Source organism: Cornus florida, unplaced genomic scaffold (genome assembly GCF_030987335.1).
Source record: "Cornus florida cultivar Cherokee Brave unplaced genomic scaffold, ASM3098733v1 CherokeeBrave_3.0.0_Hap2_Chr04, whole genome shotgun sequence".
Lineage (NCBI taxonomy): Eukaryota > Viridiplantae > Streptophyta > Magnoliopsida > Cornales > Cornaceae > Cornus > Cornus florida.
In genome coordinates this window covers 20,059,283-20,131,371 of record NW_026775574.1, presented here as the reverse complement: position 1 = coordinate 20,131,371, position 72,089 = coordinate 20,059,283, and the positions used below count along the sequence as shown (strand labels likewise).

Genomic DNA, 72,089 nt, shown 5'->3' with positions numbered 1-72,089 from the left:
TTTGTCCCTGCCCCAAACCCGATTCGGATTTTTAATTATTTTACCATATCCGTCGCAAAACCATTTAGGAGCTACCAAATTTACCTCATTAGGGGTGAAACGAGATGAAAACTTGTCCAGTCGAAGAAAATAGTCATCCTTAGTGACAACTCTAAAGAAAAACATTTGTATTAATACTATGTATGAGAGCAAGTGCAATTTTAAAAAATTATGAATATATAAATTTTTTAGTATAAGAAAATAATTTCTAAAATTTGAGAGTCCTTATTACGTGTGAAAATTTTCAATATGTATATATATATATATATATATATATATATATATATATATAGAGAGAGAGAGAGAGAGAGAGAGAGGGGGGGGGGGGGGGAGAGTTAATTTCATTCACACCCCCTCAGGTTTGATCAAATATTTTCTTAAAATACCTTTCGAAAATTACTATCACTTAAGTCCACTTTTACTTTTTTGTCACTGACACCGTTAAAAATATGTGAAAAGACAATTTTACCCCAAAATTTTTAATACTCTTTATTCCAAAATATCATAATCTAAAAGGACGACATTGCCCTCATTATATGCTCTCTCTCTCTCCCTTTACTTCAGATCATCACCTTCCCAACATCCTTCCCAACAAATGTGTATATTTGTTCCCATATATAACTTCTTATTTCCTTGTATATATATAAACACACGCACGGTTTGGTTAATTTGAGGGTTTATTGGGTTATATGACTTGTTGTCTTTTCCAATAAACCCCCCATTGCCTATTTTTTTTTACCAAAAAACCGCTCAACTATTCGAGGTGGTATAAAAGTGGATACTTGGACCAATGCCATTTTATTTAAATCATAATTCGTCCGAACTTAAAAAATTCATATCTCACAAATTATACATTCAAAAATTATAAATAATATGTGCATAGAAATCTTATGAAATAAGGATTACAGAAATATAAGATTTGTACAACAAATCTCCATAACCAAAGAGAAATAAGCAATCTAATAATCTAATTGAACAATCTTATTTTATTTTAAAAAATAAAATACTTGGGATATTTGCAAAAAAAAATTCAGACTTATTCATTTAGATATAGAGCATAACATATAAAAATTTTTAGCCCAAACAGAGATCGATTACATGAGATATTATATTGTGTGTCAATATATATATATATATATATATATATAGACTCACCATTTAAAAAACAAATGATAATTCGTTCTCTTTTGGGGTTAATTTTATTTTATTTTATTATTATTATTTTTTATGCTCCATTTCTAAATGAATAAGTCTGAAAATTTTCTTGTAAATATCCTGAATATTTTATTTTTAAAAAATAGAATAAGATTGTTGGAATATATTTTTAGATTGTCTATTTCTCTCTGGTTATGAAGGTTTCTTACACAAATCTTATATTTCTAAAATTCTTATTTCATAAGCTTTCCATGCATATATTATTTATAATTTTTAAATGTACAGATTGTGAGAAATTTCGAAGTTCGGACAAATTATAATTTAAATAAAAGAGCATTTTGGTCTAAGTTTTGTCTCTTTTACCCTCTCAAATAGTTGAAGGGGTTCTTTGGTAAAAAAATAGATAAGGATTTTATTGGAAAAGCCTACAAGTTAAGGGAGTTTTCTATACTTTGCCCATATACATATATATGAAATGAGTGACTCACCACCATGGCACAAGCATCACCCACTCACTTATAAATCGATCTTGTATAAACCATTCTAGGTTCATACTATAGATACATATATATATACCCATTTTGATTGAACTATAGGTTTATTCTATATATACATACAAATATACATAATTAGTTTTAGATATGTACATATAAATAATTAGTTTTAAAATATCTATTTTGTATAAACCGATTCTGGGTTCATACTGTATATAGTCAAGCACTCAGATAATTAGTTTCTTATTCTAATTTGGATTTGGCCATATATATATATATATATATATATATATATATATATATAAATTTGGAACTTAATTTTATTAAACTTGTTTTAATTGTAAGTCATCTTTAATTTATTTTTAATTGTAATTAATTAAATTTGTGTGTTTAATTGTTTTTAATTGTGTTGTGGAATTGGGGTTGATATATGTGTGTGTGTGACTACTGGTGGTGGTGGCCATGGTGGGATGGTGATTATAGTGGTTAATGAGTGTATTTGTGTGTGACCAATGGTAATGAATATTTTGGTCACTTAACATGGTTTTGCGGGGATAGTTAAGTTATTTTATACATTAAATAATTTTTTAATAAGTCAATACAAAATCAAAAGGGTAATAATGTCTTTTTTACATGCAAAAAATGACTTTTGAGGTGTAAGTAAAAAATGGTCTAAACGTTTGTAATGCGAGTGATAGTAATTTCTGAAAAATGTTTCAATGTGATATTTGGCTAAATCTGAAGGAAGTGTTAGTGAAATTAATCCATATATATATATATAATATCAATTTTTAGATATATTTGATCATGTATTTTTTAAAAATATAATTTTCATTTTGTTAACAAAAATGGTAAAGCTAGATAATAGCTTTAATGAAAATTTAGGAGGAAAATATATATATATATATATATTAGAAGAAGCAAAAGTAAAAGAAAATTGGAGGAGAATTGTGCCAAACCGCCATCACCACTCATATTCTCTAACATAATTTTTAAGAGAGAAAGAGGAGAGAGGGAAGGGAGGAGTGGGTCCGTGGGAGTAATAAATGAGGGTAAAATAGTTATTTTAGTTAATTGATATTTTGGAATAAGTAGTATTAAAAAATTAAGAGCAAAATTATTTTTTCATACAATGTTAACGTTGTCAGCGGAATAGTAAAATTGGACCTAAGTAATAATAATTTTCGAAATATGTTTTAATGTGATATTTGGTCAAACCTAAAAGGGTGTCATTGTAATTAATCCTAAAAAAAAAAAAAGTCTTTGTACATGAATAACATTTGACATTATTTTATACTATGTAATTTTAAGACTCCCTTTGTTTGAACATAAAATATTTTCCAGAAAACATTTTCATGTAAAATGTTCTTTTTATTTTTTATTTTTCCGTGTTTGGCAACTGTCGGTAAAATATTTTTTAAATTGGCTTTTGTGCACAATTAACTATCTATTTCTTCGTTGTTCCTCACCAATAGAAAGCACAAAGATCCTGTCCAGAAAAGGAGAGATCTTGCACATCCACCAACCATTGGATTGGATTCTTCCACTAGTAATGATGCCATATCACTGGTTTGTGGGTTTGCAGGACCTCTCATTTCCTAGAGAGAATCCTTATCCCAACAGAAAATAGTACTCACAATTAACTGTCTTTCTCTCTGGTGTCCCTCACCAACAGGAATAATACTCCCTAAACCATCCCCTTCTGTGATGTTTCCGATTTTCAGCATTTTCGTTTTTTTTCCGAAATTTTATAGATGCAAGGGCATTTTCGTCTTTTCACGTTTTGCGCACCGGACACCGTGGGGTGTACCGGGTGTGTCGGGTGGTTGTTTGAGGTATTTCATTGAGTTCGGCACTCCTTGAAATGCAAGGTTAGGCATTTTTGCATTTTCTATTTTTTTCGGGCCGGACGACTCCGTGCGGGACCCGCTACTGGTATTATGGCGTACGGGATTTTAGTTGGGTCTGTTTGCATCATATTTATTTTTATTTATTGTGTTTTAAGTGATTGTAAGTTTAATTGTGTATCTATATACTTGTGTGGTGAGAAATTAAGCAAAAGAAAAAGGGAAAAGAAAATGTTGGTGGCGGGGCCCACCACTCACATACTAAGTGGTCTAGAGACCATACATAGTCTCTCATTCTTCCTCCTCTCCCACTGGATTCTCTTTCCCCTCTCTTTCTTGACCTTTTCCTTTTTCTTTTGGATTTCAAACTTCAATCCAAGATTCCTCCCTCAATACTTGGAGTTTTTGGAAGCCGTTTGTGGCAAATCGAAGCCCACGATGAGGCCTTCGTATCCATACCATCAATTTTAGTTTTGGTGCTCCCTTGTGCTTTCGAAATTGGAGACCCATTTTGAGGGTTTTCGCATTTTAAAAGGTAGGGATTCCTAATTCATGTTTTTTCTTGCTCCTTTGTGAATCATGTCTTATAAATTGTTACAAAGCATGTTTGTCCTTGAATTATTTATCTTAAAGATGATGTAAATGTTATATGTGAAGTTCATAATCAAATGTGCTATTTGAATTATATGAAAACATGCTTAATTGTTAATCTCCTTGTTCAATTGTTGGTTTACCATGCCTATTATGTTGTAAAATTTGTTAGAAATGGTATGTGATGGCTTGTGTAATTTCCCTAAAGAGCTTGTAGAGTATGCTCAATTGAATAGTGTAAAATCCCTCATTTCCATGGCATTAAGAAGATGATATGTACATCCATACCATGTGACATGAATGGAAAGATTGTTTTCAAATGAAAAAGGGGAATTTTGGGGAAAGAAATTTTGATGAAAGTATTTTATGAAAACCAGGTCGCCGCGGGGGTACCAAAGGGCCGGAGTGTTAATATAGCCTATAAGGGACTACGGAGATTGCCGTAGCGTTGTTGAGCTAGCTGGGTCCAAAATGACGCCACGGGGGTACCAAGGGTCAGGGACACTAGCCAATCCTTCTCTCGTGTCGCTACGGGGTCACCAAAGGGCGGGTTATATTAATAGTTTGAAAGTGATGAATCAGAACGATGAAAATGGGGAGCGACATTGGCATGCATTACATTTCATAGCATCATATTGTTTATGTTGAAATTTGGTTGTTCTGTTGTATTGTCCTGATATAGTATGACCCCTATTTCCTATTGTTCCATTCCTTGTTTGGACTCACGGGGACACAAGGGGTATGTCTTAGGTGCCACTTACTGAGCGCTTTACTCACTGTGATACCCCTCGGATCCGAGACACGGGTTAATCAAGCCCAGGCCCGAGCCCGAGGGAATATCAAACAATTAATATTTTAAAATGAACACAGAATACAAATTAAGTAAGAATTAAAATTTAAGAACTGAAAGAAACTAAAAGGAAATCCTTGAATCATAATTAATCAAATCTGATAATCCAAAACTCCATACGTTTACAACTCGGGAATCCATCCATTGGACCCCTTATTAAATTCTCCAAATGATACTGAAATAATAAAAAAAAAATCCAAACCTAACATAGAGAAAATTCCTACATAATCGGAGGAATGAATAGCTGTATCTGCTCTGCACGTCCAAACTCTAACCCTGGAACTGACGAGCACCTGAAAAATAAAGAAGTGGGTCAGGCCCACATGCAAGTCCTGATCTACTACATTCCAAACAGTAATCCGATACGCAGATACATCCTAGGAAGACTCAACAATATCTAGAGTAGTCAATATATGTATATAGTACACACTATAGGACGCTCGCTAGTCCAGTAGGTCTGTCTCAGCCTAAATAGAAGGCAACATGCGAATACGCACCCGAAGGTGGGCATGAGTACCTAGACCTACCAGGGAACAACATCTATGTCCAGTTATCCATCCTAGGCAATATACACGCCCTAACCATTGTCATGAGACTCAAGCTCATACCACGGCACCATATAATATATATATAAAGTCCGTACTCCTCCTAATACAAAATACCATCCATCTATGTAGTGGTCTGATATATGTATAACAAATTCATCCTGAAACCATAGTAGGTCATTCAATTCTCAATTGATATGACATAAGTAGGTGATGGACTTAACCTATATGATTAATCCATACCTTAATCCAAGTTAGGTAGAACTCAGTGTTTGAACAAGTCCATACATAGTATGTCACCGTCCTATACCGGTACATACAATCCTCCAGTTAACGAAGTTGATAAAACCAGGAATAAGTATTTATCAACCATACTCCAGAATTAGCATAAATATAGTTTAACATGTATATAACCAACTTATGCATTCAATATAAGATTTAGAATCCCAATTACAGTCCGTTAAATTGATAAAGTAGAGTTACACAGTCTACCTCTCCAAACCGTACCATAACTAATGCAATGTAAAATAGATTTTAACACCAGTTGATCCCAACTAAGCATACATATAACAATACCACAGTATGCTTATAACACAGCTGCAAAACATGATTTATAAATCCACGTCATGCAGAGAAATAAAGTTCCAAAAATAGTAAACAACAGAAATTAATTTTCAAATCATCCACCCACGGGTTCACTGTTTAATCTTTGATTAATCCCGTCCTCAATTCCTACTTGTAATCATGCTTCCCAACATTTTTACAAGTCTTAAACATTAAATTACAACATCCAGTAGCCTTTAAATAATTTTAGAAAAACCAATTTCAGCCAAAAGTCCCTAAAACTTCAATTCTGTGCGTTTTAAGATTGAGCAGGCTCTAAAATTTGGAGCCTGTTCTATTTTTCTTTTGGAGCCGGCTCTAAACCACTTAGAGCCGGCTCAAAGACACTTGGAGCCGCCTCCAAATAAGTTTGGAGCCGGCTCTAAGATATTTGAGAGCCTGCTCACTTTTCTCCTAGCCGCCGTTGCCCGTTCCAGCTTCGTCTTCTCCAATTCCGGTGATTACCAAAGCCTCTGTAACATGTTTTAATTCTCATTCTAGGTTTAATCTCAGTCCTAGGTACATATTAAACCACTGATATTCAATGATAGCATGCATAAAACATAGGTTTAGAAGCAACGACTACAAAACCTTAGTCTGAAACTTTAAGCAACCCACAACAGATTTATTTGGTGATCTTCATTACTGTTTTAAGAACTTATTCTAGGGTTCATTTAAATATCTCAAACTAATACTAAAACATAGATATCCAATCACAACAGGTATTTAACACAAGTGCTAAAATAATCGGCAACAAGATTTCTGTTAAAACTTTTAAGCAACATCAAACAGATTAACTCAATAGAAACAAAATCATGATTCAACATGCATACAAGATGAATTATAACATTCGTTGAATATGTTTTAATGTTTGATTAATTCCTGGAGTCTAACTAGGCATGCACAGAACACGAATTAACGGGAGAGAGAAGAACAGAGACTTGCCTGCAGTTTCAGATTTGAAACTATAATTCACCGTCTCTATAAATTCTGGCAATGTCAACTTGTTGTTATCAACCTCTGCCACTCCCAGTTAGGACCAGAACTCTTCCTTGAATCCCTCCCTTAATCTCCTAAAGTTTCTCTCAGTAAACCATACAAGCTCCCTCTCTGTTTCTCTGCCCTCACAACTCTCTGAATGACTCTATTACGTGACTCTGTTATTGAAGGTGGTGAGTAGGGTTTATCAAAAACCTTAGGCAGACGTATACCCATATATTTATAGAGTTATACCAAACCCTAAATTTATTCAAGCCCTAACTAAATCCTAACCGGCCCATAGAGTTTAATTAAAACCTGTGTCGGCTAAAAACTAAACCCTAAATTATGAAAAATAGTTAATTAAAATACTTCCTAAAGTACTTCCTAAATTAAAACCTTTAATCATCAATTCAATTAAAGAAAATGATAAAGTCCAATCTAACGTAATACAGAAAATAAAATACAATGTAATAATTACTTAATTCACAGAATCACCATTAAACAACAAGTCATCAATTATTGCAAATAAAACACCAATCCACAAGTTAAACAATTTAAAATTCAAACACCATTTAATTAATTCAAATAATACAAATAAGTCAAGTAAGGCAAATAATAAAAAAAAAAAAAATCAATTAAAACATAAATTAAACACCAGGACTATCCTTTTGAAATTTGAGGTATTACATTCTTCCCCCCTAACAAAAGGAATTCCGTCCTCGGAATTCGCTCTTACCTTCTTCCAATATTTCAGGAAATTACGAGCGAATGACATCCTCCCATTCCCAAGTGGACTCAGCCTCATTGTGATGACTCCACTGAACACGTACCAAAGGAATAACCTTATTGCGAAGGATTTGATCCCGACGGTCAACAATACGACATGGTGGCTCCAAATAAGTTGCATCCGGCTGCAACTCAATCTCCCCAACATCGATATGCTGATACCGATCCTCATCACGTAGAAATTTTCGCAACATGGAAACATGAAACACGTTATGAACGCGATCCAAGTTATCCAGAAGTGCCAACCGATAAGCCACAGCTCCCACTCGATCCGTAATCATGAATGGACCGACAAACCGCGGAGACAACTTCCCTTTCTTCCCAAAGCGCATAACACCCTTCATAGGAGACACTTTGAGTAGAACCTGATCCCCAACCCGAAACTCCAAAGCACGAGTGCGACGATCAGCATAGCTCTTCTGCCTACTTTGGGTAGTACGCATGCGATCTCGAATAAGAGAAATCTTTTCAGAGGTATCCTTGATGAACTTAGGACCTAAGAATCGATTCTCTCCAACCTCCATCCAACAAACAGGTGATCGACACGGTCGACCGTATAACGCCTCAAAAGGTGCCATCCCAATAGTCTTCTGGAAACTATTGTTATAAGCAAACTCCACAAGTGGCAAATATTCCTCCCAGTGGCCCTTGAAATCCAGAACACATGACCGAAGCATATCTTCCATAATCTGATTCACCCTCTCAGTCTGTCCGTCAGTCTGAGGATGATAAGCAGTACTAAGGTGTAACTCCGTACCTAAAGCCTGCTGAAAACTCTTCCAAAATCCAGATACAAAGCTCGAATCCCTGTCCGATATAATAGACAATGGAATGCTATGTAGCTTCACAATCTCTGAAATATAAAGCCTCGCCAACTGCTCCGAAGTGTAGTCAATGCAAATAGGCAAGAAATGAACTAACTTGGTCAACCTATCCACAATGACCCATATGGAATTATGCCCCTTGAAAGAATTTGGCAACCCTTCCACAAAATCCATAGATATGCTCTCCCATTTCCACTCCGGAATTGGTAGTGATTGTAGAGCTCCTGGTGGCCTCTGATGATCAATCTTAACCATTTGACAAGTACTACACTGAGAAACAAAAAGAGCAATGTCCCTCTTCATACCTGCCCACTAAAACTGCCACTTCATATCTTGATACATCTTATCGCCTCCTGGATGAACAGAGAACTCAGAGTGGTGAGTCTCAGTCATCACATCCTTCCTCAAACCATCAGCAGAAGGTACCACTAACCGTCCCTTGTACCTTAAACCTCCATCAGCCCCAACATAGTAGAATGGAACCTCCCCGGAAGCTATCTCTGCGACCTTATCGACACACTGCTGATCGGTGAGTTGTGCTTGTAAAACCTTGCGAATGATGGAAGGTGTAACCACCATGCAAGCCATAAAAGCATCCGATAACTCATCCACACTCTTCAAAGCATTCCACTCAGTAGTGAATAGAGCAGAAAGACTACCAACAGGTCGGCAACTGAGTGCATCCGCCACCCCATTCGCTTTCCCTGGATGGTACTGTATAGAAAAATGATAGTCTTTCACAAACTCCAACCACCTGCGCTGTCTCATATTCAGCTCCCGCTGAGTGAACAAGTACTGTAGACTCTTGGGATCGCTGAATAATCTGAAGGACTCACCCAACAGATAATGCCTCCATATACGTAAAGCAAATACCACAACTGCCAACTCCAAATCATGTGTTGGATAATTAAACTCATGAGACTTAAGCTTCCGAGATCCATAAGAAATCGGTCGCTCCTCCAACATCAAAACACATCCAAGACCCTGTAATGAAGCATCTGTGTAAACAAGATATTCGATCCCGCTCTGAGGAGTAGCCAGAACCGGTGCAGAAGTCAACTTCCTTTTCAGCTCATCAAAAGCTCGTTGACAGCGCTCATCCCACACGAACTGTACACCCTTCTTGGTCAGATAAATGAGTGGTCCTGCTATCTTGGAGAACCCCTGGATGAACCGACGATAATATCCTGCCAAACCGAGAAAACTCCGAATCTCAGTAGGTGAAATAGGCTGTCCCCACTCTACCACAGCTGAAACCTTGGCTAGATCAACCGTTATCCCCCTTTCTGACACCACGTGACCCAGAAACTTCACTTCCCACTGCCAAAATTCACACTTCTCGAACTTGGCATAAAACTGGTGATCACGAAGCGTCTGCAAGACTATGCGAAAATGTCTAGCATGATCGTCCTCCGACCGAGAATAGATCAAGATGTTATCAATAAAGACAATAACAAACTGATCCAAATAAGCCCGGAAGACTCTATTCATTAAGTCCATGAATACTGCAGGTGCATTAGTCATCCCAAACGGCATAACACGAAACTCATAAGAACCATATCTCGTGAGAAATGCTATCTTAGGAACATCCTGCTCCCTAACCCTCAGTTGATGATACCCAGAACGCAGATCAATCTTAGAGAAATATGTGGCTTCCCGTAACTGATAAAACAAATCATCAATCCTGGGTAAAGGGTACTTGTTATGAATAGTAACCTTGTTCAACTCCCTGTAATCTATACACAGGCGAAGCGAACCATCTTTCTTCTTCACAAACAGAACTGGTGCTCCTCAAGGTGATGTACTCCTACGAATAAAACCTTGGCTGAGTAACTGCTGAATCTGATTCCTCAACTCTCTCATCTCCACCGGTGCCATCCTATAAGGTGCCCTAGCAATAGGCGTAGTGTCTGGAGCTAAATCTATCACAAAATCGATCTCGTGACTAAGTGGCTACCCTGGAATTTCCTGAAATATATCCGGAAAATCTTATTCAATTGGTATGTTATCTAAAGATACAGTAATCCCCTCCTCCGTCTCTTACTCTACCCGAAACAAATAGGTGTTATTGTCCCCGCTAGAACGTGGTATAGTAACGACATACAATATCCTGACTAGGTATGGTGAACACAATAGACCTTTTCAATACAAATAGCTTGAGCATGGCAGTGATAACCAATCCATCTCAAGTATTATGTCATATGTGTGCATGTCCAGGACCAAAAGATTTGCTAGAAATCTGAGTCTACCAATATCTAGTGTCACAGGCCCTTCTCTCTCATGAGAAATGGTAGTATTGCCCAACGGGGTAAAAATATCCTGAGGTTTATTGCATATGTATGTCCACAACCAATCTATGAAAATTCCCCTGTTTCTAAATACTCCATAGAGCAAAACACAAAAGGTAAAACAAAATGCTCCACAATCGTCCTATTTTTTAAATTATTATTTTACTCTAGGAATTCCTCCTTCTAAACCAAACCTAACATAATAATTTACACAAGTTCTTTTATAACTCCTTGGTAATCATCCTATTTCAAGAAAATGAACCTATAAGCAAAACTTTGTTTGCTTGTCCAAAAACCAATCACCCTACTGTGACTGACTTCCTTTCCTTATCGCAATGTACACATTCCAATACAATTTAATAAAACCATTCATGTATACATCACAACACAACTTCCAATAAACAAAATTGAGATAGCCAAACCACAAGTTTACTTATTAAGAACTTTTCAAACCAAAACTGTCAAACAAATAACCGTAAGGTGTTCTTTAACATAATCCTAATGTACGTGATTAAATCCGTACTACATTCTTACTAATACCTCCTCCACTACTAGTAATTAAAAGTACTCTTAAAAGAGCAGTCATCCTTGAACTCCGGTGCCCTCCATCTCGGATGCTCCGGTATCTCCTCCATCCTGATCTTCTTCGGGGTCTTCCTCTCCACTTGGCTCAGGTTCGAGCACCACCGAAGTTGTGTTAGGTCCACAGTATGGTGGCCAATCCCGCACGCAAGAAACTTTCCTTGACTTGTACTCCGAAGCAACGCCTATTGGAATCAACTCCTTGGTCTCCAATCCCGTCTTCTTCGTTGGCCTTCGTAGGGGAATTACCGGAGTAACCTTCCTTGGCCTTGGGCCCTTCTTTGCTTTCATCGTGGCCCTCATCCTCTTCCTAGTGCCAAACATTCTACAATTACAGAATACACTTGACATCAGTACTTTCTAAACGAACCGTAAAGGAATTCAACGAATCCTAATCCTAAAGCTCTAAACAAGAGAAAACGCTACGCGGAAGTCTTATACGATAGAATCCTAGAGACACTTGAACCTGGAGTGCTCTGATACCAACTGTGATACCCCTCGGATCCGAGACACGGGTTGATCAGGCCCAGGCCCGGGCCCGAGGGAATATCAAACAATTAATATTTTAAAATGAACACAGAATAAAAATTGAGTAAGAATTAAAATTTAAGAACTGAAAGAAACTAAAAGGAAATCCTTGAATCATAATTAATCAAATCTGATAATCCAAAACTCCATACGTTTATAACTCGGGAATCCATCCATTGGACCTCTTATTAAATTCTCCAAACGATACTGAAATAATAAAAACAAAATCCAAAGCTAACATAGAGAAAATTCCTACATAATCGGAGGAGTGAATAGCTGTATTTGCTCTGCACGTCCAAACTCTAACCCTGGAACTGACGAGCACCTGAAAAATAAAGAAGTGGGTCAGGCCCACGTGCAAGTCCTGATCTACTACAATCCAAACAGTAATCCGATACGCAGATACATCCTAGGAAGACTCAACAATATCTAGAGTAGTCAATATATGTATAAAGTACACACTATAGGACGCTCGCTAGTCCAGTAGGTCTGTCTCAGCCTGAATAGAAGGCAACATGTGAATACGCACCCGAAGGTGGGCATGAGTACCTAGACCTACCAGGGAACAACACCTATGTCCAGTTATCCATCCTAGGCAATATACGCGCCCTAACCATGGTCATGAGACTCAAGCTCAAACCACGGCACCATATAATATATATATAAAGTCCGTACTCCTCCTAATACAAAATACCATCCATCTATGTAGTGGTCTGATATATGTATAACAAATTCATCCTGAAACCATAGTAGGTCATTCAATTCTCAATTGATATGACACAAGTAGGTGATGGACTTAACCTATATGATTAATCCATACCTTAATCCAAGTTAGGTAGAACTCAGTGTTTGAACAAGTCCATACCTAGTATGTCACCGTCCTATACCGGTACATATAATCCTCCAGTTAACGAAGTTGACAAAAACAGGAATAAGTATTTATCAACCATACTCCAGAATTAGCATAAATATAGTTTAACATGTATATAACCAACTTATGCATTCAATATAAGATTTAGAATCCCAATTACAGTCCGTTAAATTGATAAAGTAGAGTTACACAGTCTACCTCTCCAAACAGTACCATAACTGATGCAATGTAAAACAGATTTTAACACCAGTTGATCCCAACTAAGCATACATATAACAATACCATAGTATTCTTATAACACAGCTGAAAAACATGATTTATAAATCCACGTCATGCAGAGAAATAAAGTTCTAAAAATAGTAGACAACAGAAATTAATTTTCAAATCATCCACCCACGGGTTCACTGTTTAATCTTAGATTAATCCCGTCCTCAATTCCTACGTGTAATCATGCTTCCCAACATTTTTACAAGTCTTAAACATTAAATTACAACATCCAGTAGCCTTTAATAATTTTAGAAAAACCAATTTCAGCCAAAAGTCCCTAAAACTTCAATTCTGTGCGTTTTAAGATTGAGCAGGCTCTAAAATTTGGAGCCTGCTCTATTTTTCTTTTGGAGCCGGCTCTAAACCACTTAGAGCCGGCTCAAAGACACTTGGAGCCGCCTCCAAATAAGTTTGGAGCCGGCTCTAAGATATTTGAGAGCCTGCTCACTTTTCCCCTAGCCGCCGTTGCCCGTTCCAGCTTCGTCTTCTCCAATTCCGGTGATTACCAGAGCCTCTGTAACATGTTTTAATTATCATTCTAGGTTCAATCTTAGTCCTAGGTACATTTTAAACCACTGATATTCAATGATAACATGCATAAAACATAGGTTTAGAAGCAACGACTACAAAACCTTAGTCTGAAACTTTAAGCAACCCACAACAGATTTATTTGGTGATCTTCATTACTGTTTTAAGAACTTATTCTAGGGTTCATTTAAATATCTCAAACTAATACTAAAACATAGATATCCAATCACAACAGGAATTTAACACAAGTGCTAAAATAATCGGCAACGAGATTTCTGTTAAAACTTTTAAGCAACATCAAACAGATTAACTCAATAGAAACAAAATACTGATTCAACATACATACAAGATGAATTATAACATTCGTTGAATCTGTTTTAATGTTTGATTAATTCCTGGAGTCTAACTAGGCATGCACAGAACACGAATTAACGGGAGAGAGAAGAACAGAGACTTACTTGCAGTTTCAGATTTGAAACTATAATTCACCGTCTCTATAAATTCTGGTAATGTCAACTTGTTGTTATCAACCTCTGCCACTCCCAGTTAGGACCAGAACTCCTCCTTGAATCCCTCCCTTAATCTCCTAAAGTTTCTCTCAGTAAACCATACAAGCTCCCTCTCTGTTTCTCTGCCCTCACAACTCTCTGAATGACTCTATTACGTGACTCTGTTATTGAAGGTGATGAGTAAGGTTTATCAAAAACCCTAGGCAGACGTATACCCATATATTTATAGAGTTATACCAAACCCTAAATTTATTCAAGCCCTAACTAAATCCCAACCGGCCCATAGAGTTTAATTAAAACCTGTGTCGGCTAAAAACTAAACCCTAAATTATGAAAAATAGTTAATTAAAATACTTCCTAAATTACTTCCTATATTAAAACCTTTAATCATCAATTCAATTAAAGAAAATGATAAAGTCCAATCTAGCATAATACAGAAAATAAAATACAATGTAATAATTACTTAATTCACAGAATTACCATTAAACAACAAGTCATCAATTATTGCAAATAAAACACCGATCCACAAGTTAAACAATTTAAAATTCAAACACCATTTAATTAATTCAAATAATACAAATAAGTCAAGTAAGGAAAATAATAATAAAAAAAAATCAATTAAAACATAAATTAAATACCAGGACTATCCTTTTGAAATTTGGGGTATTACACTCACCCCACTATATCTAACATTTTTCAGGTCGATGACAATCCACCACAAGTTTGATGGAGTGCCAGAAGTTCATTATTTTGCTATTTTGTACTTAGGCCATTCTATGTATATTTATTGTTTTGGGATTGTAACTAAGTTGACATACATGGCCTCGTAACTCAAGCATGAGCTTTAACTTTTATTTGATGGAAATGGAATTAATGTAATCATTATATTTAATGTCATGTAATTGTATCAAACGATGCTGTAAGATGATTTTGTGTTAGTACTCATGTTTATGATCATAGAATATCACATTTTAATGGTTTAGTTCAGTATAAATCATTCTTTTTTTTTTATGATAAGTGGTATGAATCATTCTAAAGTTTCCGTTTTAGTTCTCCTTTATTTCTAAAGTGCAGCACTTCAGTTTCAGGATTCAAGGCTCGAAGGAGTCATTTTGGTCGACCGAAATGGCTCATCGGTCAACCGAACCAGTTGCTAACTCTCAGGATCTCCTATTTCGGTCGACCGAAATAGGGTTCGGTCGACCAAACCATCCTCTTACTCTCAGGATCTCCCCTTTCGGTTGACCGATAGAGGGTTTCGATTGACCAGTTCTTGAAGGTCTGCTTCGGCCAACCGAAGCTCCACTTCGGTTGACCGAAGTTGTAACATTACCGATTTTTCCTATTTTCTAATTTCTGAATTTATTTGATTTTTCTGGATTATTTAAATCCTTGCCTCGTTTTGTGTGCCACGCGGGCCCCGAGGGGTGTTATCGGCATTTCACATTTGTATGTGTATTTATATACATGTATGTATTTGTATTAATGGTATTATATGGAGGGTGGTATTTAATGGCAAGGTTGATGATAAAAAGAAGTTCAAAGGGCATTTTCGTCATTTTAGCTCCATGGAATAGCTTAGAGAATTCTAAAGACATGAGTGTGGCTTTAATTTTTGACCCATTCTTTTCTTCTTTCAATTTTTGGACCACACCCACCCTACAAGCTCTCTTCCTTCATTTTCTTCTTTCTCTCGCTTCATTCTCTCTAAAATTTGTTCATGCTAGAGAGGATTTGGTTTAAGCCATTGATTGGTTGCTATCTTGAGGTAAGGGAAGTCTAACTACAAATTTCCTATGGTTTTAGTGAGTTTCTATATGCCTCCTTGTATGATAATTTTAAGGTTGTGAAGCATGCTTAGTTTGTTAAAATTTTGGTGGTGATGTTGAGCATGAATTGTGATGGTTTAATTGTTGAAGAATGAGAAAATGATGATTTCTTGTATTTATGCCAAGCATGCTACTTTTCTATGAGAAAGTGTAAAAGTATGATCTATGTTATCAAATTCTATGTTTGGATGTTTAATATCATAACTTAAAGGTAAAATATAACTTGTATAATGATGATTGGTTGTATGACATGCATATTCATGGCATGAGGGTGAGTTGAGAAGATGAAGGTTAATGTGGAAAAGAGGGTTAGAGAATGAGATGGGGGTTTGTGTGGTAAACCAAGGTGATGGTTAGGAAGGTGGTAGTGAGGTTGGGTTAGAAAGAAAGAAGGAGACATTGCATTTTATATTTGATGGTACAATCTGTGAAATTGTGAATTTCATAAACGTTGAAATGATTTAATCCCATGATCCCTTTTCTTTTATCCCATTCTTTGGTTGTGGCTCACAGGATTTTTAGGAATGTGATTTAGGCTTTACTCTACTGAGCAGTTGAGCTCACCCCATAAATATTAATATTTTTCAGGGACTTAGAGATGAGCCGGTAGTTGATGTGCATCCATGGACATTGATGTAGTTAGGAAATTCACTTCCATCTTGTTTATATTAAAGTTTTATGAATGTTGGCTATAGAGGCCCCAACCTTGTATTTAATCCTTGGATATTGTATAAAATGAGACTTATGTAATTCGGTCTTTAAATGATGTATTGGAACTTGTTATGTATCCTACAAAATTTTTGTTATCAATACGTATTATTTTTGCAACATGTAAACTGATTGGATTCATTTTGTATATGGCCCTTGGAGTAATGTATTAAATTTTATTTACACTAAATCCGTTAGGGGGTTTTAAGTGACGTGTTACAATTTACGTTAACAAAGGTTGTTGTTTTTGGATTAAATGTTGAAACGTATTTAAATTACACGTGAGTGTAGTGGCGTGGGTGGTTGAATCACCAAATGTTGGTGTATTTGGATTATCACTGAAAAGAAGTGAGAATTTCCCCGGTCGACGTGTGGCTTCCCATACGTCGACCGGCATCTTCACAGTGTGGGTCATTGTGGCTCACGTTGCAAACCAGTCGACGTATGGCTTCCTATACGTCAACCGGTATCTCGACAGTGGGTATCACTACTGTTCACGTCCCAAACCAGTCGACGTATGAAGCATATACGTCGACCGGTTTCTGTTTCATATGGAATTGCTATTTTAAATTCTTAAATTACACTTTGGTACCCAAGTGAGGTTACACGTAATTATTTTATGACCTAAATAAATGCAATAATTATGTTTTGACCACCGAAAGGACTATATTGCCCCGAGCCTCTTTTTATCTATTATGTGATGCAAGTAAATGACTGTTTTACCCTTTGAGTCTCAATTTATTTAATTCTGGCAAATTACTATCTTGCCCTTTTTGGACTTTGATATTTAAATTTAGCGTGAAATGACTGTATTACCCTCGGTCGTTTTTAAGTCAGATAAGGAACTATTTAATGATCCGGATCCATGAGGAGCTGGGTCGTTACAAAATGGTATCAGAGCCTTAGGTTCAAAAACCTAAGGACGACGGGTAGGGTTGACCTAGAAGAGTTAGAACTGGGCTTGACGGTATTACGTGCTTACGTGGTTATTACTTTTTGGTTCAAAAACATGACTTATTGCTATGTGCTTATGTGCTTAGATGTTGCTATGTTTAGTATATGTCTCCGTATTCATTGCTCATTAAGTTTATTAATTCTTGAACAGAAAAACATGATCAACTATTAATGTTAAATGTATATGTGCAGCTACTTATATGATTAAATTTGTTTAAAGCATGCTTGATTTGTTACATGTTTAATTGTTAATTGTTATTGTTGATGAATGAATGCTTAGTTGAGCACGTGCTTAATTGTTAAGTGTAATTATAATTAAAAGCATGTATTTGAGTTCTTATTGCATGTAATTGAGCACGATAGATATGATCCTGTTTTGGGAAGTAGTTATACGTCTAGATTCGTGTTGTGGTCGTTCATCCACTAGGGAGTGGATTTTCGCGTGACTAGTTTGTTTCGTTGTTGATGACTTTGAGGTTTCGGGAGAGTGTTGTATGTTGGGTTACGGAAAGTTTTGTTCCACGTAAGTGAGGGGCTTGATCACTTCTATGTTTCTGAACGTTTAGTTCCTATCGAACGAATAGTGTGAGCACCGTAGCTCGTGGATTGAGCTACTTCAAGTATTCTTGTATTGATCGTGTAGTTGCTTTTGTAGAACCGTGTTTAAAGACTACGTGAAGTGATGGACCCGGATGAAGTTGGACAGTGAACAAGTGAAGGGCCAACCCAACCAGAAAGGGTTTCGATAGGACAGGACCGAGGAAGAGAGGTGGATGATAATGCACAAGTACTAGAGGACGAAGTTCTGGTGGCAAGTGCTGTAGCTTCAGCCTTTCAGAAAATTACAAGTACCACAGTTTCTCAAGTGGTACCGCAACCAGCTATTCAGTCGCAGGAGACGGAGATGGAGCGGAATCTTGAATATCTGTTTCAATTTAACAAACTCATGAAAGTAACATTTGAAAGAGGTCCAGATCCATTGGTAGCGGACGATTGGTTGGATGAAGTTGAAAAGCATTTCAGGGCAATAACAGTGCCCGGTGATCGGTTGAAGATCACCTTAGCTACATACAAGTTTGTTAGTAACGCGGCAGCATGGTGGAAGACCATGACTAACGCGCATGATATTGACAGTATGAGTTGGGATGCGTTCAAGAGTCTTTTCTTTGAAAAATATTTCCCGCAAACTAAGAGACGAGAATTAAGGACGCAGTTCGATAGTCTCAAGCAAGGTGATATGTTAGTAACAAAGTATGAGAATAAGTTCACTTCTCTCTCACATTTCCCTAAGGATGTGTTAGGGGACGTGAAGGAAAAGACATGGCGTTTTGTGTACGGCTTAAACCATTCTATTAGGCCGGGGTTGACACTTTTGGGGTTAAAGAATTATTCTGAAGCGGTTACGAGAGCATTAATGGTAGAAGTAGAAGCCAAGGATTGGCAAGAGAGGAGTGGTACTGTGGGTTCTCAGGAACGAGGTATGAGTATGGGTACTCCTTTCAGGAGTCGGGACAGGAAGAGGCACATGGATGTTTCCTTGTTTACTCAGGAGCAACGAACGGCAAGTGTTACTCCTATTGTTGGTGTTTCTTCAAAGCCTTCTAGGACAAGCTTAGTATGTTATCATTATAAGCAGCCAGGACACCGCAAGGCGGAGTGTTCTCTTGATAAACCTAGTTCTGGAGTTTGCTTTCGGTGTGGTCAGTCGGGCCACATGAAGAGGGATTGTCCACAGAGGAGATGAGATATTATTGTGATTGATTCTTGTGTAACAAGGGATACCTGTGAGATTAGGTAGTTGCCTGTGCACAGTTGTGCTAGATGTAACGGGGGTTACCTGTGAGTTTTGTAACGGGGGATACCAGTGAGTCGTGTCGGTTGTAATGAGGGACACCTATGAGCCGGCATGTGTTGTAACGGGGGATACCTGTGAGTTGTGTCATGTTGTAACGGGGGCTACCTGTGAGTCATGTTGTGTTGCATGGTTGTCTATAAGTCGTGTTGCATGGTTGTCTGTGAGTCATGTTGCACAGTAGTTTGTCAGTCGTGTTGCATAGTTATTGGGTAGTCATGTCACATTATCATATGTGCGTCTTGTCATGTTGTTGTCAGTACATCGTGTCATGTGTAACGGGAGATACCTGTGAGTTTGGTACAGTAACGGGGGTTACCTGTGACTGTGTGGCGGGGGATACCTGCGAGTTTTGTAACGGGGGTTACCTGTGATTGTGTAGCGGGGGATACCTGCGAGTTTGGGTGTAACCGGAGGTACCTACACACAGTTGTTCTGGTAGCAGGGGATACCTGCGAGTTTGGGTGTGACAGGAGGTACCTGCACACAACTCTGGTAACGGGGGCTACCCGTGAGTTTGGACAGGTGCCCGTACACTTTGTGCGGTGTTGGATTCATCTGTGCCAAGATGGTGGACATATCCCGTAGTGTGGTTCCGGACCGGATGGTGTTGATGATGATCAAGGAGTTTTGTATGAGTTTTAAGTTGTGATGATGTATTAGTTGTACCCGTTATGTATTAAGGCAATGATGTAATTGTAAGACTGTATGAGTATTCCAGACAATTTTATTGGATAATGATATATATTTTGTGAGCAGTTGAGCTCCTCTGTAATGGTTTTAATGATGGATTAATGACAGAAAGGTTTTGCCATGTTACTTTAAAGGTTATTGATGTAGTGGTTAACATTGCCTACCTGTAACTATGAACGGAATGTTTGGAATTTCACTTGTTAAGGTTTTGCTTTGGACAGGATGGGACGCGATGTCTTAGAAGTCGTTGTCTAGCCTTAGTGGTTGGGAAGGGGCACTGTTCTCTTGAGTATATGGATGTTAAGTGTACAAGTTGCGGATCGAGTTGTTTTGTCTCTATTTGATTCCTTTTTCTTGGCATAGCTTATGCAAGGTATCGATAGATATGTGTTCTGTTCTGTTGCGGTAGAGGGACTTGATCTTCCTTCTTCTTGTGTTGGTCCTGGCAAGGACTTTCTTGTTTGTGAGTTTTATATCTCCACATAGGAGTTGTGCGTGTCGGTGGGCGAAAGAACTTTTTAGAGCTCTCTCCTTGTTGAGGAATCCGAATGAAGGTTTGTTCTGAATTGCTTGACTTATCTCCATGGTTGGAGGTGAAGTTCTTGGTTTTGCGGGATTCGTTCCGAGATGTTATGATCAATGCTGCGTGAGACGCGACTTGTCGACCGGTGTGTACGTTTTCTTAGGGTCTTAGAATTAGTGATAGTATCTAGTAGTTATGAGGTGACTTGTGTGTTGGGGATGGTTTGACCGTGTGTCTAGAGTAGATATAGGGAGTAATCTGTAAGTGTGTTTGAGGATTAGACCTGAAGACAAGAACGATGTTGGTGTTAAGGTCAGATCGACGATGGGAATGGCCTGGCTAACCATTTCTCTGAGTCAGTCTTTCTTTAACACAATGTTGGGTCAAAGGTCAACGATCATTCATTTTAGTATGCTTAGAGATAATCAGAATACGGTGTTGTGCATTGCATACGTGTGGTAGTACAATTCCAATTTAGAGTGAATCTTGATTAGGATTAATGGTATTCTTGTACATATTCAGGTCACTTGTTGTGAATGGTAGTGTACTTGGTATGGGACTACGTGTCCAAAGAGTTTCAGTTGTTAGATCAGTTGATCCTTGAACAATACTGATGGGTTGTTTTCTGGGTACCTAATGGTACACTTGACAGGTCGGATGATTCTCTCGATTACAGTCGTAGGTGTTCAGCTATGATGTAGCTAGTGAAGACAGTAGTTGTCAAAAATGGTTTTAAGAGTTTCCTTGGGATCGAAAGTTGAGCTTGCATATTGATTCGATGAGCGATTTTGTAACTATAGTTTTGTGGGCCTTGGGGCGTTTGATGCGGATGGGGTAAGGCGCTGCTGGTTGGACCTACTGTGTATGGGATCCAACAACTTTCCAGTAGAATGTCTCGTATGGACAGCATTAGTGTGATTTTATGAATCGGGTTAGTTTTGATCGGGGTTAAGTGTCGTGGTGACTGGATTGAAGGATTTTCTTCGTGATGCATGTCTTCGTGTAGGTTAACTGAAGTCGTCATTTGTGGATTCAGTTCCACCTAGTGGTATGTTCTGGTTGGAAGGATAAAAATCCTAATGGTTCTCAGTGGTCAGGACTCAGTGGAGTCACAGAGTTGGTTGCGGGCTTGTGCCTTGTGTGCATAAAGGTGGCGGTGGAGAATTTTGTTTGGTACTGCGATGCCTTTTTCGTTTAGTTGGTTGTCGTGGGGGAAAGGTCACATGTGACTACGGTTACTGATCGGTCATTGTTGTGCTAGATCACTAGCACAGGGTTGCGAGTGACGTAGAATGTGAGATTCTCTAGATGGGGATTTTAAGGTATAGCGTATTGCGTGGGGTACTCGGAGACGTACTCCGTTTTTGTATCCTCTCGTCTTTCTCTTGTGAGGTGGATTGATTTCAGGGACGAAATCTTTTGAAGTTAGGAAGATTGTAACATTACCGATTTTTCCTATTTTCTAATTTCTGAATTTATTTGATTTTTCTGGATTATTTAAATCCTTGCCTCATTTTGCGTGCCACGCGGGCCTTGAGGGGCGTTATCGGCATTTTCACATGTGTATGTATATTTATATACATGTATGTATTTGTATTAATGGTATTATATGGAGGGTGGTATTTAATGGCAAGGTTGATGATAAAAAGAAGTTTAAAGGGCATTTTCGTCATTTTAGCTCCATGGAATAGCCTGGAGAATTCTAGAGACATGAGTGTGGCTTTAATTTTTGACCTATTCTTTTCTTCTTTCAATTTTCGGACCACACCCACCCTACAAGCTCTCTTCCTCCATTTTCTTCTTTCTCTCTCTATCTCTCTCTTCCTTCTCTCTAAAATTTTTTCATGCTAGAGAGGATTTGGTTTAAGCCATTGATTGGTTGCTATCTTGAGGTAGGGGAAGTTTAACTTACAAATTTCCTATGGTTTTAGTGAGTTTCTATATGCCTCCTTGCATGATAATTTTAAGGTTGTGAAGCATACTTAGTTTGTTAAAATATTGGTGGTGATGTTGAGCATGAATTGTGATGGTTAAATTGTTGAAGAATGAGAAAATGATGGTTTCTTGTATTTATGCCAAGCATGCTACTTTTCTATGAGAAAATGTAAAAGTATAATCTATGATATTAAATTCTATGTTTGGATGTTTGATATCATAACTTAAAGGTAAAATATAACTTGTATAATGATGATTGGTTGTATGACATGCATATTTATGGCATGAGGGTGAGTTGAGAAGATGAAGGTTAATGTGGAAAAGAGGGTTAGAGAATGAGATGGGGGTTTGTGTGGTAAACCAAGGTGATGGTTAGGAAGGTGGTAGTGAGGTTGGGTTGGAAAGAAAGAAGGAGACATTGCATTTTATATTTGATGGTACAAACTGTGAAATTGTGAATTTCATAAACTTTGAAATGATTTAATCCCATGATCCCTTTTCTTGAATCTCATTCTTTGGTTGTGGCTCACAAGATTATTAGGAATGTGATTTAGGCTTTACTCTACTGAGTAGTTGAGCTCACCCCATCAACATTAACATTTTTCAGGGACTTAGAGATGAGTCGGTAGTTGATGTGCATCCATGTACATTGATGTAGTTTGGAAATTCACTTCCATCTTGTTTATATTAAAGTTTTGTGAATGTTGGCTATGGAGGCCCCAACCTTGTATTTAATCCTTGGATATTGTATAAAATGAGACTTATGTAATCCGGTCTTTAAATGATGTATTGGAACTTGTTATGTATCCTACAAAAATTTTGTTATCAATATGTATTATTTTTGCAACATGTAAACTGATTGCATTCATTTTGTATATGGCCCTTGGAGTAATGTAATTAAATTTTATTTACACTAAATCCTTTAGTGGGTTTTAAGTGACGTGTTACAATTTATGTTAACAAAGGTTGTTGTTTTTGGATTAAATGTTGAAACGTATTTAAATTACACGTGAGTGTAGTGACGTGAGTGGTTGAATCACCAAATGTTGGTGTATTTGGGTTATCACTAAACAGTGGGAAAAGAAGTGAGAATTTCCCAGAACCGGTCGACGTGTGGCTTCCCATACGTCGTTCGGTATCATGTCCCAAACCAGTCGACGTATGGCTTCCCATACGTCGAACGGTATCCATTGTAACTCATGTTCGAAACCAGTCGACGTATGGGGTACATGTTCGAAACCAGTCGACGTATGGCTTCCCATACGTCAACCGGTATCTCGGCAGTGGGTATCAGTACTGTTCACGTCCCAAACCAGTCGAAAGCATATACGTCGACCGATTTCTGTGTCATATGTAATTGCTATTTTAAATTCTTAAATTACACTTCGGTACCCAAGTGAGGTTACACGTAATTATTTTATGACCTAAATAAATGCAATAATTATGTTTTGACCACCGAAAGGACTATATTGGCCCGAGCTTCTTTTTATCTATTATGTGATGCAAGTAAATGACTATTTTACCATTTGAGTCTCAATTTATTGAATTATGGCAAATTACTATTTTGCCCTTTTTGGACTTTGATATTTAAATTTAGCGTGAAGTGGCTGTATTACCCTCGGACATTTTTGGGTCGGGTAAGGAACCGTTTAATAATCCGGATCTATGAGGAGCTGGGTCGTTACAAAAGTGCACCTGTTTGGTTCTCTCTGCTCCTCTTTTCATGTTAATCTACTCTTGATCCTAAGGATGATGTTTTGATCATTTGGGAGAGACTAGTTTGATCCTAAGGATGATGCTTTGACGCTAAAATGGATGAGTTTGACCTAAGTGACCTCGGGTTCGAAGTAAGTATCCGACTAACGGTTCGGGCCTCCGGGTTCAGGTCGTTACACCTTCTCTCTCTCTTCTCATTAATTTCTTTCTTTCTCCCTACGCTAAACCATCGCTCCCTCTCCCTCTTGTTAGTGTCTTTTTCCGCTCATTCTCTATACCAGAACATGTTCTTGATCAAAATATGTTCCTCGACCAACTCAAATTTGTGTGTGTCTCTCTCTCCTTTCACTCTATAGAGAGAATATTGAAGATAAGTTGTTAGAGAAATATTAGATGACCTAACGTAGCTTGTGAAAAATGTCTTACAAAAACTTTTTGATAAATCATTTTTAATTATTTAGAGGTCAAATAATTTATATGAAAAATAATTTCATGACCTTGGAAAATAATTTCTGAAAATAATAAAGAAAATAATTTCTAAAAAATATTTTAAGAGGAAACAAAAGAAGCCTAAAAATTCAAAATGTTTGTAATTGCTAGTTTTTACCATTATCACACTTAGAATCATGTTATTGCTACATGATCTTTCCAGGTTTCCGAGGGAAATTCACATTCTCTTCTTTTTCAAATCAATACCACCTGTTTCATTGTAGATATAATACTCCGTAACATACAGACAGGATAGATTACAGAGACGCGGGAAAACATGACAAGTTTACCTCAACCCCTATTTAATTTGAATAATTTCCACCAAAACCACTAAGATGGCCAGAAGATACCATCATCCTCTTCATAACTGTCCATCATCTCTGATTTAATTCTAATCATGAGCTCCTTACGCTCTACCGTGAAACACCCAACAATTTCCCTTGTTGAATCATGCACAAACCTCAGAGAGATCAAGCAAGTCCACACCCAACTGCTCATCAACGGCCTTCTTAACGACCCTCTCATCCATGGCCAATTTGTTGCCTCCATTGCCCTCAATCACTCCAACAATCTACAATATTCCAACCAAGTCCTAGACCAATGTCACACCCCAACTCTCTTTCCCCTGAACTGTTTGATCAGAGTTCACTCCAAAAGCTCAAACCCTCAAAGAAGCTTTCACTTCTATAACAAAATTCTACACTCGAGCAACAATCTGTCACCTGATAATTACACCTTCACTTTCTTGGTTCGCACCTGTGCTCAGCTTTTGGCCCGGCAGACCGGTCCGGCAGTCCACGCCGGGGCTATAAGACATGGGTTTCAAACTGACCCACATGTTAGAAGTGGATTGATTTACATGTATGCTGAATTGGGTCACTTGGATTGTGCTCACAAAGTGTTTGTGGAAATTCCTGAGCCGGATTTGGTGGCCCAGACCGCAATGGTGAGTGCTTGTGCCAAACTGGGACATGTTGGTTTTGCGCGGGAACTGTTTGATAATATGCCTCAGCGGGACCTTGTTGCATGGAGTGCGATGATATCCGGGTATGCACAGTGTGGGCAGTCTGTGGAGGCATTGAGTTTGTTTCACTTGATGCAAATGGAGGGTGTGAAGGTTAACGAGGCGACGTTGGTTTCGGTTTTGTCTGCATGCACTCACTTAGGAGCATTGGATCAAGGAAGATGGGCTCATGCATTTATTGAGCGAAACAAGCTGCGAATGACTGTGACACTTGGGACTGCACTCGTTGACATGTATGCGAAATGTGGGAACATGAATAAGGCAATGGAAGTTTTCTGGGGAATGAGAGAAAAGAATGTGTACACATGGAGTAGTGCCATGGGTGGGCTGGCAATGAATGGATTAGGCAAGGAGTGTCTTGAGCTTTTCTCTCTAATGAAAAAAGAAGGGGCTCAGCCCAATGAGGTCACATTTGTTTCTGTTTTACGGGGTTGTAGTGTTGTTGGATTCATTAATGAAGGTCATAGGCATTTCGACTCAATGATAAAAGTGTATGGGCTTGAGCCTCAGCTTGAGCATTATGGGTGCATGGTTGATTTATATGGTCGGTCTGGCCATTTAGATGAAGCTTTAGATTTCATAAATAACATGCCTGTGAAGCCTCATGCTGGTGCTTGGGGAGCTTTGCTTAATGCTTGTCAGATCTATAAAAATAAGGAATTAGCTGAACTTGCCTCAAGAAAGTTAGTAGAGCTAGAGGCCACGAATCACGGGGCATATGTGCTCTTGTCAAATATCTATGCTGATTTTAAGAACTGGGATAGGGTCAGTGTTGTGAGACAAACAATGAAGGATAGAGGTGTTAAAAAGCTCCCGGGTTGTAGTGTTATAGAGGTCAATGGCCAAGTTCATGAATTTTTGGTTGGAGATAAGTCCCATCCTTGGTATGGTGCAATTGAGGCAAAGTGGGAAGAGATATCCAGGAAGCTGAAATTATCAGGTTATGCAGCTAACACTAATCATGTTCTTTTTGACATAGAAGAAGAAGAGAAGGAGGATGCTTTGTGTAAACACAGTGAGAGAGTCGCCATTGCTTTCGGTTTGATCAGTTTAAATGAAAGTGTGCCAATTAGGGTTGTGAAGAACCTCCGTGTTTGTTGGGATTGTCATGCTGTAACAGTGATGATATCTCAAATTTATAACAGAGAGATCATAGTGAGAGATGGGAATAGGTTTCACCATTTCAAAGATGGGGAATGTTCTTGCGAGGGTTATTGGTGAAATAATTGATCTTATTGTAACTTGAATTTCATTCATTAAAGGATGCGGTCATTGAGGACGGGCTTGGCACAACGGTAAAGATTGCTCAATTGTGATCTGGGGAGCTAACGAATTCCAAACAAGAACAACATGCGGAGTTTAGACTATTTACATCTAACTCTCCTCAAGCGGCGGGAGCGTCGTGCACTGGGCTAGCCCTAAAGGACGATGGTCATTCCTTATCAATGCCATCAGTGAGTTTCTCTCTATTTTTCCTATTTTTCAATTATTATAGCAACCTCTTTTCTCTACTTTCATTCCGTCCTTCCTTTCATTTCATGTCAGTTCAGTCCAGTTTGTGAATTCTTCCACCCAGTGATAAAGCAGTTTCAAGTGTCTCTGCTTTTTAAGATGTGGGTCAAGATTTAAAAAAAAAAAAAAAAAAAAAAAAACAGTTGAGATTAACATATTAATTGTCCACATACATTGTTGATGGGAAGATAATTTCTTGTATTGTCAGTCAAAATTTCAGACCTTTTTCTTCCAAATACATTCATGTCAATTCATGCTACGTTTAGTACAAACTTGTTATTCATTTCAACGTGATTGACTGAAGTGCATTCACCAACCGAATTGAATTGAATGTAGCAAACTTATGTAGTTTAATCTTATCTCCTCTACCTTCTAAAGTTGAAGGCCAAAGCGTTCTAAAGCGGGTGTATGTGACGTCCCACATTGTCTCACATCACCTGGGATAGAAGTTGCTGAGATTTATATTTGTGGACACCTCTTGACTATGTAGACGTGTGTTTGAAAACCGTGAATACGAAGATTATGCAAAGCGGACAATATTTACACAAGTTGGGGCGGGTCTTGACAAAGTATAACTTAAGATGGTTTCTTTGACAACCCTAATGAAAAACACTTTTCACTTTTGGTCATTTTCAAGGAGGAAGAGGAAGAGGAGAAAAAATCTGGTACAGAACCTTGACAGATTAACCCTTCACAAACTTGCTGAAAAGCCAAGTGTGAAAACTTAAGAGACTACATATATATATATATATATATATAGGTTAAGAAGGGAAGTAATTGTTAATGCTTATATGCTTCATTTGATTTTTGACTGATAAAGACACACCCCACTGTGTGAAGACCATGAAAAAAGAGGACCTTTTTAAACAAAAACTTACCTAACAGGCATGCAAATTTAGGCAAGTTGCCTAACCATTTAAGAAATTCACTTTGGACTATAGAAAATGGAGATGCTATAACTGTAAATATGCTTACTGACTTGGTCCCCATTCCATCTCATCACTTTTTGTGGTTTGCGTATGATTTTTTTAAAAATTTATTTTTATTCTTTTGTCAACTGTTGGACCTTTTAAAGTACTTCATAATTCACCACTGGGTATATGTAATTCCCCCATCCCACATGCATAGAGCAATTACCAGGAAAGAAAAACAAAAGCTCATTGTTTTTGTGTGTCGTGTTGTTTTTAGATTTAGCCAGCGTTCTGTCTTTTAATATATCAATTTGAACCAATTCGTTAGGTTGTTAAGAAAAAAAACTCTAATATTAGGGTGGTGTTTGATAATTCAATTCAGTATTAATTTTAAAAGCATTAAGATTATATTCAGTTATATGGAATTAGAATTGATAAAATTAAAGAAAATCACAAATTAACTGTGACAAAATTTGAAGTCTTTACCCATTTTTTTTTAGAGATATTTTCTTTGAGGGTCCTGTGAAAGCATTACCTTACCTAATTGTATTAAGGGGTCTCAAATAACCATTTTTTATTATCTAATTCGTGCATTAATCTTCATTTTAAAATATAGTCAAATGTGTGAAAGCAATACTTGCTAATCACTCTCTCTCTCTTCACCATTACAGAGCTTGCTAGTCATTCTCTCTCTCTCTCTCTCTCTCTCAATCTAATTCGTGCATTAATCGAAGTTCGCGAAAGTTAACGACTTTTTTTTTTTTTTTTAAAGGTAAAGTCAATGATTCTTAAAGCTTAAACGTCTCAATTAATTATGATTGTCCCTAATCAAACTTCTCCAAAGCCAATGATTTTCTTTTTTATTATTTAAAAAAAAAAAAAAAAAGAAAGTAAAGTCGATGAATCTTAAACTTTCATCTCTAATTCGTTTCCATGTAAAAGATGCTTGCTTGCAAGCAGGCACGGAATTGCCCCCTGATTTTTTGTTTTACTAATATACCCTTGTAAATTTGTGTTGTTTCAATTATATACGCATAAAATATTACTATTTCTCTCCCTTTAAATTACTAAAAATTTCATTATTGTCCCATAACGTAACCATTGATTAAATTATTACCACCTCTAAAATAAGTCCTAAATTTATTAATATGCTTATAAAATTAAAATAATGTGATTATAATAAAAATTAGTATTAATTTTATCTTTTCTGATTTTAAAGTGAAAAGTAAAAGGTAGCATTGTAAGAGCGAAATGTATAAGGTTCGAACCTCTCAAAAGCATTGTGTAAATTTCTTGTCAAATATATATAGATATGTATAATAAATAAAAAAATCTCAAGTACCCTTGATACGAGACTAGGCGTCCCTACTTAATTTAATGACCCATTTCTTCAATATATAATATGCACACTTTACATGAAAAAAAATGAGGAGCAATGCTGTGGGCTTGAGGGACCCTACTAGGGGCAGTTTCACTTTGATGAAAAACAAAACAGATTATAATACAATCACTTCAATGTATGTTCTCTCTAGAAGAACTATGTAATATTACATGAATAAAGTTTCAAGAATATTGATTATATGTTAAAGAATGTGAAAAAAGAAAAGTAAGGCTGCTGAAAGTATACTAACATTCCTGCAACCAAGATGCCAATTTTTTCACCATGTTTGGGAGAATAAGAATTTTTCTTTGCGGCGCCAATCGTTTTAGATGATTATGAATATATACATATATATATATATATAGAGAGAGAGAGAGAGAGAGAGAGAATAAAAGTTTGATTCCATTCGTGTATATCATCCACTTATCTGATCAACTTTATGTTTTGGTTGGAATATGAACTTCATTTTCTGCATTAAAGGGAGTTAATTTTCACCTTTTTTCTCTTGAGTTCTTAGCCTCTCCCTTGGCATCTCTTCAATCTTTATTTCACAATTACAGAAAAAGCCACAAAAGCATGAAAAGGGTCAGCTTTGAATATTTGAAACTAGGGTTTTGAAAAGACTTATTTACTTATGGGACGGGAAATTCACTTGTTCAAAAATGGAATGAGGATAGAAGGGAGTCCAAACTAAAGGATTGCATGGAAAAGTTCTTCTAAAGAAAAGGTAAGGATTAGCGCTCGAATAGAGTTGATCTAAAGCAAATTTATGTGAATTCGACCAGATCCGTATCTATATATTAATGTCGACATATATCTATATCTGAATTGAATGATATGAACGTGATCCGATTAAATGTAATTCATCTTAATTATTGAAGTAAAATAAACTCCGGTAATTTACTTACTGGATAGGGAATTCACTTGTTCAAAAATGGAATTAGGATAGAAGGGAATCCAAACTAAACGTTTGTATGGAAAAGTTTTTATGAAGAAAAGATTGGGTTTAGTGCTCGAATGCATTTGATCTAAAGCGAATTTATGTGATCCGTGTCTATATTTTAACGTTGATATCTATATCTGAACCGAATGATATGAACATAGATCCAAATCTAATTCGTAATATTAAAGTAAAATCAACCTGGGTAAGTTACTTATGGGATAGGAATTCACTTGTTCAAAAAATGGAATCAGGATAGAAGGAAATCCAAAGTAGAGGCTTGCATGAAAAAGTTTTTATCAAGAAAAAATTGGTCTCATGCTCGAATGGAGTTGATCTAAAGCGAACTTATATAAATTCAGATCTATGTGTTCTGTCAACATTTATATCTGAGTCGAATAATATGAATATGATTCATATCTTATCAATATTATTTAAAGTAAAATATACTTTATCTTTGAATCGAATTGAATCTCGAATAAAATTCCATTCCGTTAAGAATTATCCAAATTCATACCTGGCATGAATTTGTCACATCATGTAATTGCTATCATGGCACTTATAGGCCAACTAATATTCCTATGACAACCTAAGTAGGCATTGAAATTGAGTACTACTGTGTTAGGATCCATTTTTTCTGAATAAAATTTTTATCTAACGCAAAAGTGCATTTGTTATTAGGATAATTTGAGATACACGTTACGAAAATGTTGTAACGTTTGATTATGCATCTCAATATTTTTTCGTGCATCTGAACTTTCTGTCATCGGTTAGGACAGATGCATTATTGCGCTAAATTTTTATTTGCTATTATTTTTTAAATGGCATTGGATATAGGACAAACAAGAATGATATGCATGCCCCAGTAAATATAATTAAACTTCAACAATAACATGTGACAATATATTAAAGTGGTTTATTGGAAATAAGAGTAGGTCAACTCGAGTCTCATTATTTAGACTTATTCATGAAATTGGTATATTTATTTAAATCAAACTTGTGGATTAGACTGAGAAGTTGAAGAAAATATACCATTACCAAATATGGATTGGAACCATTGTCAAGAAACATGAGGACTATTTGAAATATAACTTCTAAAGTGAGGATGGAAAGGAAACTACAGAGAGTGCAATTACTTCTCAATTCATAGAAATGACACTTATAATTTGAGTATTTTAGAGAATTCCATCGTGTTTGATTCCTTTTTTTAATAATTGTCCAATGTATAAGGAATTTGGTGGTAAATTTCGAAGTATTTTAAAAGGCTGATGCTACCATCATTAACCATATATATATAATTTAGGTGCATAAAGAGCTATAGTTTTACTATGAGAAAGTAATGCGGCGGTGAGTATGGGAAATCACGCGGTTGATGGTGCAGAGAAGATGCCACCCATAACAGAAAACAGAGTGGACCCACATAACATGAATAGCCGACCCGGATTTGTTGGACCAACCAACATGAAATTTCAATAATAAGACAACCAAAAATTATAAATAATCTTAGACAAACAAATAATTATTAAAAATCGTATGAGCTGTGTGCACGAGAAAAGAGCAGACTCTCAGAGTCTACATGGGCCACTTTCTTCCTCATGCAAAGCTGTCTTCTTCTTCTCCTCTCTATGCACACCCGTATCACTCATATCTTATTTATTACATTCCAAACACGCCCTCTCTCTCTCTCTCCCTCTCACTTGCGTGTTGAAGCTCCTCAGGAGGACCACTTCAAAATTTCAACTTCAAATATAAAATCAATTACTTTGGATATGGAAGTGAGATTTGTTAATTTTGTTTATTAAAAAAGAAAAGCATTCTTGCATGATCATATGCAAAGTCAAAATAATAATGTTTATGAGGGACAAAATATCTAAGGGCGTGAGGTGTCACAAATGAGTTACGATTGTAATAACCATTCATTATGTTATGAGATAGTTGCATAAATTTTACAAGTTAAATGATTAAAACTCTCATCTCATATTTTAGAGTTTAAATTCTCTTAAATCACTTTAAGAAAAAAAATTTCAATAATTATCTAGTGTACGATGAAAAATATGAAATGAGAGAATGCATACACCTAATATTAAATTATGAAATGTTCTAATAGATTAGTGTTACAAGGGAAACTTTACCCACATCGGATCCGGATGGAAAGTGACATGGGTATAGATGGGTGGATATGCAGCACTATCCAATAGTTTGAGTTTTTGGGTAAATAGGCAAGCGCCCACCCCTTTCAGTTGGTATCAGAGCCAGACCCAATCCTTGATCTGGTACCACGCCAAGCGCCCGGTCCGGAAGGCGTCCGAATGTGCCACCCTGGGTAGGCAGGGTGGCCCAACCGCAACGAGGGCGTTGCGAGTTCGGGTGGGGGAAAATGTTACAGGGGAAACTTGTTCCACATCGGATCCGGATGGAAAGTGACATGGGTATAAATGGGTGGGTATACAGCACTACCTAACAGTGGGTAAATGGGCAAGCGCCCACCCGTTTCAATTAGACACCACTACCATAGAAATAATAATAATAATAATAATAATATTTATGAGGAACAAAATATCCGAGATCATGAGTTGTCACAAATGAGTTACACCTGTAATACATATTCAGTATGGTATGAGATGGTTGCATAAATTTTGCCTCATAATTACACATCAAACTAACAACAACAAAAAATAGTCTAACAATAAGTACTCTCACCTCAAGTTTTAGACTCTGTGTTCCAATCTTTTTAGGGCTACTCTAAAAAAATGTGAGGCGGGAGATTGCATACACTTTATACTAAATTATAAAATGTTATAGGAGATTCGATACCAATATTATTAAATATATATATATATATAATAATAAATAAAACAAATTTATAGAACTAATGATGACAATACAAGTTGAGTAGTGACAAGTCAGTACATATTCTAGAGCTGATTATAGCAAATATATATTTATTTTATTTTTGATATAAAAAGTTATGATTTATGTGTTTTCAAACTTATTGAAACATGTTCTTATGATCATTCAATTCATTGTTTTTGTTTTTTTTGAGTACTGTGACCTACCTCTGGTAACTTATATGGCACCTTCTTTGTGTCTCCGAGTTGACCTTTGCCATATAATCAGAAAACTTTCGTAGATCTCAGAGAAACACTGTTGTTTCCACCAATTATTCTTTGTCATTTTTTAATGAAAGATATCTTCCCTCTAAGGTTATGCAGCAAAAAATAACCAAACCAACACCACCCTTTCATTTTTATGGTGAAATTACTTGTTTCCATAAATTGAAATTCCATATATTTATAGAAAAAATCTATTTTGGTTCGATTGCCAAATTGGTATGCCATGTTTTCGGACACTTTGTAGTATATTTATTTATTTTTAATTATTTTTATTGGTTCCCAGTTCTGGGAAAAAAAAAAAATTGTGCCGGTTGCAAATATAGAAAAAATCTATTTTGGTTCAATTGCCAAATTGGTATGCCATGTTTTCGGACACTTTGTAGTATATTTATTTATTTTTAATTACTATTATTGGTTTCTAGTTCTTGAAAAAAAAAAAAAAAAATTTGTGTCCATTGCACCTTGCAACAGGCACATCCAACCATTAATTATCGCGCGTATGATACACGTACGGATATGTGTATTACACGGATGGTCCGAATGCGCCGTCGCAGAAAATTTTCTCATAATTCTAATCAACTTGTTTTTATATTTTGAACAATCGAATTCTCTCGGTTTATAAGGTGCCTTTGTGTTACAAGGGGATATTTGTCCCACATCGAATCCGAATGGGAAAGTGATTGGGTATAAATGGGTGGGTATGCAGCATTACCCAACAGTTTGAGTTTTTGAGTAAATGGGTAAGCGTTCACCGGTTACAGTTGGTATCAAAGCCAAGTTCAATCATTGATCCGGTGCCACGCGCCCCGTGTGGTTCTGGTCGAGCTTTCCTGCTCGTTGCTGGTGCACCTCTCCTAACTATTGCCAATTTATTCTGGAATAATCTTTTTAGGAGGGATAATTTTACATATTTCTGCCAAATCCTTCTATTATTAAGCACGGCTGGTACCATTTCGATGTGTTTCGATTTTTCCGAAGGTTTGATGCTTCTGAATCGGCGAAAAAGCTTAGACCTGCCTAGTCAACGTTCTGTCACACCTAAGCGCCCGATCCGGAAAGCATCTAGATAAGCCACCCCAGGTAAGCAGGGTGACCCGATCGCAACGAGGGCGTTGCGAGTTCAGTTAGGAAAGAATGTTATAAGGAGATATTTGTCCCACATCGGATCCGGATGGAAAAGTGATTAGGTATAAATGGGTGGGTATGCAACACTACCCAACGGCTTGGGCAAGTGTCCGCCCGTTACACTTTGTGACTTATTTCCAATTTGCCACAACTCAATTAATTAATTAAGTTAATTAATGGAGGGATCAACACAAAAAGCTTTTAATTAAGATGCATAAAAACACAATTCATAATGACATATGAATACCTTTCTAAAAGAGTATGTAAAGGTCATTCATTATTAGTTTATTGTCATTAATGAATATTATGAAATCTTAATTTTGTTAGCATCCACACTCCAAATATTTAAAAATAAATAATATCAATCTCTTTAAGGGTCCAACCATCTTATCCAATATTCAAAATTTACAAGTACTTAATTTCAAGATTAATTATATCATCTCTCAAAGAAATAAAACTTTTAAATACTCCTTCCTCCTAAAAAAAAAATTTGTCATACTTTCCTTTTTGATCTGTCCTAAAATAATTATTCACTTTCCTTTATCAAATAATATATTTCACATCTTTCCATATGTATATGTCCTTGGAGTTTAAAATTTCAAATTTGAATATTCAAAACTTAAAAGACAATTTAGTAACTTTCTAAAAAGACAATAAAAAAGATAAATTCAGGAGTTTGGGTAGAGAGAGTCTCTATCTTCGATAATTCTTTTATAGAAAAATGTGAGCATAAATAGAGAGAGAGTTAACATGATTCTTTCCTATAATCAAGTAATATGATTCTATCCTACCACTATTAGAACAGTTGTTTGAATTCAAACTCTAACAATTATTTAAATTTAAACTCCAGAACATGTATCGCTAATACACCCCCTCAAACTCGTGTCGGGAGATTGCGAAAGACTGACTTTGCATCGTAAGTCTTCAAAGAGTTGTCGCGGCAAAGGTTTTATGAAAATATCAGCAACTTATTGGCGTGATGGTATGTACTGAGTGGTACGATTCCCAAGTGTTTCCTTCTCTCGTACAAAATGATAATCAATTTCAACATGCTTCGTGAGTCCATGAAAAACCTGATTGACAGTCATATGTAATGCAGAGACATTGTCACAGTAGAGAGTTGACGGATTTGATAAATGGAAACCAATGTCACGAAGTATGAACGAAATCCATGTTAATTCAGCCGCTGTGGATGTTAATGCTTTATATTCAGCTTCGGAACCCGAATGAGAGACTGTTGGCTATTTCTTTGCTGTCCAAGAAATGCAATTTCTACTAAGAAAGGTGCAATATCCACTAACAGATCTACGAGTAGTAGAGCAGCCAGCCCAGTCAGCATCGAAAAACCCAATTAATTCTAATTTGGGTTAGACTGCAACCGAATTCCATACGTGACGATACCATGAACATAGCGCAAAATTCGTTTAACCATTTGAAAATGAAATGTAAACAAATTGTGCATGTGGTTGACAAACATAATTGACACTGTAGACAATGTCAGGGCGTATGAAAGTTAAATATTGAAGGCCTCCAACAATGCTACGATATAGATGAGGATCATGGAAAGGGGAATCATTAGTAGAAGGAGAGTTTTGTTGCCATTGGAGTGGATATTGACTTGTAGTGTGTCATTTGGGCACGAACATGTAACTCATAAGCATACTTTGATTGATAAAGAAATAATCCGCCATTAAATTTTTCAACCGCTACTCCGAGAAAAAAATGGAGGTAACCAAGATCTTTCATGGCAAATTCTTGTTGAAGAACCGGTATAAGTTCATTCAAAAGAGAAGAATTGCTACCTGTGAGAACTATGTCATCAACATATAGGAGTAAGAGTATGACACCTTCTGGTTTTTGCTGAATAAAGAGAGACGAATCGTCAATAAAGCAGAAAAAACCAATCTCAATAAGAAAATTGGTGAACCTATCAAACCAAGCCCGTGGGGCTTGCCGAAGTCCATAAAGAGCACGGTTTAATTTACACACGTGTGATGGACGACTGGGATCGTGAAACCCAGGTGGTTGCTCCATAAAGACCGGTTCAGATAAATGACCATGCAGAAAAGCATTCTTGATATCAAGCTGCCGAATATCCCAGTGATTGGAAATTGCAACAGTTAGGACAACTCTGATTGTAGTAGGCTTAATAACTGGAGAAAAAGTCTCAATGAAGTCTAAGCCGAAAATTTGTGTGAAGCCTTTAGTGACTAAACGAGCTTTTAGACGTTTAAGTGTACCATCAGATTTAAATTTGGTCTTAAAAACCCATTTGTAGCCCACCACATTTGTATGCGAATCTCGAGGAACCAAATCCCAAGTATTGTTTTGTTGCAAAGCATGAAATTCTTCTTTCATTGCTACAAACCAACCGGGATGTTTCATGGCAGATTTAAAGGTCTTTGGCTCCGTTGGAATACTTGAGGTTACAAGAAAGTACTTAAGATTGGGTTTTACAACCCTATCCTTAGATCTTGTTGCCATCGGATGACGCGGATTACTGGGAACATGAATTAAGCTTGGAGACGGTGTTGAAGATAGCAAGTTGGTGTCCAGATGTGTAAGAATGACATGGGTGTATATGGATGAAGAAGGTGGGGAGATTTCATTAATGTTGAAATCAGGAGCAGCAACAATTCTGTCTTGATGAAGAGATAGGAAGATTTCATTAATGTTGAAATCTGGAGCAACAACAATTCTGTCGTGATGAAGAGGTCCAACAATATTTTCGTGACCAGGTGATGGCCCGATATAAGGAATAGTCGCATTGCCAACTGATTCATTATGCATATTATCACAAGAATCATGAGGGCCTTCAAATGGCGGAGATGAGCAATTGGTGCTAGTGTGAGATGCACAACTTGGTCCTGTCAACTAGTCATCAAAAGAAGCTAAATTAGTAAGGTTAGAAACTTAAAAAAAAAAAAAAAAAAGTGCTCCTGGATCCTTAAAAGGAAAGGTTATTTCGTCAAAAACAACATGCCAGGATATATAGACCCTTCCAGTAGGTGGATGAAAGCATTTATAACCCTTGTACTGATCACAATAACCAAAGAAAACGAATAGCAAGGACCATGGATCAAAATTTGTTTTTGCATATGGCCGTAAATAAGGAAAACATCTAGAACTGAACACATGAAGATAATCATAATTGGGTCGTTTGGCATAAAGTCTCTCGTAAGGAGATTTCATTTGTAGAACTTAGGGTAGGTGTCTGGTCGATTAACCATGCGGCTGTAGCAAAGGATTCCACCCAAAACCGCTTCGGAACTCCATTATGAAATAACAATGTTAAGCCAAGCTCGGTTATGTTTCTACGTTTTTGTTTAGCCAAACCATTTTGTTCCGGTATTTTTAGACATGACATATAATGAACAATACCATTTGCAACCAAATAATTATTAAAACCTTTGTCAATGAATTCACCCCATCCATCTGATTAAAAAATACGAATCTCCTTACTAAATTAAGTTCGGACATACTTGTGGAAATTCAGAGAACACGATATGAAATCACTCTTATGCTTGAGTGGAAAAAACCAAGTAAACCGTGAGTATTCATTTATAAAAATCACATAATAGCGAAATCTCTGAAATGAAGTCACAGGTGCTGGTCCCTACAAATCACAATGAATTCTAGCAAATAATTTTGGGACATCTTTATTAATGTTTAACAATAGTAACTGACAGGCTTTAGCCAATTGACAACTTGTGCATACAATCTTATTTGAACTGGACTTAGAGCTAGTAATTAAATTATTTCGAAGCAAATAATCTATTACTTGAAAATGGGTGTGTCCCAATCGTTGTTGCCATGTGTCCTCAGTAGCGGTCTTGAATCTGTTTGCAAACAACGCCATTTTATTAGTTGGTTGAAGAACATACAAGTCACCGCTTCTCTTCCTGGTTGTCACTATATGGTGTGTTTCTTTGTCCTTTACAACAAAACCATCTGCAGAAAAGTGAAAAACATAAGGAAACTCATAAGTTAATTGACTAACTGAAATCAAATTCTTCTTGATTTGTGGCACAACTAAAACATTATTCAAGCATAATTTCCTATCGTCAACATCAAGTAAGGCTAAACCAACATGGGTGATCTTTAATGAATCTCCATTGCCAACCATGATTTCGTCATGTCCAAAATAACTGGATAATGAATGTAACTTACAGGGATCACCCGTCATGTGTGCATTTGCACCTGTGTCGGGAAACCAAGCTTGGTCTTGATTGTTGGAGATTGTGACAGTTGCAAATGCCTTGGGGACATCCTCTGCTTGATATGATTGATTAACTTATGCCAACAACGTAACGCAGTGTGATTAGGCTTATGACATATTTGACACATCTCACCTTTTCATTTTCATTTTGGGTTGCATAGTTAGGATTTTGGCGATCTGGATTGCCCCTTCCAGTATTATACTACCCATTACTGCGAATCGCTTGGGTAAACCCGCGTCCTCTAGAGTTGAAGGAACCTGGCTTGCCTCGGCCTTGAGTTTGATTGAATTTGTTGAAGTTTTGTCGCTAGCCTATAAATGCCGCATTGTGATTCATGCTGCCATAGTTGTCATTTGTATGAAGAATCTTAATTGTTTCATGGGATTGAAGTAGATGAACCACTTCACTGTATGTTGGCGTTGGAGGCTTTAGCCTTGTAGTAACAAAAGATTCATACCCTGGACCAAGTCTGGTTAGCAGGGCAAAAAACTTTGTTTAATCGTTAACAGGTTTGCCAATTGCAGTAAGATTATCACAAATGCCTTTGAAGATCAAAAGATATTCAAAGAGGGATGAATTTCCCTTCCGATGCATCCTTAATTTTTGTTGCAAATAAAATTCATGTTCCTGTGAATCTTGAGCGAATGCATGAAGTAACGTAGTCCAAACATCATATGCAGTGTCAAATCCGACTACTGCGACTAGTACTTCAGCAGTTAAAGTGCCGGTAATCCAACCACACAGCAGCCTATCTGACTTTTTCCAAGCAATGTATGCTAGATTCAGTGTCTTCTCGCTCGTTTCTTCTCTTGATTGTTGTTGGTACATTGATGGAGAAGAAAGACTTTTATCTATGAAGCCTACCATATCTTGTGACTCAATCAGTCCCATTATCTGCGTTTTCTATAACAGAAAATTGGATTGTGTTAATTTTATTAACACAAAATTTGTCACGTTGAGGGATGCAGGATATGGGTATAGTGATGGATCAGTTATTGATAAGGTGAGTAAGCAAAGAATAAGATGGGTAAGCAAAGAAAAAGAAAAGAAAAGAAAAAGCCTAGGATATCGTTGGCTCTGATAACATGAAGACAAATTCAAGAGTTTGGATAGAAAAAGTCTCTATCTTCGATAATTCTTTTACAAAAAAATGTGAGCATAAATAGAGAGAGAGAGACAATTAACATGATTCTCTCCTATAATCAAATAATATGATTTTATCTTACCACTATTAGAATAGTTGTTTGAATTCAAACTCTAACAATTATTTAAAGGCAAAAAAGCATAAAACCCCCTTCAAGTATTAGGAATCAGCATTTTACCCCCCCCCCCCCCGAACTACAAAATCGAGCAAGTCAATACCATAACTATAAAAAATGTGCAGTTTGACCCCTTGGCAGTCCTTTCCGGCAACAGATGGAGTGCGTGAGTTTACTTTCTAATATAATTCCATAACTACCCTTACAGTATGACCGTTGTAGCCTTATCTGTAAATTGAGTCCAAAATTTCTTCTTCCTTCTCCAACTGCAACTGCTCCCCCTCCAAGTGTAGAAAAAAAAAAAAAAAAAAAAAAAAAAAAAAAAAAAACTTTATCAGAGTTGAAGAAGTTAAGGTCAGATGGTGCGTGTGTGTGTATATATATATATATATCAAGAACAACAGCAAGTTGGACACCGGATCAACCCGTTCTCGTTGCACTCCAGGCATCTCTTCAACTGGTCTTCGTTTTCGTCGTAAACCTTTCTACTTCCACTACAATTCGAGCACGGAATGAACCTGGCATCCCCACGGCCCTCGCAGACAAACCCAAGTTCTTGAATCGGAAGCCCACTGAGAATTTTAGCCAATTCACCAACCTCATGAAGCTGTTTGATCACATCAACACCTCCAATGTACTTTCCTCGGACGAACACTTGTGGCAAAGTCACATTTTTTTCGCCCAGAACACTCTGCAACTCTTCCCTATAAGCTGAATCCATGGAAATGTCGCGGTCGTCGACGAAAACCCTAAACCCCCTTAATATCATCCTCACAGCACATCAATCCTCGTACATCCTCCGAATTCCCCTCAAACTGGTGAAATAGACGATAATTTGATCTTCATTACTCGGCAATCGAATTAGAGGGTTGGTAGTGAACGAAGAAACCCTAAAATCGGATTCTATCGATTTGGTGGGTTTTAATTTGGTAGGCGATTGTAATTGCGATTGCGATTCATCCAGAATTGATGTTGGGGATTTGGTAGATTCGAATATCCTGCAGAGTTTTTTCACCTATCCCTTAATTGAATTCCCAACAGAGAAGACTGATCCGTATAATTACTTGAGGGTATTGATAGTATTTCACAATTTTAATTTTATTTGCTTTTTTTTAAATGTTAATTATAATGGGCATTTTTGTAAATGTACAATGCTGGTACCGGAAATGAGCCGGAAAGGACAACCAAGTGGTGAAACTGATCATTTTTTATAATTAAGGGATTGACTTGTTCGATTTTGTAGTTTAGGGGGGGTAAAATGCTGATTCCTAATACTTGAGGGGGGTTTTATGTTTTTTTTTGCCTTATTTAAATTTAAACTCCAGAACATGTATCGCTAATAAATACATATCCCGTATATTCATTTAAAAATTATTACTCTCCAAAAATGACAATTATATTGAGACGGAGGGAGTATAGTATTTAGTCTCCCATTTCCAATGTAATACACACAATTATTGAATTTTTTTCAAAAAAATACCCAACACAACAATTGTCTGTATAACACACACACACGCACACACGCACGCAAGGTACTAGCTTTAAGAGAGTCCGTGGTCTAGCCACTAAGATGATCGAGGTGAGTGGAGATGGTTGGTATGGTCTTAAAAAGCCAGATTTTGACTGACTTCCAGTCATCCATCAGACCAGGACCATCCCCACTCCCTTTATGACCTTCACATATCCATAGACATATACATGTATGTATATATATGTATAGGTTTTTCATACATACTGTTATCTCCAATTTGCATAACATGATCATATGACAAAAAAAGTCTTTCCATCAGTGGCCACAAATTCACCTACAGTGTAGTTCAATGTTATCATTAACCAGCCTATGGGATTCCCATGTGATAAGACAAGATCAAATTAATTAAAGGATCATGTTGTAACGCGTGTATTGAAGATTAAAGAATCAATTCTTTATTTATTATATTCCCATTTTAGCCAATATAAATCAAATTAGTATCATACTTTCCTTTTTTATTTGTTTCAAATAATTCTCCACTTTTCTTTTTTCAAATAATATATTTCATATTTTTTCATATATATCCTTTGAAATTTAAATATTAAACTTGAATATTTAAAATTTTAAAAGGTAATTTATTAACTTTTAAGAGAGATAATAGATATGTTATATGTTTCCTTAAAAATTATTACTCCCCAAAATCAATACTTAAATTGAGACAGAAGTATTACAAAAATGAAAAAGATAGGAAAAAAAAAAAGTGGGCCTAATTTTCTGAAATTTCAATTTGTAATTGCAAACATACCATAAATAGGATGGTATGGTAGCCATGCAAAGCTCTTTACATTCATTGCAAGTTTCCTGGTCAAATAAGACAAGGTAGCCTAATTTCTCTTTTTCATTAGAATTTGGTAGGAGAGGATTTGATACCCCCTATCTCTTTTTGCCCCTCTTTTTAAGAGATATATATCTTTATAATTAACCAATATATATATATATATAAACCTACCCATCTCTCTCCCCCTTTCTCTCTCTCTCTCTCTCTCTCTCTCTCTCACACACACACACACACACAGAGTGGGGATACAAGTAGTATATATATATATATAAAGGTGTTCAAAGGATTTAAAGTCATTTTCTAAGGTGTCTAGACCATTCTCTCCTCAAGTTGGAGCCTTCCCCTCTTGATCACTCCTCTTTTCTCTGATCTCTTCAAGTCTTCTCAATTCAGAGATCTATATATATATATATATATATATCATCTTGGCAAGTTGAGAAAATAAATAAGCTAGGAGAGAAGATGGTGAGTTGTTCCTCTTAATTTCTAACTCTTTTTTTTCATATTGTCACTCTTCTTGCATGTTATCCTTTATTGGACAAAACACATGAAATGTTCTCTCTCTCTCAAGTAGTACTTCACTTTGCTTTTGTTGCAGGAAGTGGAACACCACCAGCTCAACACATGGGAAGGCTATGTAGATTGGAGGAACAGACCTGCACTCAGAGGCCGCCATGGCGGCATGCTCGCCGCCTCCTTCGTCTTGGGTCAGTCTAAATCAACACCCACCTCTTCTTCCTCACACATTCACTCTCAAATGGTTTGATGATTTTTTTACTTTCTTGAAAATATTCATTTTCTAAAAAATCGATCAATTTTATTAGGGACTGATATGACAATTATTGAGCTCGTGGCCACCATGGCTTGGGCCAGTCAAAATCTAACACTCACCTCTTCTTCCTCTCTCGCGCACACTCTCTCTCACATGATTCGATGATTTTTACTTTCTTGAAAAAAATAAAACTTGTAATTAATGGTAATATTTATCTCGAATATTGTTAGAAACCCTAATCAATTTTTGTCACCGACATAGCAGAGAGACTCTCACATCATTTATTCGACACGAACAAAACAACAACAGTAATTTGTAACATTACTCCTTAACGCGTATATGACATTTAATGAGAACCTTTTTAACTAATGCATGTAGGCTTGAATATGGATCTTAGGGCAGATTAATTTAATTTAATTTTAATCTCAAATGATTTATTATTATTATTAATTAATTTTTGATTTTGTTATATATGTGTGTGTGTATATATATATATATATAGTTGTGGAGGTATTGGAGAACTTGGCATACCTGGCAAATGCAAGCAACTTGGTGCTATATATGTCTGAGTACATGCACTTTTCGCCCTCCAAATCAGCCAATTCAGTCACAAATTTCATGGGGACTGCTTTCCTACTTGCCCTTCTTGGTGGGTTCTTATCAGATGCTTTTCTCACCACCTATCACATCTTCCTGATAAGTGCAGTTGTTGAATTCCTGGTAAATTACACCTCTCTCTCTCTCACCTTTAGTATGTGTTTGGTTAATTTTTAAATCTTACCTGCAGTAACTTCTTAGCTTGTTACCTGTGAAACCCTAAAAGTAATTAATTTGGTTAGATTTTTATTGGGTTTTCCGAGGATATTAATATACATGACTTTCAATTGGATCATATGTCTGCTAGACAGTCTACTGTTGCAATAAACGCTGAAAAACATTGAAAACTGTGAATCTGCAGATGTTGAATTATTTTTTTACTGCTCTTTAATTGGTGCATTCACTTCTTGGTTTAATGAAGGTACCCTTCTAATAATTATATATATATATATATATATAGATAATTGACAGTATCTACTATCCCGACCACACAGACTCTGTGCAATCAATGGGAAATGTTTATAGTTTAATATTTATATGTTTACGTTTCTATATTTCGATTTATTATATCCTGTGAATGAACAAAATTCTCGACTAGACCATCACAACTTTTATATATTTATAAGCACAAATTATCTAGATTTAAAAAAAATATTATATATATATACATATAGGTGGTGGCTACCAAGTTACTGTACATTATGAGATATTAGAGGCAAAAGTGATGAGACAGGGAAACTTTTTTGAGTTAGTAGCAAAAGTACTACTACTAAGTACTAATCATGTTTTGGGCTCAAATAAATCATCAAACCAGTCACTTTAATCATTATAGATATATGGATTATACATGTATGAGGTGGGGGGTGCTTGGGTCCCACACATTCAACACATGCAAGGTATCTGGTTACAATGTGTATCATGCAATGACAAAGAGAGAGACTTCTCACTTTCTCAATTTCTGTTGAAAAGCATTCTATTTTGTTTTCTTGGCATTAACATTTTGTCTCTTGGTTTAACAAGACTTATCCTTAAATGTCAACCAATATTTTGTCACCGTATGGATGTGGCACTAGTGGAGATTGTGAAGCACGTGTTAACAAACCAATAGTTTGTAAGGTCCTTGTCTGTGACTAGAGACCTTGGATGATGGACCCACCATTGGATAAAATGAGTCCACCTATATGGACACTTATCCTAATTATATTTGCTAATTATATATGTGGATAAATTAAGGAACTCCAAATGATGGACTCACCATTGGATAAAATGAGTCCACCTATATGGACACTTATCCTAATTATATTTGCTAATTGTATATGTCCGATTGACAAGGGAATTTCAAATGAAATGACTATTTTGTCTTTGATTTCCGAACAATCTGATGAAGGGTAAATATGTCATTTTAGTTATTAAAATTAAAAAGTGGAGTGCACGGCAATTGTACAGTGCATTTATCAGCTAGTTATACAGGGTATAAAATAGTCCTTGCATGCATTTAAGTAAATTTTGTCCGTTTAAGAATATTACTATATGAGTAGGTAGTCCCGTGCAAACATATCTAAAAGCAATCAAGTCTTTCGATTGGTGTTGTGAGTCAAAATTCTTGACCCTAATATCATTTTTCTTTATTTAATGCATCTAAAGAATTAAAAAGCTAAGTTAACCAGTTAAGCATATAAATCTAATAAACCTTCTTAATTGGTTAAAAAAAAAAAATTAAAAAGAAAAGAAATAAACCTTACTAATGTAGGTGACCCACACACTAAAGTCTACTATGACCAACATTTTTAACTTTTTGTAGTGACAATTCATAGTTGACAATCTATACCATTAAAAATGGGTTGGTAACGCTTCTTGGTGATGATACTCCCCCTTTCAAAAAACTACTAACTAATTTAAATCACCAATATCAATATATATATATATATATATATGTAGGACTTACACACACACACTCTCTCCCTCTCTCTCTCTCTCACACACACACACACACAAATATTTAGAGAACTTTGAGCAGATGCATCATTATCATGTGTCCAATAGCTTCTAGTATTATATATATGGGCCAGTTGGGAAAAGCCCATCATCCTCCTTTAATGGGTAGGTTGGATATATAGCCCTGCTTTCCAAAGCCTTGACTTTGGATTTTTGGACACTCAGTGGCCCAATTACATCCCAACTTTGAGGTAGTAATGCACACAAGTGGTTGAGACTTGAAAGCCCTAAGCTTTTAAATTGATGTAACCAAAATGGCCTGTGAAACTAACTATACAAACTTGGCCTTGTGAATTTGGGTTACATATATATTCTGAGTTTGAGCATTCACATCTTCTTCTTCATTGTCCTATTAGATCAATATATTATGATAAAAAAGGAAAATGAAATATAGTTCGAGAGCTGGACTAATGTGATTGTTTTATGTAACGGAGACCTACGTCATGATGACATCAGTAGTATCATGATGTCAGCTCCCACTTATATAAAAACAATCGGAGTTGTCTGACTGTTGGACTCTATATCATGACTCATTCACTTAGTACTCATGGCTTAACCAAATTTGATTTTTGGAACAGGGCTTGGTCATACTCACAGTGCAAGCTCACTCACCTTCCCTAAAGCCACCAGAATGCAAGGCAACCATCCCTGGCATTGCATGCCAGGAAGTTCATGGTGCCAAAGCTGCAATGCTGTTCATAGGCCTCTATCTAGTGGCACTGGGAGTGGGAGGTATAAAAGGGTCGATACCAGCACACGGGGCTGAGCAATTCGATGACAACACTCCACAGGGGAGGAAGCAAAGGTCAACTTTCTTCAACTACTTTGTGTTCTGTCTCGCGTGTGGCGCTCTCATTGCAGTGACACTGGTGGTGTGGATTGAGGACAACAAGGGGTGGGAATGGGGCTTCGGCATTTCCACTCTCACAATATTGTTGTCCATCCCTATCTTCCTTGCCGGTTCATCTTTTTACAGGAACAAAATACCTTGTGGAAGTCCACTTACAACCATAGTCAAGGTGAGACTGAAATATTCTATACTATGCGTCCCGATCCTCCTATAACATTCTTTGCTATACTGGTGCTGTAATTTGTCAGCACGTTAATTCTGTTTTTCAACACATTTACTTTCGCTTTTCAACATAGTATTTTTTTAACACATTAATTACGTTTTTCAACACATCAAATCTGGCTGAAATAAGTAGATTTAATGTGTTGAAAACGGATTTAACTGTGTTGAAAACCCTACAGCACCGTGTTGTGCACAACAGAGGATCCGGACTATGCTTAGAACAACCTAATACACTGTGACTGATATCAAATTTTTTTTTTTTTCATTGATATTGAACAGGTTTTGGTTGCCACCACACTAAACACTTGTTCGACAAAAAGCTCAAGCAATGCCATTGTGAGCATGGCCATGAGTCCTTCTCCTCTAATCCCTTCTAGAAAGGAAGAAGATAAAGCAATGGATCAGCCCATGGAAGCCCCAACAAAATCCCTAAAATTCCTCAACAGAGCAGTAGCAAACAAGCCAGTCCACACAGCTCTGGAATGCTCGGTACAGCAAGTCGAAGAAGTCAAGATTGTGCTCAAAATCCTCCCAATCTTCGCCTGCACAATCATGCTCAATTGCTGCCTAGCTCAGCTCTCCACATTCTCAGTCCAACAAGCAGCCACCATGAACACAAAGCTCGGCTCCCTAAAAGTCCCACCGGCATCCCTCCCTGTCTTCCCTGTCCTCTTCATCATCATCCTTGCACCACTCTACGACCATTTCATCATCCCCTTTGCGCGAAAAGTCACCAAAACAGAAATGGGGATCACTCATCTCCAACGCATAGGAACCGGTCTAGTCCTCTCCATTCTGGCCATGGCAGTGGCAGCACTTGTGGAAGTTAAACGAAAACGAAAAGCATCTGACTTAGGGCTGCTTGATTCACCCAACCCATTGCCAATCACATTCTTCTGGATTGCTTTTCAGTACTTGTTCCTCGGATCAGCTGACCTTTTCACCTTAGCTGGGCTGTTGGAGTTTTTCTTCACAGAGGCGCCAAGTAGTATGAGATCATTGGCTACCTCTCTCTCTTTTGCCTCATTAGCCATAGGTTACTACCTCAGCACAGTCATAGTGTCTGTAGTCAACAGTGTGACAGGTGACTCCAAGCACCAGCCATGGCTCTCCGGTAGCAACCTGAACCACTATCATCTGGAGCGATTCTACTGGCTCATGTGCGCGTTGAGCGGATTGAATTTCGTGCACTATCTGTTCTGGGCAAACAGATACAAGTACAGATTGACAAGAGATGATGAGTAAACAAGCATCAATATTTACTCTGTCATGAAGACTAGCCTTTTGGTATTATATATTGTGCATTGTGCCCAAGATTTGATGCTGCAAGAGGAGAAATCATACATTTGGATGATTGTATCAGAGCAGATCAGAAATTTTGGGGCACTATGTTTGTTTTGTAATCATTTATGCTCTTGTTATAGTATGCATATCAAATGGTTTATGGTTTCAGACGCAATTTTACATTTTCCAGCTACAAAGTTGCAGATGACTTTGTTTCCATGTTTGCAATCATGCATCATGTATACCATATATGTTCCACTGAAAATTTAAGATGGAATTTAAGAAACTACAATATATAACTTTAAGCACATATTGGATGTCACGATCCGTCTCAAGTTACGTAAATATTATTCGCTTTGCAGAGGTTTTTCATTCACGGTTTTCAAAATATATCTACGAAAGTGCCAACATAACCAGGAGCAGAGTCAGAAATTAAATCTAGGGGGACACAGTTTAAAAATATATAATAATAATAATAATAATAAATATGACAACAAATATAGATTCTTCAAATCAAGAGGCACATATAAGAAATTATTGCAAAATTATATGTCAATCAATTAGGAGTATAAGAAAGAAAAATAATTGACAAAAATTTTAAAAAAAAATGGGAGAACTTTGAAAGGGAAAAATAATTAGAGTTGATTCAAAAAAGAAAATTTAACTTTTTGGTAGGGAAATTAAACAAATTTAAAGAGTAAAAGAGAAAAGAAACACAAACTTAAGAAATAATTTTATAAAATAAAAAATTAAGGGGGGGCATTATATGTATATTTTCATATATACATACAAAAATATATAAATTTAGTGTATATAATATAGTACCCTGAGCATAACCCCTCAGGCATGTGGTTTCAAATGTGACAAAAAAAAAAAAAAAAAAAAAAAAAAAAAAACAATGTAGTTTCAAAATGTATTATTATATTATTAAATTAATATTGAACCGGGACAAAATGTCGGGGATGTAGCTCAGATGGTAGAGCGCTCGCTTAGCATGCGAGAGGTACGGGGATCGATACCCCGCATCTCCATTATTTTTGTTTTCTCTAGTCACATTACTACTGGCGCTGGTTTTGGAAATTTAAGGCCCAATAAAAAAATTCACTATTTGGACTAATTTGTTTTTGTCTGGATCCTGGAATTTGCAAAAGCCCAGTAAGTTGCATGATTGGGCTTCCAAAAGAAAGTTGTAGCTATTTGAATTGCACTGTAAGGCATGGAAGACTTTAATATGTTTTTATTTTTTATTTTTTTATTTTTATTTTCGGCGGAGGGGGACTCCAACACTAGGACACTCTCGCTCAGGAAGTTAGACACTCTATTACTTAGGCCACTGAATAATGTCCGGAAGACTTTATATGGGCTCTCTTACTTGCTTTCTCCCTTCTTTCCTTCCTTTTATTTTTTATTTAATTTTATTTTTTATGTGTATCTAAGACATATATTTGTTTTTGTAACGGAAACTTGGACCTATTTGGATCGGTTTTCAATTTTGAGTTTTCAAGAATAGTTTTTAGAAAATCAGAATAAAACACTTATCAATTTTTTGAGTTTAAAAATCTATTTGGCTGTATTTACTGGAAAAAGTTTTCTAAACTAAGAAAAAATAATATAATTATACAGCACTCCTCTATTTATTTGTTTTTGAGATTTTATCTACTGACGCAATATTTTTTTTTCTTAGTCAAATGCAATATTCATTAATAAGTGTTAAGAGGTGCATTACTCTTAAGTAATCTTAAATTAATTCTCATATCATTTATTAAGAAATCTATTATCAAGAATAGTTTTTACCAATGAAAGTAATTCTCAAATTAAATCAAACAAAAACAAAAAAGTAATATAATAAATAAGGTAGAGTACATTAACAGTCTCTCAAGAACCGCAACTCTAATAAATATTGCAAATTGTTAGATGGGCATTATTGTCCCTTGCCACCCACCACCCACCCAAAGAGTTGCTCCTTCTGTTCTGTCAAAGTCTAGTACCGCCATATAAAAGTACAATCTCTTGAATATATTATGTACAATATATATATATATATATATATATATATATATAATGTACAAGCATCATCTGTATATCACTTCTCAAAATATGTTATTGTATGATTAAAGTCCTGAATCAGAATAATTATCTCAACACACTTAAATAATGTAGTTATAGATTTTAATAAGTTTTAGTGCATGGAGATCTCTTTTCAACATCACCATTTATGGTTTCAATATAATTAAATCGTGTTTCAACCGGTGGCCTAATAGGCAAATTTACAAATTTACTACTGCATTTTATTAAAAATATTTTCTTGGTTTCCTAAGAGAGTGAATAAAATAAATTACACACGTACAAGAAAAACACATGAAAAGGGTAATTACGTCAAAAGATTATTCTTTCCTAAAAGTAAAATTGAAAATTCCAAACCAACCAAAATTGCTTTGAAATTCCACTCCACTAAAAAAAAAGTAATAAATTATAAAAAATAGGCTCAAATTTGGACAACCCTAAAAAAAAAAAAAAAAAAATTGTTTTGATCTTCAATTGATCCTGATCCAAACACAATGCCCTGGTATTCCATCATTGACCACAAACAGCATATAATACCCCGGCGGTGCAATATTCTTATTTGGAGGTGCAAACACCGTAACTTTATACCCAAACAACGACAGCCGTTCAATAGCCAGCACCTCCAACGCTAACAGCCGTTGATTCATTGCGAACGAATGCGTAGTAAACGACGGCGCAATCATCGCTACTGTGATCGCGCGATCAGAACGGTACATAATCAACCCAAGCGTGATAGCGAATTGCTGACCGTACGATACGACATGACCCTCCACTGTTATGTTGGAAGGGCGCAGAGTAGCGTACTGTGGGGCCATGTAATGTGGCAGGAAAGCTTCCAAGCTCAGTTCTGTTGGATACTGTGTGTCGGTGAACACGTATTTTGGGTGGGGGTTACTACCGCCCACTAAAATCCTGCCATCTGGCAATAAAGTGGCGGCTGAGTGGTACATTCTTGGAATGCTCGTGGAGTTGAGCACAGTGAATCTTTTACTTGTGTCGGTCTCGTATGGTCTGTAGAGAACCGGGTTGAGAACCGGTCCGACCGCTACCTCCCACCCGGCCGTGCCGTGCGACGCGCCGTTGAGGATCAGCACGTCACCGGTCGGTAGTAGTAACATGTCGGGCATGACCCGACTCATGGGCATTTCTTCCATCACCCACTGGGGTGCAGAATCCGTGAGCTTCAAACGCCCACAGCTCTTAGATGCCTCCACGTATACACGACGCTTTCGTGCCTTGGTGTACGAACCTCCCCGTGCACCACCACATATCATCACCTCCACCTCCAGCAACTGCGACCCATCGCCGCCGGTTAACCGGAGAGGTAGCAAAACTGACGAACCCGTTGCCGGGTAATTCCTCTTTTCGCCGGGGATCGCCGGGAACTCCCTAACGATACGATTGTTCGCGTAATCGAGCGAAATCGATCGCTGGTTGGCGAAGATATAGAGGTTGCCGTCCGGCAGGAGGTGCAAGAATGGATAAAGATTGTTTTCTTCGAACCAGTCCATGGTTTCGATCAAGAAATGGAGTGGAAAAAGCTTCATGGAGGCTTCATCATTTGGGTTCTTGGGGAAGAACTCGTAGCTGAATTGTCCTCGGCCTCCGACGATAATGACACGCCCGTCGGGGAGAATGTGGTTCGAAGAGTACCATCGCCGGACCGTTAAATTGGTCGGCAATTCAACCCAGTCGCATTCTTGGAGATCGTAGCAGGGGCTGAAGAGTCTGATTTTCCGGTCGCCGGCGAGGTAGCCACCGGTCTGGATGAGGGTGCCGTTGGGGTGGACGGCGCCGGAGGAGCACCAGACGTTGGTCTGCACGGCGAGAGGCCTGAAGGTGTTACTGGCGACGTCATAGACGATGGAGTGGGCGGTGCAGTCCACTTTCACCACCGCGTCGTTGTGGCGGCACTGGCCGTGAGGGAGGTTGAGCGGGGTGGTGCCGAAATCGGTCCGGTCGAAGATGACCACCTTGTTATTGTTTAAAAGCTGCATGTGCATGGCCGAGATGCCTATGCTCTTTTGGAGTAGGACCCACTGGCCGCCGGGAGTGTCTGACGGCGACGGTCCGGTCACGTTGAAGTCGAAAATCGTCGACATGACGTTGAATTTCGGGGCATGGTGGGTCCGGGAAAGTAACTCCCTGGAGCGGTGGGATTGTGACGAGGGAGTGAGGAGAGAGAGAATGGTGATGAGAGAGAAGAGAAAAGAAAGGTTCTTGAAAGGCATTGAAGGATTGTGTTTGGTTTTGATCATAGAACAGTCTGAGGAGGACTGTGTGGGTTAGTTTGTGGACTGGTGGGTTGGGTTTTAGTACGCATGAAACGGAGTGAGCATGTGTGATGATACATATATATATATATGTGCGTGCGTGCGGGTGTGTGTGTGTTTATAAGAAATAGAGTTTAAATATTTGAGATGAAATGTCTTTAAAACACCATGGATCAATGAGAGTATTAAGAGAAATGATCTATTTAAGCAAGTTGGTTTTAAACCTACCCACGAGCTTAATTATTTAAGTAAGTTTCATGAATTAAAATTAATAAAAATTGTTAATCCAATTATTATCCATATAAAAAAAAAAAAACAAATTAATATATGACACACAATGTAAACGTGTGTGTGAGTGCAAGTCAAAGGGATATAGCAATGTTTTTTTTGTTTTTTTTTTCGTCTCTCTCTTTAAATCATACTACGTACTACTACGTAACAAATAATTTATATACTTTTATATGTATATATATATATATATCGTACTAATACATTTAACAATACTTACAAAATAATAAACACTTGTATTATTAAATTTGATTTTTTAAAGACAAGATCAAAACATTTAAAAAAAAATTCATAAATAATTTATTTCACAAACCATCTTTTAAGATAAGTAACTATAAATGAGAATTTTATAAAATTTTAAGAGGTCAACTTTAATTTTCTTATACAAAATTATCATTAATAACTATAAATAATTACTATTAATAGAATTCTGAAAAATATTTTGGAGGGACAAATTTAATATTCTATACAAAATTACCATTAGTAACATTCATGACTATACATTATTACTACTAATAATTTTTTTTTTTTTTTTTTTTTTAATTCCCGCCGGCCCTGTCTCTGTCATACTAAAAAAAAAATATTTACACCATAAGAAAATATCACATTCACATCTGCATATGTCAACAAGTTCATCTACAGCCAATCCATCCTTCAAAACTTGTTATATATATGTATATCTTTTTTCCAACAGTAAACTTGTTATATATTGAATTAATATAGATTATATGATTATATATTTTATTTCTATTTTGAGTTGTAATCATTCTCGAATTAATCCAATTACATTTATGTGAATGAAAAATTATGTCATCATCCCACAAGAGTTAATAAATGATAGGTCTGAACTATTTAAGCAACTATTTACCTTGAAAAAAAAAAAAAAAAAAACCCGGTAACATCTCATTCACAGCTTCTATTTTAACTAGAAGATAAAATAAAAATAATTATTAATAAATGATGCTAGTTCAACAATAACAAAAAGTAATAATTTGTTTCTTTTTATCTAAGAGTCCTTCTGAGATTACTTCTCTACTTTTTACTCCAACAGAGACCCCAAACTGGCTAAGACCTCAAAATAAAATATTTTCTTAAAAAATAAATTTTTTTTCAGATAAAATATATATATATATTTTTATTTTTACTTGTTCGGTGTATCAAATAAAATATATATATATATATATATATATATATATATATTATTTTTACTTGTTCGGTGTTTGACATACAATGTATAGTACATCAAGTGGAGAGGTGTAAAATAATTTGTCCAAAATGAATAGGTAAATTATTTTTATTAACTTTTAATATATATATATTTTTTTCTTAAATATTTTACGACAACTAAATACCAAACAAATAAAAATATATATATATTTTACATAACAAATGAAATACATAGCAAATGAAAGTTGAAACATAATGGATTTACAGTTTGAAAAGGTGAAATATTGAGAAAATCAGTAGATCAGAAGCAAATAATAAAAAGAGGTGGTAGCACCCACTGACAAACTCCTCACTGCAAACCTGACGTCTGCACACTTACCCGGTGGAAAAGCTGTATAATTATTAATTATTAATTTATTACACAAGTTATAATTTGGATTTCTAAATAAATTGCAAACAGAATCAAAGCTACACTATCATTAAAACCACCAAGTAGACCTACAGCCCAAATGAATCAGTAGCATGAAATTCTATGAATTTTACACTCATTTACTAATACTAAGCAAAATAAAACTGCATTATGTTATTTCTGCATTTGATTGACAATAATCCAACTATGAGCGGAAACTTTGGAATCTTGGAAAAAATTGGAATTCCAAACGAAGTACTTCGATACAGTAAATGGCCGATCTCATGAGGGAATAAGACAAGGACGATGATGATGACAACAACACGACTTTATTTCAATATACAGAATCACATATTATGCACACACAACATGAGAATAGGACGACGACGACAAGGTACAACACGGCTTCGCTTCAATATACAAAATCACATATTATACACGCACAACATGAGAATGAGGCAAGGATGATGACGACAACAACATGACTTTGCTTCAATATACAGAATCACATATTATGCACACAAAACACGAGAATAAGGCAAGGATGATGACGATGACAACAACTCAACTTTGCTTCAATATATAGAATCACATATTATGCACACACAACATGAGAATAAGGCAAGGATGATGACGATGACGATGACGATGACTCTGACTCGACTTTGCTTCGATATACAGAATCACATATTATGCGTGCACAACTTTTTAAGGACAAAACAAGAAAAACTCTGATGCAGTAATTAGACTAGCTTAGGTCAAATTCTACTTCCTCTCTTACCACCCCCATCAAAATCTAATCCCAAGCTACACAGGAAACAAATTAGCAGATTAGGGCAAAATCAACTACTACAAGGCCATATCCAGTAATTAGAATAGCTTTACCATATGATCAATGTGTTCTACACCAATTGCTACAATCATCTCCCTTTGACTATTCGCGTAATAGATACAATTATGATTCAATCGTGCACACATTCTCAATAATCATCAACGTGGACTGTCCGGATAACCGATAGTAGATGATCCGCGTTCAGTTTCAATTACAGAATAAAACTATATATACATAAATAATGCGAGCTTAACAACCCAGCTACAACCACCTAATTTTGTGGATAACCCTTCAACCTACTGCTAGGTGAGATTGTAAATGAAATATATAACTGTCTAAAGATCAAAGATATTAAATAGAAAGCAAGTAATCAAAGCCAAGAATATAGAAACTACGACTTGGAGGCTCCAGCAGCCATTGATGAACTTCTTACTGCAACCTTAACTGCACCGATGACACTAAGCTGCCTCATCTTTGGGCTCAGCCCTTGTTTATCGTTATTCTTACAACTTTCATCTATCTGAACCCCGACAAAATATGCTATCTGCAAAACCATGCACAATAAGAGACATGGGAACAGCTATAAGAAATAGAATAGAAAGTTCATTTTCGTCAAGCAATCAAACGCTAAAAGTGAGAGACAATTAACGCAAACATAGCAGAGGATCAACAAATCAAAAGCTCATCATCAACCAGGTTGCACAATAGTTTTTGTAACTGCAGACTTAATTCTGCATGTATAACGAGAGAAAACTAGTGTGTGTTATTGCTCCAACAGGTATAAGAAATCAAAGAGAAGAAATTTGGAACGAGTGAGATTTCCAAATGAATCAAATTTGGAGGAAGGGAAAGAAAGACAAAAAAAAAAGAATATCTTCATTTTGATATAAAACATATATGCACATAAAAAAATTAAGTTTAAAATATATATATATATGTATATATAATATATATATATATATATATATCAGTATTAAACGTGATATGAGAAAAATCATGACTACGGTGCAGTACAAATAAATTCTGAATACATACAAATATATTTTGATATAAATATTAAAAAAAAAAACAAGTCTACTCTGCAGCTTCCATAACATAGCAATTCCACAGGTAGATATGCCACAGTTGTAACTGTCTCAAAAATCTATGCACTTAGGACATATACATGTTTTGGCCTCACTGAACTCCATTAGTTAATCCACTGATAAAAGCGAGGGGGGGGGAGGGGGTGGCCCGAGAACTGGCGAAATATAAAAAGTGAAATAATTGCAGAAAACAATTAAACAAAACCATTGCATGAAGTATATTGTAAGATTGTAAGATTTTGTCAACAATGGAAGTTACTCATTGACTTGGGATTTATGGTACTATGGAATTCCATAACTACTTTCCTATCTCCAATTTTTCCAGGAGTTATTCAGTTTCTCTGGGCAATTGGGACGAGAAATTAATAGGGCGGCGTGTTGGGGTTAGGCTTGCACAGAGAGAGAGAGAAAGAGAGAGATTTAACGCAAAAAAGAAAACAATTCTTCTGTGGATACAACGAGCTGGAGGAAGTTTAGCTTTTCAAAAATTACTCCCTCTTACAGTCTTACTCATGATAACTGATAGTCCGATAGTAACACACTCAACCAGGCCTAAAGAAAAGGAAGGGCAAGAGATCCTAACAGCTCTTCATTTCAGCACTTTCAGTGAAATGATAGCAAAATCCCTCTCGTCATCACTATGTAACAAGAGATGACATGCAAACAGCTTGATCATTCAGTGATTGTCAAAAAAATTAATGTATAGGAGCCATATTCACAAAGCGTCTTCTATGCTTGTAGAATGCTCACGGAAGATCGGCACAGAATTGGTTTACAGTGATTGTGAATCCTTAATAACCAACTTTATTGTTGATTCCTTCTCTTCCCTTCGACTCAACCAAACAAAACAAGAGAGCACCTTTCTTTCCCCAAGGATGCACCATCCATTCCATCCACTACTCTGTCATTTCTACCAAACAAATCGTAAATCTCTCTCCAAACGAAAGACAGAGAAAGAACTACAGAAATCCTCTCTCAGTCCATTTCTTGACCCTAAGCAAGTATGTAAGAAGCCCACAATCCTTTCTTTTTCGTCTAATTTTGCTATTTCTTTAAAATAGAAAACTATTTTGGGAAAAAGAAAAGGAGCCAGGTTATGTTTAAGACATGATAACTAGTTGAGAACAATAAAAATCTTATATGAGAACATCAGAATAAGCATTCAAGTCTTTGCACTTCTTATTTGGTTCAAAAAAAATAAAAAATCTCTTATCATTATTTAAGTTCGCGCCCTCCAGAGTAAATTCTTTGCTCTGCCATGGATTAATGTTACAAATTCAAGGCTGCTATATCATTCTATCTTTCTCTTCCTCTCATTTCTCTCTCTCTTCTTCTTTCTTTCTTCTATTATTCTCTTTGCATAAAAAACTCTCTACTCTAAAACTACTTTTTGCTTGTCAATAGGTTTTTGGGGAAAAAGATTTATCACTATTTTAAGTTCACCCCCTCCAGAGTAAATTCTTCGCTCCGCCACTGAATAAATTGACAGATTCAAGGCTTCTCTTTCTCTCTATCTTTTTATCTTCATCTCTTCCCCACTGCTCCTTTCTCTCTCTCTCTTCTTCTCTTCCTTCTTTCCCTACTCTAAGACCCTTTTTTTATCGTCTATAGGTTTTTGGTTGAAAGTCTATTACAAACATCTAAAAAGAAGCTTATGACGGGTCTCGTAAGAAGTGGTTGTCTAAAAAATGGCATGTAAAAGGTGGGAAAACCCTTAAGTCTCGGACTCCGAGGTATGAGCCTTCAGGGACTTTCTAAATTCGGTTCAAACTTCACAATATACAGAATTAGAGGTGCCTGCCTCATTGGCTGAGGAATAAGCCTCATGCAACACCTGCCTTTGTGTGTGCATCTCCCAAATGCCTTTAAACTTTGGATGGGGTTTCAGACAGGAATCTCATGAATGGTTATTTTTAGAGAGGAATCTCATAAATCGTTAGGAGTCTCATGAATGGTTTTCATAATAATGAAATTAAGACCGGCACACATTTATCAGCTTAGCAACAAGCATGGCAATGTTGAAGATCACTTTCACAATCTCCTTGCCTATTCCGGAACCAACTATGTATGCATTTTCCAAAAAAATTAAATTTAATCAAGTAACCAGAGAAGCCACTCACGTCTTCAACCATATTTGAAGCATGTAGAAACTTGAAGATATGTCTTGGTCATGGAACACCAAAAAGTTTATCACAATCACCTTGATATATTCTCAAATCCTAGCTCCCACTGATATACATTATTCATTGACAGGAGCAATATAATCACAAAAAAAATTAATAATAATAATAATACTATAAAGAGAGCATAACCTTCAAGGTCGAGACAACATGGATAAATGCAGAAAAACATTTTAAAAGAGAGAAATTGTGAAAAAAACATACAAATTGACATGCATATCCACTTTGTTACATGGACTCCTTAAACGTAGGTGAAGTACCATGTTGGATACACGATACTCAGACATGAGTATTGGATATGTGTCCTATATTTTTAGTTGAAAATGAAACAAAAAAACATATTCAATAATTCAAGTCTATAATATTATTGCTTCAAAACGAGTGAAATTCCTATATTGAACACTATCTTACATAATACATTTTTTTACCACAATAACAACAAAAACAAACAAAGCCTTTACTTGGGATCAGCAATTGACTCCATGAATCCTAGTTTTATATTTCACTCTATCTAAAGGTCATAATATCAGCCAACCACATGTTATCATAGCCTTTCTTACTAACTCTACCCATGTTAATTTTGGTCTTCCCCTTCCCCTAGCATTATCCTCGGTGTGAACCATGTTCGTCTACCTCATTGGCGCACCTAATGGTCTTCTTTGCACATGCCCAAACCATCTTAATCGATTTTCTCTCATTTTATCGTCAATTGATGCTCTACTTCAACCATCTCACGGATGTGGTCATTTCTAATTCTATCCTTTCTTGTCTTGCCATGCATCTGTCTCAACATTCGCATTTCCGCCACACTCATTTTATGCATATGTTGTTTCCTAGCTGCCCAACATTTTGTCCCATAGAGTACTTAGCAGTTCATGTATCCTTCTATTTGGGAATTTGGCACGTCCGACATGTGAATACATACCTGCATCTGACCCGTGTACCCAAGTCCATGTAACATAGCATATCAATATTCTTAAACAATGAATTACAAAACTCCAATGTAAAACCCTCCTATGGTTAGTAGTTGGACTTCTCCTTTTTGCCTCCCAGGGTTGTTTGATAACCCCCATTCTGTAATAGTTTCACAAAAATGGAATGGCACTAATTACCTTTTTTGGGCACGAGCCTTTGAAAATTTACGTGCATAAAAGCTCTACTATGAACTCAGATGCATTTCAGAAGAAGGAATGGGAACCAATATAATCAACTTTCTATGCAGTCCATTGAAAGACAAGATTGTGCTTAAGAGACTTGGTGTATCGCAGTAACAAAAGTAGGATCAGATAGAAGGCATGTGAAGGAAAATAAGTATTTCAACTTTCTATGCAGTCCATTGAAAGACAAGATTGTGCTTAAGAGACTTGGTGTATCGCAGTAACAAAAGTAGGATCAGATAGAAGGCATGTGAAGGAAAATAAGTATTTCACCAAAAATAAAGCACACTCAAATCTACTACCATCTTAGTGCTACCAGTACCAGCATCAAATACAGAACACAACTTTTACATGTCCGACATTGTTAACCCTGCTGCACCGGCTAATCAATTTTCAAGACTCAAAAGAATTGTCACAGTTTACAGAGTCTTCACAAGACATAACTCAAATATTACTAATAAATAAAAACCATGCAGCATGGTTCTACACCCAACATATGGAGTAGAAAATTCACAAAAAGAAGAACCAAACATGAATCCTATTAACAGACATTTACAACAAAAATTCCAGACAACTGACAGAAAGAAAAAACTAACTACCTTGCCAGAAGCATCCCGAACAGGTGAAATATGAAGAAAATTCCAAAATGAACTCTTGTCCTTCCTAAGAACAAAGCAGGAAAAAGAAAAATCAAAATCTTAGTAATTATTAGATTAAGAACTTAATGATCTCAGACTAAAAGAACAAACAAAGAAAAAATCATAGGTTGTCCTCCAGAACATGACAAGAAGTATAGACAAGTATCAACCTGTAGTTTAAGATACGTACTGTGCATGGTTGCTCAGTTTGTACGCTTTCCTTTATCTGCACAACAACAAATAAAATAAAATAAAGGAAGGATGAAACTAAAAAATCTCTTTTCGTTTTCCATTCCCTTCTTTTCAGGTCATTCATTGAGTAGAATATAACCCACATTGTCCACTCAATAGTGGTGAGAAGTTTCTACTAGGTCGAGATATTTACAGTCTTGCTGATAAGAGTATTAAAGAACACATCCAAAAAACAAAAAAATAATCAAGAGCTAAATTGGAGAATAGTCACCTTAAATATAGTTGAGGGATCAGTATCCACCCCGCCTAAGAATCTACAATTGCATCCCAATACTTCATGTCTAGCATAGCCTATTGAAGAAAGAATTTTCCTTAGGATGAGTAATTTGACAAGCCAGATGGTTGAGGATATCTATAAACTGGATCCATCTCCCATTCTCAAGCAAGAAAATTTTACATATGAGACAAGTCAAAAAATAACAAACAGCATTGTAAATTTGGTTCACATTTGACTACCTGTCAATCTTAAGAACGCATCACTTGCATAAACGATGGGCATGTCAGGTAAGTGCGGATCGGTTCTGCAATGCAAGTAGGCCAAAGATATGTGTGCCAAGAACACAAAGCATAAAAATCAACAACCTTAGAAAAGCAGAATTATGTCTCTGATAATATAAGAAAAACCAGGAACTTGTTAAAACTCACAATACAAAGCTTTGTTTGATTCTACCAAGAGATATATTTAATGATGAACACAGAGGACCCATCCCAGACAAGCAACATCTGTTCCCACACACTAATCTGCCTGTTACCTCACTATAGTGAGTGAGCACAGAAAATATGTTGTTAATAGCAGTCACAGCTTTTCGCTTCTCTAAATCACTTGCCTTGCACGGCTCATCAACCTCTAATTCTGTAATAAATAAATCCAGTGCATGAGAAATTTTTAGAAAAGGAATTTCCTGACCTGTAAAAGCAAGCATTGGAACAAAAGTAGACAACCCAAGCAACCTAATAAGGAGTAAAAGGAGTATCTTAGTATGACAATGGAAGTAAGCATATCTATTTATAGTAATAGTACACAATAATTTTCTCATCAATAATAATAAGAAAAGCAAACCAATGAGCAACTTAGATTACACCACTATAACCAACCACAAGAACCACAACCTATAGAAACATTCAACAAAAATTCATTTACTGAAAAAGAAATAGTGAAATAAGGAAATTCGGATAGAGACAGAGAGAGAGACCTGCAGCTAGATTACATAAATTAGTAGTAAGTACCAGTAAGCATGTTAATATGTTGAAACAACCCCACAATAATTTCATGCTAAACATGAACAACCAAGTTCTATGTAATGTAAATCACCAATTAAACAAGGTCATACTCTGTATGTAAAAACAAAGACTCAACTGCAAACTGAAAAACAAAAACAAACCTCTATCTTCTGAATCCAACACTGAATCCATAGCCAAAACGCGACCCAATTCCACCACAGAATCCGAGCACACCTCCCTCCTACAAGACCACCCAGTCCCATCCTCACCCAAACTCACCCCATTTCTCCCAAACCCACTGCTCAACCGCCTCGGTTTCTGCGAAATCGGGACCTGAACTCCAACAAAATGAATCACCCTCCCATCCTCCTTACTGAAAACAGGGCACATATGAAACAACATCCAAAATGGTGACCCATCTTTCCGATAATTCAATATATTGATTTGTACAGTCCTCTCCTCTCGAATGGCCTCCCGAATCTCCATCACCGTCCTCCGATTCGTCTTGGGTCCCTGAAATATCCTCCCATTCTTCCCAATCACTTCGTCTCTGGAATACCCTGACATTTTCAAGAACCCACGAGAGGCGAACACAATTGGGTGCCCAGAAATGCAAGGATCAGTGATCGTGAAACAGTCAGGCAATTCGTCGAGCGCTTCGCGGACCCAAAGCGAGTATCGAACATTAAAGGATTGTTCAATCATACCCAATTGTGTATCCATAGAAATTTAGAAAATTTTGTTGCTGCGGCTTCTTCAAATTCCGTGTCTTTCTGTGTGCAGATTAAACCCAATCCCATGTGGGTCGTTGAGCACTTGTCCTTCTGTTGAAGAAGTCAGCTTCAACACCATGAAACACAAAACAGAAATGTTGAATTTAGTAACAGAGAAACCAAGAAGAGTTCAAATAGGAACTTAATAAAGTACAAAACAAAGCCCATAGATTAATACAGAAGAAGATGACAAAAACGGAAGGTAGGAATGAAATTCCATAATAGAATAAAGTTTTTTTTGGTTTCTTACAAGTTACATAAAAGGAGTTTCATGCCGGGTGAGCAGTGAACTACAGTGGAAGAACATTGATCCGAAGTCGTTTTTACAGGCCAAAATATCTTATGTGAATACTGATTTCGAATGAACATCACCGATTTGCATATACCCGTCAATCGATTTTCTTGCATAATCTGAAGATGAAATCTCAATAAGTGTAGAGAGAGAGACAGAGGGAGAGAGAGAATCTAAGAAGCAAAGGCGTAGAAGCTCACAATTATGCGAATCACAAATTATACAGATTTTATTCTTATTTTTTTTTATTAAATATTACTATTATATATGCATTTTCCTTTGTTGGTACTTTTATGTGTGATACAATTGTGATTTTAGCGGTTAAAGTTCTGATTTTTTAGCGCTAAGAGTGTAGGATAGATTTTTATATGGTACGACCCATCATAATTTGACACAAAAATAGTAATATATTTCAGGTGGTCATTTTAATAAACATACCTAGTTATGTAATACAAATTAGTGAATTTGACTTATTTTATATTTGCAAAATATAAAAAAGTAGGACTTATTTTTTATATTTAATAATCAATTAAAACTTATAAATTAGATGGTTCACTTTGAAAATCATATTTAATTTGAAAGAGATGGTGCAAAAAAATAACAATTCATTATGTTCTATTTTTCAATTCTATAACAAAATATGCAATGCATACGTATATATTCATTTAAAATAAAATTTTAAAAAGCAGAGGCGATGAAGAAATACGAAGGCCAAACATAAGTGAAGTTGGGCCCACAACAACACACCCTGAAAATAGAATATACACAGAAAGAAACACACGGACCGACGCAGATCCTTATCCATCCACGTTATCATGATCTGTCTGTGTCCTCCACAGTCCCACACTCATTCTTCACTTGATGCTTGACACGTGGCAATTGATTTTTTTTTGGAAGTTAACGATTTAGACATTGCACTAAATTCAGTACAGGATTGAGTGATTAAATTTGATCTTCGGTTAGGTGAGCCGCGCGCATCGCCGCATTTCCACGTGTCGCCTTCTGACTCACCATAGTTGAGTATTGCTCCTATGTGACTACGGCTTTGGTGAATGTGCAACGTGTCTTAATTGGTGTGGACAGAGCTACTAATGGGTGAATTTTTTATTTTCTTTCCCCAACAAATAACATAAATATTTTTTATTTTTACCATTAACTATTTATACTTTAACATAAATATTTTACATTTTTACCATTAATTATTTATACTGTAGAAGATGAATGATACACTAATGTCTTTGATGGTGCAATACTTCTTCATCATAGTAGACATTTTTGCCTTTTATTTATTTATTTGAGTTTTCTAAATGAGTTTCTCACTTTTTCTTATCTTCTATTCAAACTACTCTATGCTATTTGGGGTATCAATGAGTCTAAGTTCTATTTCTTTTTCTTTTTTTTTTTATTGAGTCACATGTAAGTGAGCTAAACGTACTGCTCGTATGAGTGATCCAAATTATATATTCAATTGTTACAACACACATATCTCTCATACACTTTGATTGATAATTTTATCTTTTTGTAGTCACAGATCATCCACCTCAACATCTTCATTTCAGCTACAAGAATTTATTTTGTTTCTTTTTCAATGCGGAATACACTACCCCTATATAATATAGCTTGGCTTAATGGCTGCACGTCCTATAGAAATTTTCTTTTAACTTATTTAGTATTTTTTAAATTTTATCACATAAATACCACAATATTGTCTTGATTTAGTCTAACCTACTCTAGAATTACTAATAATATCATGATTTATTTCTCCATTTTTTTGTATTATGATCTAAAATATACAAAATGATGATTTTCAGTGACCCTAATGACCCCATAGAAGATGACGGTGCATTAGTTACGAACTTGATTTTAAGCACCATCATCTACTTAAAGCGGAAAGGAAATTGATTTGCTCTCTGATTTGATGTAACCAAACTTGAGATCAAAGGAATAGTAGGGCTCACATCCTACCACTCTTATATTTCACGTCTCCCAATTCAGATTTATTTATTAATTAGTAAATAAATATTTTCTCCTTTTCAAATTAAATATTTATATTCCTATTTTTGTCTGTTTCAAAATAAATATTTCATTTAAAAAGTTAAATTATTAAATTAACCTTCTTATATTAAATTTATAAAAAATTAATCTACTATAAACATATTTAATAATTTATTCACTATCATTATAATTAAAAAAAATTAAATTTATTCTCTTAAAAAAGTTAAATTTTCAAAAAAAACAAAAAAAAAACTAATTTGCATAGGAGGGAGTAACATGTCAAAAAAGAGTACCAAAAACAAGTTGAATTGAAAGCACAAAGTGATGTGGTATGACATTTCCTGGTAACCCAACATGCATTACAAGACATAAAGTCAGTTCAGCTACTGGGGCCCAAACATTTCTTGCCACTGTTTTATGAAATGTTTTAAATTTTTAATGATCCTTTTTGCGATGATATGGTTTGTGTGGTTGTTAATTGTTTGAAAATTTGTATGCTTTGATGAATAATAGTTAGCATCTCTGCAACAGAAAGCTTAATGGAGAGGACAAACATTTTTTTTTTTTTTTGTGAAAACATTAATTCATCCCAATAATTGATATTTTATTAATGAAACGATCAAATTGTTGATTCCTAAAATAATTTTTCAGACAACATAAAACATTTTGTCAAAACTTGTCTCGAAACACTGTAATCCTTTTGCACTTTTGTGATTTGGCGGGGAAGGTGATAGTTAGGGAAGTAAAAGAATTTTTGGGACCTGCTTTTTTTTTTTTTTTTTTTTTTTTTTTTGGGCAAAGGCAAAAAAATCAAGTCATCAATGATATTACAAGGCAAAAACCAATCAAGATAAAGACATATAAATCTTGAAACAAAATAAGAAAAAATGAAGAACAGACTCAAAAGTTGTTGAGAACAAGAGCCAAAATTCAATAATGAAAACCACCAAGGGAGAAGAGCAGTAACAGGAGAAACCCAAAGGTCTGATCATCATCAAGACAACAACTCCAAAGTTACAACTACAAGGCACCTCCGACAGGAGGAAAAACTACCCAAACCCGCACAAGATTAGATCAAGTGGAAAAGATCAGACCAAGTCGGGAACAACCAAAACCGACATAGATCAGAGATCTAGTCAGAGAGAAAATAGTAAATTCACTCATACTAGCCGAAAACAAGCCAAACATAAGCAGACCTAGGCGAACAAAAGCAACAATTGTTGGGATTTTGACAGAATTTGTAATATCCCTAATTTTAAAATGATAATCTCAGTATTTATTTAATTGTTATAATTGCATTTTATTGGATTAATTGATTATTTGGCTATTAGTTATATGTTTAATTGACTTATTTATTTAATTTAAATTATGTGTGCTTAAATGATTTATATAAATTGAATTGTGTAGATTTGTGTGTTGTGATTTATGTGACTTAATTGTGCGTAGGTTTGTAGTTATGTGGTAGTTAAATGTTTTAATTGTTTATGTAGTTTTATTTTATTTTGTTTAAATTAAAGGACGTGAATTTGGATAGTAATAATGGACTAAAGAAATGGGTCACATATACTACTTGGATGAAGCCTAAATGGGTAAGAGTATGACCCATGGGTATTAGTATATTAATATATATATAGATATTAATATATATATATATATATATATATATATATATATATTTAGATGGGTATATATATATGGTGGTTATTATTATTATTATTATTATTTAATTAATAATAATAAGGAGGATTCAGTTATGTATATGTATAAAATTATATTATATTTATAAATGGATACATATATATGTAGATACGTAATATTATAATGTAGTATTATTATTACGTTGTATTATTTATTTCTCTTTTTCTTTATAAATAGACTTAGGATTAGACAAGGATTATGGTTATATGTTATCTATACTTATATAAACATAAGTCTGTGGAGGCATATATGATATTTCGTGGTATTACCTAACAAGAGAGAGAAACCGTGAGAGAAGAAAGGAGAGGCTCGGCCTAAGGTTGAGGCCGAACCAAGAGGAGGAAGGAGGAGAAGCTGTGCATGGGCTAGGACAGTATACCAGAGAGCTATGATGGCAGCCACGATCGCCGACAAAGTTAGGAAGAAGAAGTTAAGGTTTCAATTGGAAACCTAGAAGCAAGTTCTTCTTTTACTCTTTTCCTTAGATTTCATACTCTATACATGCCTAGTTTAATTTCAGGATTTATCAAATAATAAATTAACCATGTATGCATGCTTAATTGGAATTAAAACAGAATTTATGTGTTTATACTCATACTTGCTTGATTTTGAAATTCCTTGCTTGAATCTTGTTTGAATTGGTGTAAAAGAGGCATAAGAACTTTACAAAATTAATTGGGATCATCTGGTAATTAGAACAGAAGGTTAGGAACCTTAAGGAAGATGGTTGAAATGATCAGAGGACACCATAGATGAAGAAGACGGAGAGTAGTAGGAATGGAGGCGGCTCTATTGAGAATGAAGGTGGCTCCTTTTGGATAAAGCATGTTCCATTGAGAATGGAGGCAGCTCCTTTTAAATAGACATGCTCTATTAAGAATGAAGGCGGCTTCTTTTGAATAAAGCATGCTCCTTTCAGAAGAGAGCATGCTCTCTTGCTGGAACACTACAGAAAGTGATATATATATATATATATATATATATATATATATATTTTTTTTTTTTTTTTGTTCTGTTTTGGATTTTGGGATTTTCTAAGGTTGCTTAGACTGTAATAAGGGTTTTAAATGACTACAATGTACATGTTAAATACCCACAATGCATAATCTATATTAATGTACTAAGGATTTGAACAATATGAAATTTTAACTAAATTTGCATGTTGTTAGTGGATGTTTTAATTGCTAAAAATTATTCTAGCAATTTAAATGGATGTTGCATGATTTTAAATCATGTATTAGCAGTATAATATGCTCGGTTAATTATCTGATTTTAATTATACTTATCTCTGGATTAATTGATGTGTTGTTTTATTTCTTCATCAATTATTGGATGGAATGGAGGATTTTATTGATTAAAAATAACTTAGCAATTAATATGAATGTTTTATTATTTTAATCTTGTGTTAGTTGCATAATATGATTCTTTATATCTGATTATTATTATGCTTATTCCCGGATTTATTGAGGTATTGTTTTATTTCTTTCATCAATAATTAGATTGTATGGATGTAATGCACCGGTATAAGACGGTGGCATTCTAGGAACGAATTAACTTATCAGTTAAGTCCTACATTTATATAAAGGGATGGATTAACCAAAAGAATGTTAAGTCCTACCTATACTCAAGTCAAATCAGCTAAATAAGTTGAATGACTTATAGATGATTATTTATAGAGGATTAATTATAGAGGTTTACTTGTAGTTAGATAGAATGGATTATATATATAATTATGGTGCCATGATATGAGCTTGAGTCTCAGGATTATGGTTAAGGTGCGTATATTGTCTAGGATGGATAACTAGACATAGTAGACATCTGGGTGCTCTGGTAGGTTTAGGTACTCATGCCCACTTTATGTGCGGTTTGCATGTTGCCTTCTATTTAGGTTGAGATAGACCAATAGTCCAATAAGTGTCCTATAGTGTGTATCTATATATATACGGACTGCTAGTTATTGTTGGATTAACTAGGATGTATACATGTATCGGATCTCTACTTGGATTGTAGTAGAGTAGAACTTGTTTGTGAGCCTGACTTACCGTTATTTTTCAGGTGTTCGTCAGGAGTAGATGTTGTTCGTACTGAGCAGGGATTAGTCTACTTTACTCTTCCAGATTATCTACATAGGAGTTTCTTTATGTTTCAGTATTCTGATGTAGACAGTTATTGCTGTCATTTGTTCAGCTAGGATTTTCTAGGGGTCCACATAGTATGAATTCCCAAGTTGTATTACTTTAGAGGATTAATTCTATCAGAATATTTTATTATTTATGAAAATTTATTCTGAGGTTTCAATTAATAGATTATCATTTTAGTTTTCTTTCAGAAATTTATTTATTCTTATTTATCTATTTTGTACTTTGTGTTCGATTATTACCGATTTATTTTTGATATCCTCGGGTATTTGGGCATGGGCCTGGCCAACCCGCATCCAGAAATCTGGGGGTATCACAGTTGGTATCAGAGCACTCCAGGTTCAAGTGTCCTTAGGAATGTCTTTCGTTATGTGACTTCCGCATTGTGTCTCTTAAAAACTTTGAGCCCATATTAGGATTCGTTGTATTCTATTTACGGTTTGTTAGAAGGAGCTGATGTCAATTAAATTCTGTAGTTACAAAATGATTGATGCTAGGAGGAGCATGGGTCCAAGGCGAAAGTGATAAAGACCTAAAGGAGTAAAGGAGTACATTATCGATTTCTTTGCTAGAAGATAGAATTTGAGATTGAAGGTTTAGTTCTGGTTGGCGCTACTTTAAAGTATAAACCAAGGAAGGAGTTAATTGTGTGTGTTAGGTCACCGCATCTTGGGGCCTACACGATTTCAATTATTCTTATAAAGGAGACAAGCAATGAGTAGGGCCCGAAGAAAATCCTAATGGAGGAGATTTCGGTGTATCCAGGAAAGAGGGTACTAAATCTTGAAGATAAGTGATTACGCAAGGGTGATCTTATTTGCTGGTAGTATAGCGAATGATATTAGTAGAATTGGGGTTGATTAATCTACAAATAGTTAAGCTTTCTTATCATCTCTAAAAGAGGTATATAAAAAGTACTCTTCTGGAGTTTGGGGATCTGATGGAGTTCTTATCAGAACGAAATACATGATTTTATATCACATATAGTAGAGAATTGGTATTATGTTGTGACGTTCTATTTGCTTTATAAAGCCAAGTTAGACAGTTTACATTCCGTGTAGAAGGAGGATAAGGGTTAAGCCCTTGGTATTTGCTTAGGCAAACATATGTTACTTTTAAGCTATGTTTAAAGGATCTGTTTTGAGGTTGGATGATTACCTACGAAACTATAAAATGAAATTGTGAAACAATCTGGTAAGGTTGATTTCAAAAGAGATTTTCTTTTCTAGATTGAACGATGTCTTAAGTAGGAATATTTTATGTTATTGTGTTTGTCGTACGTGTTTTATTTTCATTTATTATTCGGGATTTTGGTATGTGGTTTAGTTGGGGACACAAGTATGTGATCAGTTAACTATTGTTTTTAGTAACATGGAATAATAACGCTATTTTACGCTAGGATTGTGAACATGTGGAAATAGGATTTGGTAAATATACATAAATCTAGCCAATCTATTGGACCTGGGCATGCGTCATTATGGTATGTTATTTGGGATGGGATAGTTAAACCATCACTACGAGTCAAATAATCTAGTACGATGAGTTTGATATCTTTTACACTAGATCTGGATTCGTATCATATTACAACGCCATGATAATGGTAGTTGTTAATAATTCGGTATTCGTGAGGTTGTGGTAAATAAAGACCACTATAACGCTACTATGTTTTATTAAAGATGTCGGAATTGCAGAACATCTTCTTGAAAATTCTAGAAGTTGTCACCAAGTCAAAAGGAGGATTTCGTACCGGTTTAGGTACCTATTGGAATGATGCCATGTAAAGATAGCTAACTGAATAAATCTTTATCAGTCTATTCTTGTATCATTAGGAGAGGTTGTCGGTGTTGCACATGGAGGAGGAAACAAAGTCTCTTCATTTACACAAATAATATGGAGATTTTTTTTTTTAAGTCACAGTTCGTAACAAATAGTTGTTGCTAGGAATTGATGACTATTTGAAGGATGAAAAGATTCCATATTCTTTTGAAGTTATACAGGAAGTCTAATAGACACTTACTTGTGTTAAAGGAGCAGAGTGTGTTAAAGACATGAAGGTGAAACTGAACACTTATATAAGGAAGTGGTGCACGGTGTGTATGGAAAAGTCATAGCTAGTTAACTTTCGATGAATAGAATTCCCGGTTGATTTTCATTATAGGTAAGTTTATCATGAATCAGTGGTGCATGGATTCAGTTACAGAGTTAGCTTTGGACGATGCTCCAAATTAAACAATGGGTGCAGACGAAAGTTGGTGATACCAGACTAACGGTACTTTTTGTAGACAAATTGAAAGGAGGATGCAAGGACTGAGGTTCACAACTCTTAGTTCTTTATTAATCCTGGTAGAAACATGATGCGTCACGGTATGAAACAGATGTTTGGAGGACAGGCAGGAGGAGGGACATAGTGATTTTGTCTCCAAATATAATATTTATTAGATGGTCGAGATGGACCATCAGAGATCACTAGATCCTTGCAGCCATTTCCTATACTGAAGAGGAAATGATAGAGCATTTTTTACGAATTTAGTTAAGGGATTGCTAACTTTATAAAAGGGTCAGGATTCTGGTTGGGATATTGGTTGATTGAAAAATTAAACCAGCTCAATTCTTGTCTATTTCAAACTGGTAGGACATCAGTTCATATACATAGAACGGATTATAAGACGACTTAAATGAATCGAAGTGGTGATTCACACTTTACATTAAGTTCCGTCTGATGGAAGCGAATATGGAAGTGGATGCTCTCAACAACTGATAAGATATTTAAATTTTTCAGTTAGCTATTGAGTTATCAGTTGAAGTTTTTAGCATGTGTAATAATAACACTTGCTATTACCTAGGTATTTAAGGAGGTTAACTTTAAATATCGGAGTTGACTCTGGAGGAGGTATTACCTTACTTAGATAGAGTTTAAGGTACTGGAGGAGGTTTAATCGATTCTGTAACTGATGTTACGGAGGTCGAAGTAAATGAAATGTAAAATTTAAAATTTTACGGTGCACTTAAATGGTTATAAATTACATCAAGACATCCAATGTTAGTTTTGGTGAACTGGTACGGATAGGGACATGCACATAACTGTCTCTAAGTGTAACACTTGTTAGAAAGGTGAAAAATTGATAA

At 36.0% G+C, this 72,089-nt stretch overlaps 4 protein-coding genes, 1 non-coding gene and 1 pseudogene across 6 annotated transcripts; 3 read left to right on the top strand and 3 right to left on the bottom strand.

The window, feature by feature from the left end:
• Positions 1–25,110: 25,110 nt before the first annotated feature.
• LOC132302931 (putative pentatricopeptide repeat-containing protein At5g40405) lies at positions 25,111–27,812 on the top strand. The gene has a single exon (XM_059799939.1). The coding sequence runs from the start codon at positions 25,385–25,387 to the stop codon at positions 27,230–27,232; it is 1,848 nt and encodes a 615-aa protein (XP_059655922.1). The 5' UTR covers positions 25,111–25,384; the 3' UTR covers positions 27,233–27,812.
• Positions 27,813–40,581: 12,769 nt separating this feature from the next.
• On the bottom strand, positions 40,582–41,677 carry LOC132304807 (uncharacterized protein At5g39865-like; annotated as a pseudogene).
• Positions 41,678–42,855: 1,178 nt separating this feature from the next.
• Positions 42,856–48,718, top strand: LOC132302930 (protein NRT1/ PTR FAMILY 4.6). Its single transcript, XM_059799938.1, has 5 exons — positions 42,856–43,246; positions 43,380–43,488; positions 44,056–44,273; positions 46,724–47,164; positions 47,497–48,718. Exons 1-5 carry the CDS (start codon positions 43,244–43,246, stop codon positions 48,460–48,462), a joined length of 1,737 nt encoding a protein of 578 aa, XP_059655921.1. The 5' UTR covers positions 42,856–43,243; the 3' UTR covers positions 48,463–48,718.
• Positions 48,719–49,459: 741 nt separating this feature from the next.
• TRNAA-AGC (transfer RNA alanine (anticodon AGC)) lies at positions 49,460–49,532 on the top strand. Its single transcript has one exon. It is a non-coding gene; the product is annotated as a tRNA-Ala (tRNA).
• A 1,221-nt stretch (positions 49,533–50,753) lies between these two features.
• LOC132302928 (aldehyde oxidase GLOX-like) lies at positions 50,754–52,881 on the bottom strand. The gene has a single exon (XM_059799935.1). The coding sequence runs from the start codon at positions 52,821–52,823 to the stop codon at positions 51,036–51,038; it is 1,788 nt and encodes a 595-aa protein (XP_059655918.1). The 5' UTR covers positions 52,824–52,881; the 3' UTR covers positions 50,754–51,035.
• Positions 52,882–55,564: 2,683 nt separating this feature from the next.
• LOC132302929 (protein TWIN LOV 1) lies at positions 55,565–63,340 on the bottom strand. Of its 2 annotated transcripts, none has more exons than XM_059799937.1 (8): positions 63,091–63,340; positions 62,229–62,907; positions 61,492–61,699; positions 61,303–61,367; positions 61,058–61,137; positions 60,785–60,820; positions 60,556–60,619; positions 55,565–56,078 (listed from the first exon to the last, which is right to left on the bottom strand). In XM_059799937.1, exons 2-8 carry the CDS (start codon positions 62,788–62,790, stop codon positions 56,047–56,049), a joined length of 1,047 nt encoding a protein of 348 aa, XP_059655920.1. In that variant the 5' UTR covers positions 62,791–62,907; positions 63,091–63,340; the 3' UTR covers positions 55,565–56,046. The 2 variants fall into 2 exon arrangements, with proteins under 2 accessions (XP_059655920.1, XP_059655919.1); XM_059799936.1 differs by having other exon boundaries at positions 60,765–60,820; positions 63,091–63,337.
• Between the last annotated feature and the right edge of the window lie 8,749 nt (positions 63,341–72,089).

Bases quoted from the DNA above. Each gene is read 5' to 3' on its own strand.
- LOC132302928 (XM_059799935.1), bottom strand. From the start codon at position 52,823: ATGATCAAAACCAAACACAATCCTTCAATGCCTTTCAAGAACCTTTCT.
- LOC132302931 (XM_059799939.1), top strand. From the start codon at position 25,385: ATGAGCTCCTTACGCTCTACCGTGAAACACCCAACAATTTCCCTTGTT.
- LOC132302929 (XM_059799936.1), bottom strand. From the start codon at position 62,790: ATGGATACACAATTGGGTATGATTGAACAATCCTTTAATGTTCGATAC. The intron at 61,368-61,491 runs GTGAGTTTTAAC...CTTGCATTGCAG, and splicing joins ATCAAACAAAGCTTTGTATT to AACCGATCCGCACTTACCTG. The intron at 61,138-61,302 runs GTAGTCAAATGT...TTTCTTCAATAG, and splicing joins TGCGTTCTTAAGATTGACAG to GCTATGCTAGACATGAAGTA.
- LOC132302930 (XM_059799938.1), top strand. The intron at 44,274-46,723 runs GTAAATTACACC...TTTTTGGAACAG, and splicing joins GTGCAGTTGTTGAATTCCTG to GGCTTGGTCATACTCACAGT. The intron at 47,165-47,496 runs GTGAGACTGAAA...GATATTGAACAG, and splicing joins CACTTACAACCATAGTCAAG to GTTTTGGTTGCCACCACACT.